Raw genomic sequence first — 72,089 nt, forward strand, 5'->3', positions numbered from 1 at the left:
TTCCTTCTCCCATTGGAAAACAACTAACCTCCGCTCCACAAATTTCATTCCTCTTTCTTCTTCTTTCTCCTCCCATGAACAACTGAACTCCATTTTCGGAATAGAGACAACGACGGTGGATTGCTGCGACTGATTTTGGTCGCTGATTTCAGCATTTTCTAGCGAAGAATTTCATCGTTGGTGCTCCGGAAAAGTTCGTCGATCAGATTTTTTGGTTTAATTGAATAAGGTTAAAAATTTGTAGAATTTATTTTCCTACTCAATTCCATGGTTATAATTAGTTTGTAAACTTGGTTGAAGGAATAAGGTTCTTTCTCATGTTTTTTAAGTGTAGTGATTTTCGAGATTTGAAAATTTTGAAGGAAAAAAAATAATGGTTAAGAATTTAAATGATTTTTTTTTTCTGTGATTTGATGCTCTTTGAATTTTTTGGGTGTTGAAATTTAGCAAATTCTTGGAGAATGATACCTTAAAGAATTGATTTTTATGTATTTTTGGAATTTAATTTGTTGATTCTTGATCTTTATAGGAAAGTTTATTTGTTGTATAATTTATATATTTTATTATTGTGTATTTGATTGAAGATTTTGGTGAATAGAAGTGAAAAAAAAAAAGAAATAAAGGAAGAAGAAGAAATGGGGGTGGTGGCGGGTGAAGAAGAGCAAGAAATGGGGATGGTGGGATGTGAGGAATAAAGAAAAAAAAATATTTAAAAATATTAAAGTGAGCCCCATTAAATTTTTTTTATACTTTTTTTTTACTAAAATGCATCTTTATTTTTTTTTTGCTATGTCAACTCTTAAGGGGCAAAATAATACACTTTAAAGTTTATAAGGGAGTAAATAATTACTTAATTAATTTAGGATCTAAAGTAAATTTTGCTAACAAGTTCGTGGTGTTTTGATGTATTATCTCTTGTATTAACTCTGACTCCTTAATTCTCTACCCAAAACTGAAACTTCTTCAAGAAGGTCAACTTCAACAATCTAGTTACCTGGGAAACTCTCCTTCCCTACCGCATCTGGTCTATTCAACCATAAAAGAAACAAGCCCAGCTTCAATAACACATACTTTGAGGCCGTATAATTCTTCCAACTTCACAACAGAGGCAACCTTACCACACAAGTAAGTAAGTACTAACAATTAAATGAAGTTTCTGACTTTGAGAGAAGGCCTATAACTTACACCGACTCTACTGAGGTAACTACAATGCTTAACAAATTGCATTTCACATTATAACCTCCATCATTTGATGAGTGCAGTTTGATATTAAGAAGGCTAGGAGACCTTTGGTACAATATTAATGGAGTTATTGATCCACTGGCAAAGCTTTTGAAAGGGACCTCAGCTTTATAGTTCCTCCAATGTATGCTACTAAATATTAGCGGAACTAGTTTTACTAGAAGAACAAACATAACCTAATGCTAACCAAGAAGGTCTTTCCCCAACCTCTTATTTTGTAGATCCAGGCTGAGGGCCTTGTTTTTTAAACATTACCGTATATTAATTTAAGCTTCCAGTTTACCAAATAAAAAAAAAAGGATAGTGCTTTAATGCCGATCTTTTTTGTAAATACATACAAGTTCGAGAACAATATAATTATTTTTATTCTACTTGACACATATATACACACATCCATTCAGAGGCGGATTCAGGATTTTGAAGCTCCGGATGTCAGAGGTGGATTCAGAATTTTGAAGCTCCGGGTGCCAGGATAAACAGTAACTTATGCAACATTTTCCGGAAGTGGTCTCATTATCCATAGAGGAAATCTATGTTTAAATTTGTAAACTGTCTTTTAAACTTTGTAAGGCACAGCCTTTTTCGTATGGTTAGGTCTTTTCTTAGTTGCACATTTATAGTTTAAAAAAAATAAAATCTCCTCCAGCAGATTTGAACTTGGGTCCCCAAGCAGCAATATATACAGATACACAAGCCCCTCTGTTACTTTAGGTGCCACAGTTAATATTTATACTAAATTCGTATACAATATATACAGATATACACATATAAATATAAAATTTCAACCGAAACTATGGATGCCGTAACACCCCAACCCAATACATAGATCCGCCCCTGCATCCATTTTACTGTTTGGGAAACAACAAAACAAAAAAAACATACATCATCACACTTTCGTTTTTTGATAAATAAATCAAATTAACGCACTATTAAACATGCATTTTTCTTCTTTAACTCAACAAATAAATCTTAAAAATAAATTAATTCTGGAAAACAACAAACAATAAATATTACGTCTGAACTAGTAAGTAGTAACATGCATGTAGATTGAAAAAAGGATAAATAACATAAGTACCATTATACTTTCTCCCAATTTTTAAATTATTTTACTCTTTCTCCCTGTTAATATACATAACATAGCCGACATATACATAACATTCTGTGTATATGTGAGATTTTTGTAATATGTTTAGAGAGTTGGAATTTTTGTAATATTAAAAACATAAGTTTTGTATTTGTGTAATTTTTAATTGAAAAAAAGGTGAAGTTTTAATTTCTAACAATATTAAAAGTTAAATAGCCTATATCTTATGTAGAGTGCATGTGCAACGAGAGGGACTATTATTATGCTAAATTATCAGTATTAATTGTACGTCTTGTAATAATGTAATTTAGGTGTGTCAAATTGTACTACATCCATATATTTTTAAGTGTAATTATTAATGTCACTATTAATTAAATTGCATCATTTAATTAAGGTATCTTACGATTACACGTACTTGTTGGTGTTACTTCATCATCATTTGAACCTTTTGCTATGTACACTTTTGATCCTGATTGGTCACTAAAATTAGTAGTATTATTTTTTTGAAATAATTTTTTATTATATTTGAAAATATAACCAAGAGAAATATTTTTGTAATTTGTTTTTCAATACATTTTTTTTCACTTTTGAAATTATATTTAAGTAATTTCAAGCATAAACACCATTTAAAATATTTTTTTACAAAAAGTATAATAAAATACAATTTTAAAGTGAAAAGTATTTGAAAGCTACGACCAAACACCTATTTTGTCTCTATTTTTTTTTTTTTGGATATAAAACACTTTGTCATATAATTTATTTATTTATTTTTTGTAAAAAAAGGACAAACATTGCTAACAAGAGAATAAATGAACTGAATTAAGAGAAAATTAACCAACAAAATTTATAGCCCAATAATACATTTGATATCTTTTTTAATATGAGTGAATCCAATGATACTTGCTGCCTTTCACCAATATATTTTAGAAAAAAATTAATTACAAGGTTTTTATAAAGTAAACCAAACGTTTTTGTGATTTTATTTTTTAAAAATTAAAGATAAATGCTAATATGATTGAAGAGAAAAAAAATAACCCTTGAAAAAAAAAAGGATCTTTTTATAAATTTGTGTGGTGACTGCTCTTTTTTATTTTTTTCTTGGCCACCTGTATTTTCTCAGAAATAAGGAAGCAATAATAAAATCATCTCACAAATCGAGAAAAATTTGAAAGACGAAAAAAGCAGAACATTATTGTGAAAGAAATAAAAAGTACGCCCCTCATTCAAATTACTGCCCCCTTTTCTTTCTACTTTGCAGTGACCATTTCAAAATGATTGTCATGTATTTTATTTTTCAATTAAATTAATTAATATTTTAAAATTTAAATTTAAATTATATTAAAATCTGATAATTTGCAATTTCTTTTTTAATGTGATGATAAAATACATTCTAAAGTATTAATGAACGTCTATATAGTGACTCTAAAAAGTAAATATAACAAGTACTATACAATAAATTATTTGTCAAAAAGATACAAACAAACAATGATGGACTTTCACCATTTTCCCCTCTGCACCATGCATCCATGCCAAGGTTCATAATTAAACTCTGAAGCCCCCACTTACCATAACTTTGTCCCCCCCCCCCCTCCCCCAACCCCCCTCCAAAACCCAAAATTTTCCTAATGAAGAAGAAAGCTTTTATCACTACTTGTTTTTGTATTAATGTGTTTTCACAGGTAAAATAGTACTAGTGCATGGAGAGACATGAATAATGAATGACATTTTTGTTTTTGTTTCCTTAGCTTTGTTATCAGCATCTGAATCTCCTTCAAGCCACCCACCCACCATTCTGACACTCACCCACCCCATACCTTACTCTGCAAATATCTGAATCTTTTCCATATAATGCATGTATAAATAGTTATAATGCATGTGTCATGAGATCTGGGGTCTTTTTTCTTTTTTAAAGAATTCAAGATTGTTAAATTGAGCAAAAAGGCTTCAGCTTTACATGATTCTTGATTTTTCTTGATTTTTTCTCCTCTTTTTGAACCAAGATCTGGACATCCTTTTAGTCATTTTGAGGAAAGATTTGATTTTTCTGTCTTCTTGCTGAAGATTATGGCACCCCTTTTGGTGGTTTAGCTCAAAGTTTGAAGATTTTTTCTCCAATGGGGTTTTGGTTTAGATCTTGGGTATGTACCAGACAAGGTACAACTCTAGGGTTGTTGTCTTTTACCAGTAATGCTTTGATTTGAGTATTGTTTTACCCTCTGTGTGTTTTGAGCCTGTTGTTGTGTTGAAAAGATTGTGAAAATCATAATGTGGAAGCATTTTCTGAGTAGGCTTCCGAAGAAATCAGTGAAATCTGAGTCAGTAGACTCAGGAAGAGGCAATTCGGGCCTACACGGCCCGAATGCCAGCTCAAATTTGGGTCCTGGAAGGCCTAATAGTGCTCCAAGGAGGACATCCTCAGTTGTGTTCCCAGCAAGTGTGATTGCTGGTATTGAGCCTTTGATTTCCTTCAAAGATGTTCCTAGTTCTGAAAAGATGAATCTTTTTATCAGTAAGTTAAGCCTATGCTGTGTAGACTTTGATTTTAGGGATCCAACTAAGAATGTAGCAGAAAAGGAACTTAAAAGGGTTACATTGTTTGAGCTTTTGGATTTTGTATCTGCTAATCCACCTAAATTTTCTGAACCTGCAATTCTTGCACTGTGTAAAACATGTGCTGTTAATTTATTTCGGGTTTTCCCTCCTAATTATCGGTCTAATAATAGCCACGCTAGCGAAAATGATGATGATGAGCCTACTTTTGATCCTGCCTGGCCTCACTTGCAAATTGTGTATGATCTGTTGCTTAAGTTTGTAACATCTTCTTCATTAGAAGCTAAGGTTGCAAAGAAGTATATAAACCATCAGTTCATCTTGAAATTACTTGATTTGTTTGATTCTGAAGATCCAAGGGAAAGGGATTGTTTGAAAGCTATTTTGCATAGGATTTATGGCAAGTTCATGGTCCATAGGCCTTATATAAGGAAGAGTATAAGCAATGTGTTTTACCGCGTTGTGTTTGAGTCAGAGAAACATAACGGGATCGCTGAACTGTTGGAGATTTTTGGAAGTGTAGTTACAGGATTTGCTCTGCCGTTGAAGGAGGAGCATAAGATCTTTTTGTCAAGGGTCTTGATTCCTCTGCACAAGCCAAAATCTTTGGGGATTTACTTTCAACAGTTATCATATTGTATTACCCAGTTCATAGAGAAAGATCCTAAATTGGCTAGCCCTGTGATAAGGGGCTTGTTGAAGTACTGGCCTATCACTAATACACAGAAGGAGGTGATGTTTTTGAGTGAGTTGGAAGAAATCTTGGACGTTATTAACATGGCTGAGTTCCAAAAAGTGATGGTTCCCTTGTTCTGGCGGATCGGTTGCTGCATCAATAGTTACCATTTTCAGGTAATAATTATGTCGCTGGACATGTATATGTGCGTGTGCATCTGTACTGTATTATGGTTTTACTTTTTTTGGTTACATAGTTTCTGAATTGTTGGTTAGATGTTGTTTGTTCAAAGATCTATGAACAAATACTGTGATATGGTTTCTCCTTCTAATTTATACAGAGGATTCATAAGGCTAACGTGGGATGAAAGTGCAATTGATTGATTGATATATTCTTCATCCAGTTGTTTGATTTGTAGAGAATCAGGATCCGTCCAGATTTACATGCATTTTTAGCTATGAGGAGTTTTTGCATGAAAAAATTAAATTTACTAATAGCTGAGTTTCCTCTAATTGATTTCTAGATCGTGGACAGGATTTCTTCATTTAGTTTGAAATGGTTTCAGTGATGTGTTGAGAACTTAAGATTCAGGAGCCAGAAAGGCTTGTCCAACCCCAAGAATGTTTTGTTGTCGACGTGAACCCACATTGTGAATGAACCAGGTACACTAGTGGTTTCAAAGGGATGACAATAGTTAAGAGGAGTGCTGAAGAAGAATCTATATCTATATTACTGTTTCCAAGGGCATTTCTGGGATCAAGTTAATAAATTTCATCAGGAAACTGTCTATAGGAAGAATGGGATATATTGCTTAACCTGCGTTATCCAATCATTGATTTATCTTTGTCCTTTCTAAGACTTGAAAATTGAAGTTCTAAAGCCTGTGAGAAACTGAGGAAGTACTTAGATCTTTGGCAGATTTAACTTGAATAAAACCAAGCATCCCGGGCCTATTTGGCCAAATCTTCTGACATCGATTAGTCATTGCACTTCAATGTCTGCCACCGCCATATTCTGAAGAGGTGGTGATAGAGGTTACAATATGATATAGTTATACCTGCAAATGGTCAACACATCTAAAACGATGTAAATTTCTACTTGTTATGAACTAATTCACAGCGACTTGTTTATATATTAGATGATCCAAGTCTACATATATGGATCACTTGGTTTTAACGACATCACAGTCATGCCATATGTTCTGGTGTCTATTAGAAGTAGTACCCAACCTTCCATTATGGCGTTAGAATCTTGACTTGCTTATTGTTTTGTGGATTTCTCTTCCTCCATGTAATATCCAAGAAGCCCTCCTGCATGGGACCCAATGGAGGAAGAGAAATCCACAAAACAATAAGCAAGTCAAGATTCTAACGCCATAATGGAAGGTTGGGTACTACTTAGAAGCCCTCCTGAATGGGACCCAATGGAGGTCTGTCTTCTGCTTGTACTCAGCTCTTACATTCTACTTATCCTTTTTATGGGTTCTTCTCCATTTTCTTTTGGGTTAAGGGGCAGTATTTTCCAAAAACTGTGCATCTCACTTCTAAGGCATATAGAGTGAGATATGTTTATTAATCACTGTCTGAAAATTGCCTTCGCCGAAATGTTTTTACTATACCACTTTCGGAACTTCAAAATCACTTATTTGTCATCCTAATAACCAAACTTTTCTTGTCCAGGTAGCTGAAAGGGCTTTGTTCCTTTGGAATAATGACCAAATTGTCAATTTGATTGCACATAACCGACATGTGATTCTCCCGATTATATTCCCAGCTGTGGAAAGCAATGCTCAAAACCACTGGAATCATGCTGTGCAGAACTTGAGTCTAAACGTAAGAAGGATGTTCTCCGAAATGGATGATGTGCTTTTCCTGGCTTGCCATTCCCATTACAAGGAAGAACAAGAGAAAATAAACTTGGAAGCTGAAAAACGAAGAGAAGCATGGGAACAACTGGAGACTGCAGCAAGTCTACGTCCACCTGTAGCTGGAAACATAGCTGTCCTGGTAACGCCTTTAGCAACATCAATCACTTGCTAAGAGGTGACTCGACCCTATCATTGTCCCCCGTGTTTTTTTGCTTTGTATGTTCCACGCGATTTAGGAGTTAATGGAGAAACCAGAATGGCACCATCATAGGATGGAAAACAGCTGTTGTCTGGTGCACAAGGTTTTTGATGATCACCTCGATGACAGCCTGCCTTAACTCTTCTGTAACTTAATGCTACAACTGTGTTGTTTCATCAAATTTCTTCCCCGGGGGAGCGCGGGTAGTGGGCTAAACTAACATATGTTTCTTCTATTCTACTTTGTGAACATTTTGTCATGGCCTATATGCTATCCAAATGGCTGATGTTTTCATCACTTTCTTGCCTAGCTTCTTCACTGCTCCAGCTTTGCTAGTTGGATGAGTGTGTGGAAAAGAAGAAAAAGAAAATAGAGGTTTCAGATTGTAGCCTTTTATCCCTCCACTGTCTCAATTTGGTTGACATTATTTCTTACTTTTGCTCCACCAAAAGTATTGACTAATTTGTACTCTCCCTCTGTTTCAAAACAGAACGTTCTATTTTTCTTTTTAATCCGTTTCAATTTTAATTTCAACTTTTTATATGACATGTTTAGGACCACAAAATTAAAGGACATTTCGATACATTTGACACAACTTTAATCTAAGGCCACAAGATTTAAAAGTCTTTTTTGTTTTTTTAAATTTTGTGTCAAATCAAAATAGGTCATTCTTTTTTAAACAGAGAGTATATTTTTAGAAGCTTCTAATAATTACCTTTTCATTTTCCCCCCAACCAGATATTTATAAAAATGGTTTATCCCCAACCAGATATTTATAAAAATGGTTTATACTTTATAGTAATATTTTTATACTCACTAACTTGAAGTCATGAATGTGCCAATTTGTGGGTAGAGGCAAATCTAGGATTTAGGTTTGATGAGTAAATTTGCTGGGATTTTAATTTTGTGGGTTTCTGAGCAAAATAAAAATCCAAAAAAGTGACGGCGGGGTTAGAATCCACAACCAAGAGGGCAACAATGCTTTAATAGGCACCTTTTTGCCGCTAGATTAATAACACACTTCATTGTGGGTTTCTCAACTTAAAATATTTATATATTTACTAAGTTTTTCAATATATATATAAGATTTACACGAAAGTTACTAGGTTTTCGAGAACCTCCACCTTACATCCTAAATCCGTCCCTATTCCTATAATTGAACAGAGCTAAAAATGTATTATTTGGACAGAAAGTATTGAATTCACGCGAATTTTTAACCACCTTCAAACGTTGTGGCAGGGTCTTTAAACGTTGTGGCAGAATAACAAGTACTTCTCCATACTTAATATTCAGTTCGAGCCTAGATATGAACTCGTCTTTAATGAGAGCAATTTACCCCATTATTGGGACTTTGGGATAGGAGACTTTTGTTATTGTTAAGTCTAAATTTATTTCAAGAAAGAAAAAAAAAAGTTGTAGAGAAGTGTTTCAGGTGTTACAGAAATTGAATTGTTTGGCACCTGTTTGTACCATGTGTACTATTATTATGTGCTGTAAAGAGTACTTTACAGCTAAACATTTGGATTTTTAACAATACTACCATAGAAGATTACTGACACCAATCCATAACTTCGATAAATAGAAAAGTACTACGAATAAGTACTGTTTCTCTACTAAAAACAGAAACAATGCTTTTCTCCCCCCACATTCTATTCATGTGCTACAACATATTACGAAGTAGTAGTAGTATAATTGAATTGTTGACTAAAATAAGTTGAGGAGAAAGGTAATTGTTTGGAGGACCAATGTGAAATAATCAATACCACCAACTAGACCCACTGTTTCATACCTTTAAGACTTAATAGACTTATTAAGAAAAATTTAATTAGACGTATATTTTATTAATGATGTTTTAAAATTTTAGATATTATTACTTACATAATTATTTAATACTAATGTAGAAAGGAACAAATATAAAAAAAATTCTCTTTCATTAACTTAAATTGAAATTATTATTTTTAGTACGGAGATAAAATTCCCATTTATGCTTCTCACCATTTGGCATCAAAGGCAAGGGGAGGCTTCGTCACTCAAGTAAGTTGAACCCTGTTGATACAGAACTATTGAGTATTGAGCGAGGGCTAAAATTAGTACAAAAGAAAGAGGGGATATATAAAGAACCGGAAGTATAAATAGACTGTCTGCTTTCTATTTAACTTACTGAGGATTGTTGGAAGTCAGTACAACAACTATTAAATAGTATATCTGAAAGGGGACAGATCAATGAGTAGATTTCTTACAAAAGATGATCATAAACGTGTAAGAGATTTGTTAATATGCTCAAGGAAATTCTCCAGATAACTAGAGAGTTTATTTGATCTTTTCCAATGTACCAAAGTATATCGTTACCAGTATTTGAAAAACAATTCCAATATTAATTCAGTTTCTGTTTTGATCAGGTAAATGATTTCATTAACCAAAACAACAACAACAACAGACCCAGTCTATTCCCATAAAGTGAGGTCTGGGGAGGGTAAAATGTACACAGTCTATACCACTACCTCCGAGGAAGTAGAGAGGTTGTTTCCGATAGACCCTCGACTCAAGATAGAGAATAGTATACTAAGGTCGTAATGAGACATGAAACAGGCTGTATAGCATAGCAGAAATAAGAGATAAAAAAATAAGAACACCAAGTCTCAGAGAAATAGGAAATAAGAGAAATACGAATAATATGGAATATGAAATAAGAACATAGATACCCATGTGGTAGTAACATGCCCTCACAAGTCTAAAACACCCACCACACCCAAACTCCCTTATCACCTAGCGATTACCTACACACTCACCCTAGCCGTCTATTCTAATCCGCGACCTTCACACCTTTTTGTCTAGGGTCATGTCCTCAGTAATCTGAAGCAGTTCCATGTCATGCCTAATCACCTCCCTCCAGTATTTTTTAGACCTACCTCTACTCCTCTTGAAGCCATCCAAAGCTAGCCTCTCACACCTCCGAACAGGGGTATCCGTGCCCCTCCTCATCACATACCCAAACCATCTCAACCTTCCTTTTCGCATCTTGTCCTCCACCAAAGCCACTCCCACCTTCTCCCGGATAATCTCATTCCTAACTTTATCCTCTCTAGTTAGTCCACACATCCAACGCAACATTCTCATTTCCGTCACCTTCAATCTTTGAATATGAGAGTTCTTGACTGGCCAACACTCCGCTCCATACAGCATGACCGGACGGACTATCGCTCTGTAGAATTTTCCTTTAAGCTTAAGTGGCACCTTCTTATCACACAACACTCCCGAGGCGAGCCTCCACTTCATCCAACCTGCGCCAATACGTTTAGTGACATCCTCATTAATCTCGTCATTCCCCTGAATCACAAACCCCAGATACTTAAAACTATCCTTCTTAAAAACATCCTGATAATCAACAACACCACCACACCGTCCTCCTGACTCGAGTCACTAAACTTGCATTCCAAATACTCTGTCTTAGACTTACTCAACCTGAACCCCTTAGATTCAAGAGTTTGCCTCCAAACCTTCAATTTCTCATTCACACCCCACCGTGTCTCATCAATCAACACTACATCATCCGCAAATAACATACACCACGGTACCTCACCTTGAATACTCCGTGTCAACATGTCCATCACCAACGCAAAAAAGAACAAGCTAAGAGTCGATCCCTGATGCAAACCTGTCTCGACCGGAAAATACCCTGAGTCTCCTCCCGCCGTCCTCACCCAAGTCTTTCCTCCATCGTACATGTTCTTAATTGCTCTGATGTATGCCACCGGAACTTCTCTCACCTCTAAGCATCTCCAAAGAACCTCCCTAGGAACTTTGCCGTAATGCAAATCCCTCTTCCTTTCCCTAAACTGCTCCACCAATCTTCTCACCAGGTGGATTGCCTCTGTTGTCGAGCATCCAGGCATAAAACCAAATTGATTATCCAAATTGGACACTACCCTCCTCAACCTCCACTCAACCACCCTCTCCCAAATTTTCATAGTATGGTTCAACAGCTTAATACACCTATAGTTATTGCAACTCTGAACGTCACCCTTGTTTTTATATAACGGAATCAACGTACCCCATCTCCAAGCCTCAGGCACTCTCCCTGTCTTGAAAATTACGTTGAACAAGTCAGTCAACCACCTTAAGCCTACCCCACCAGCATACTTCCAAAATTCCATCGGAATCTCGTCAGGCCCCGTCGCCCTACCTCTCCGCATCTTACAAATAGCCTCTCTGACCTCCTTTACCATAAAATGTCTACAGTAACTGAAATCACGGCTCTCCAACTCCTCTAACACAATGCCTCTGTCCCCCTCCTCATTTAAAAGTCTATGAAAATACTTCTGCCATCTCTTCTTATGTGCCCATGTTCCACCAAAACTCTACCGTCCTCCCCTTAATGCACTTCACTTGATCGAGGTCACGCCCCTTCCTCTCCCTAGCCTTAGCAAGCCTATACAACCTATTTTCCCCCCCTGCTCCTCCAACCCCGCGTATAAGCTCTCAAACGCCGCTGTCTTAGCAGCCATAACAGTTAACTTAGCCTTACTCCTTGCAACTTTGTAAGCCTCTCTATTCACCCGTTTCTCCTTTTTATCCTTACTCTCAATCAACTTAACATACGCCCCCTTCTTAGTCTCCACTTTCTTCTTAACTTCTTCATTCCACCACTAGTCCCCCTTATGTCGACCTACCCGACCCCTCGAAACACCCAAAACCTCTCTAGCCGTCTCCCGGATGCAGTTGGCGCCTTATCCCACATGACATCCACGTCCCCCCCTATTCTCCCACACCCCCAAACTCGCCACCTTCGCCCCTATCTCCAGTACACTAACTGGCGTCAAGCTACCCCACTTAATTCTAGGCCGCCCCTCTCCAGCCCTACTCTTCTTGCTCTTTCTGATACACAAGTCCACCAGCAGCAGCCTGTGCTGAGTCGACAGATATTCACTCGGAATGACTTTACAATCCTTACAGAGAACCCTATCCCCTTTTCTAAGCAGCAAAAAGTCAATCTGAGTCTTGGCTGATGCGCTTCAGAAGGTAATAAGGTGGTCCTCCTTCTTCGGAAAGCTCGAGTTCACAACCACCAACCTAAAGGCCCTCGTAAAATCCAACATAGCAACTCTCTCACCATTTCGTTCACCGAAACCAAACCCTCCATGCACCTCATCATAACCAAAAAAAGAAAAAAATGGAGAAAAGCCTCGTTACAAGTAGTATACCAAGAATCTATAGCCTGATCCACATCCCCTATTAAAAGAAAAAAAAAAAAGGCACCTCCTGCGTACCCCAAAATGAAACTAAAGAGAATAAACTATTTTGCAACTCGACACAATCTTGGGTGACCCCTTCAAAAACTCACTATTTCTCTCTCGACATTCCACGTAACAACTAAAGAAGCTACATTCCACTCTCTAGATTCAATATTAACAGCTCTCCTATTAATTCAATATATTATGTTATACTGCAAGTTGCAGATAGTAGAAGACATGATTATTCGTCCTAGTATTATAATCCCAACGTCGTGATGTTTGCATAACTTTTGTCTTCAGAGCAAACATCCCCTCAGGATTCAACCATGCAGTTAAGCAAATGAACGCATAGCACATCTTCACATACACTTCTTATCACCAAATATACAGTTTTATGACTTCACCAATAGTAAATTTGATGTAGTTTAAACAACGTCCGCAAGTAAATTTTTAACCCCAGCCCACCCTGAAATTACTCTTTAAGTACCTACCCACCAGCTTACCAAATATATAACTTACTAAAAGAGAAAGCATGGGAAGTTATGTAAGCTTGGTAGACTTTAATAGCTCGTATTTAGTTCCGTACGGAAAAGGATTTATTAAGCTTAAAGAATAGAAATGTCAAAGTTGGAACCATTTAACAACAGGAGTTTCCAAACAGCTTTAAATACACGATAGCAAGTAGCTAACCAGGTGCTGTTAAGTTACTTCTTACATATTGCCATTTCTTAAAGTTATGGCATCCGCTCCATCGAAATCTCCATGTTTTTGGCCTCACCTGCTGTCTGCTAATGACCGAACATGATAGGACAATACACAGTGGTTAAAATTTGAAACAGGGTTGAACGAAAGAATTGAGTCCCTTTTGAGGAAGGATAGATTATTGTAGGTTAAAGATTAACGTCCTTCTGCATGTGAAAACGACAATGGATCTGCCGAACATGAATTGGCCAACCGGACTTAAAATCAGCATTTCCTAGAACAGCGATTGGACTGGTTTTGGAGATGATAAAGTTGCCACAGACTTGAACTGTCAATATAAATGAAAGGTTCATTATACCAAGTCAACAACAACAACAACAGCAACCCAGTATATTCCCACAAAGTGGGGTCTAGGGAGGGTAGAGTGTACGCAGTCCATACCACTACCCCTAAAGAGGTAGAGAGGCTGGTTCATTATACCAAGTAAAATGATAAAACAGCTGATACATGTGGATGGACGCAAAGTAACATTACAGTTTCTTACCTTTGGTTGTTTATACTTTTCACGGATGGCATTCAGGGTGCTTCCACTGGTGTTCATCTGTAAATCTTGCAGTAAAAGAACTGTAGTTTTCAGCTCTAACACCTTATATCTAGTGTAGTGCACCAAAGTTGGATTCTGCAAGCCATTTCCAGAGTCATTTTGTGGTTGCATTCAATTGCAAAAAAGATGACAGGATCAAGGAGCAAAAAAGTTGCATACCCATGGGTGGTTAGATTGATCAAGTGTCCACCTGGCAAGAAATACAGCTGATGCAGCAGTAACAGATGGAAGAAACTTAAGAAAACCATATTCAGCCAATGTTAGCTCTGCTAAATAGTTTGCCATGAATTCCAGTTCAACAGAGGGAACCTGTAGGTTGGAGTAATATACTTTTTCATATAAACTTCATTTTCTAGGACTCAAACCAAAAGAAGAATGCTCATCTCATCTACCTCATAAGAAGCCTGTGCTGCTTGAACAAATCTCCTAAAAATAAAGGACAACGGCACAAATAAGGAGCCTACTCTCACAAGTTACATGATAAAATTTGCAAGTATTGCTAATTACAGGTACCTCAGGAAATTTTTTGTGGTCGGAGCAGCAAGTTGAAAGCCCACAAAATTCAAAACTCGACTTTCCATTTTTACTACCTGACATGCAATTATTAATTAGCCTTTTCACATCCACTGGGAAATACATCTTATTATAGAACATAAAAACATTTGGGAAATGTTCAGATCATTACTCACATAGGAGCAAATTATGCACCCAAGATATCATAAATGAGAAAGGGAAGCTCAGAGATAGATGAGGCACTCTAGATCTTTGCCTTGCAGAAGATAAACACAATGGGGGTAAACACTGTAGACAGGACCAGCAAAGGAAAAAAATAATGCTATTTTGTTGACTCTACTGGAATGACAGTCAAAAGCTCTAGCAGTGGAATGCCAAGGGAGTTGGTCTTCTACAATTATCGATTTACTAAGACAAATTCTGAAGTACAAGTTGGATGCAAAAAGGTACAAAATGTTTCAACATACCTTGGGCTTAACCTTGAAAACCATATTAAGAAACTACAACCTTTACCCTCAACCACTGTAAACTTCTAACACTCCATACATGCACAGCGTTAGACATGGAGATCAGGATAACATAACATGGGAGTTCAATTCAGTAACCAAACATCAAGGATGGGTACCAATGACAAATACAACCAGGAAAAATGAACATGAAGAAGTGAAAACAACTCATACATGTTATACTGCTCTTATTATATGCATATCAGCAAGTATCTCATTCTCCACGTACATGAAATCTACAACTTGATCAGCATCAGAATGAGCATACCTCTTCTTTCTCGTAAGTGTTGTCTGTTATAAAGCAAAATTCTTCCACACGAGGTGCACAAATTTCTTCATATTTGCTGCAAGCAAAAGAGTTAATAAAAGACCATAAGCTGCAGAAAAAAACAATGAAAAGATGCAGATGAAAGTACAAACAGAAAAGTTTCTCTTCTCTGAGGCTACAAATAATTATAAAAATTGGGCAAAGTTTATTACCGTGTTGAAAAGCATATGCACATACAAGTTTTTAAAAAAGGGGAACTTAAGTTAAAATGGCTCTATTTCCCACAAGCTTCCACAGTAAAAAAGGGATATCTTTGTGATCTGTAACGTTCTTCAATGTAAAAACTGCTTACTCTACCCTATAACCTATCATCCTTGAGAATGAATATCCGAAAAGGGAGTTACTTACGAAGCAATTAGCATGCAGGTAACTCCAAGCAGCTGCAGCTTTTGTTTTTCAATGTAATTCTCAGAGAGGAACCTATCAATGAGATGTACAGTCAGGTAAAGAGTATCTGGAACCAGCCTATATTCTTCAGAAACCTGCAAGAGAGTAAATAAAATGGCGGTCAATGGATACAATTTTCACCGTCATGCAAGAAAAGCATATCCACACTTGACAAGCAGGAAAAGAGCTCTTCAAAAGTAAGTCCGAATTCCATAAGCCAGCATAATTATCAATATGCATAACCGACAATGGAAATGAAAAGACTCTTCTGATTTCCAGCAACAAATTCCCGATTACTAATACAATGTCCGGTTACCATTTCATATCTTGCATAAATAATAGATGCATAACTTATGAAGGAACTCAAGAATTATTTTTCCCAGGATAAAATACTGAATAATAATAGGCATATTAGCAATATCTGGATAGAAGCACTTCAGAAGGCAAAACACAATTAAAGTATTGCATCTTAATGCCTGATATCATAGTAAGCAGACTTAGTTTCTAAATAGAGAAATATAAATCATGAATATATCATATAGCAGGAATATCTGCTTATGATGCTCCAAATGACAAAGGAGATGTATAGGGCCATAGGCTAAAAGGTCATTTGGTCTTTCAGGTGGAAATCATGAACGTAGACTAAATATGAATATTACTACCAGAGTTAGCATTCAATGAAATGATTTAAAGGAAAAAAAGATATATGTTATCTCCCAGGAAGCATAGCCATAAAAATTGAACAAGATAATAATTCTTGAATATGAAGCAAAATTTCAGTTGATGATGCCTTTGAAAAAGGAACCATTCATTCAAAGAAAAGTAAAAGTAATCAACAAAAAGATTTCTAGTATCACAGGTGCTTAAGATCTATATGTGAAAAGATTTTGTTTATTAAAAACGACAATATACTTGTAAAGAAACTATCTCACATATTAAGCATTGTCAAAACAGCTAACTGACCTCCACAAGCCAATCAATTAGAATACTTCGCATACCCTTGGTAACATCCCGCTGCAACTTTTCCATATAATTAAAGGAAGGTCGCCGGTCAAGCTGTTCGTGAGAAGAATTTGTCATTTAGTAACTGAGAGACGAAATCTTTTCTTAATAATAAATGGTCCCCCTTTGGTTAACGAGGACCGAGGAAGGGTACTCTTAAACTTGTTCAGAAGTAATAAAAGAATCACTACCTATTTCATTGTAAAAGAATCACAGTCCTCTTAGGTTTGTGATTGTTTACTACTAGGAGAGTATCCGCTTTCCTATTTCTTATTTCGTATTGCTTGTACTTTACTTATTTTGTATTTCCTTGATATTTACTGTTATTATTTTATCGCTTATTTCTGTTGTGTTATACATCCTGTTTCGAGTTGCATTACGACCTTGCTATACTATTCTCTCTCTTGAGCCGGGGGTCTATCGGAAACAGCCTTTCTACTTCTTCGGAGGTAGCGGTATGGACTGCGTACATTTCACCCTCCCCAGACCTCACTGTGTGGGAATATATTGGGTTGTTGTAGTTGTTGTTGTTGTATTGTAATTATCCATGATAATATTTGTCTAATTAATTACTAAAGGTAACATTAAGATTGTTATTACTTAGATGGTTACAGATGCCTATTTCTATCACTAGACTTATCAACTGTGCATTAGTAATTTTCAAAGTGGTAATAGGAATGCACCAGTCATACTAACCTCCATGGCATGCAAATTGCTATATATATCAGGAGCATACAGACTACACATTAGTGGATCCTTGTGTTTTGAATCTATATCTGCAATACCAAGAGAATTGGAGCTTTCTTGTTTCAGGCAAACCTTGCTTTCATCTGCAGGATGGAACAGAAACAAATAAGCTCCTGCTAGAAAAAAAAATATAAATAGAAAAGAATTCCTTTTAAGACTAGTAATGCTTTCATGCAATGATTAGGTGATTAAATTTTGCAGGCAATGCCAGGAGATCAAACAGATTAATAAGTTTTCCTACCAACAGTTTTGGCCTTTTCACCTTTTGCTAAAGATTTTGCAGTCCATCCATTTGCAGATGACACAAAACAGGTTTTATACTGGAGACGTAAACTACCTATCCCATAGAACCACAAAGCACCTTCTATATTGGAGGCGTTAAATACATAGCCCCATAGAACCACAAAGACATCACCCATGAATTACATTGTCTCTTTACGTCCAGTTATTCTAGGGTCTTCTTATGATGGTGCTACAAGTTGGAAAATTCATATTCAAGTGAGCAAGAGCTCTCTTTTGAGGTTTTATGAAAAATAGAAATTTTATGCTGTTTTCTTCAAACTGTTTACTGAATTGAGATTTAACATAATGCAAAAGCAAAAATGAGCAAAATGCAGAGAATGAAGCATTTATAAACTTTTTTCTTGCCGCATATACAGTAGAGAACTTCAATAACCGCGATGAAATTATAAATTGCTATTCTAAAGATTGCACTTGGAATAAACAACAACAATACCATGTCCAGTGCAATCCCACATAAAGTTTCCAGAAAAGTTATACTTATCAAGTATCTTAGTTGTTGGTCCTCTACGAATGAGCAGGAAGCAATTATCACAATTTTTTTGAAACTTAAAGGAGCAGACATAGCTCAGTCATGGAAGTTGCACTTCAAACTATGTTAAAGAGAGGGAAAGAAATCAACAAATCTTGCATGATAGCACACAATATCATACCTTTTTGTGTTGTATTCAGGAGTGTAATGCCATTACATGAACTCTTATTCACAGGCATAAGATCAGCTAAACCACACGGAGTGGCGGTGATATATTCTCTGGGCTGAGTTAATTTATGGTCCTGGAGGTGTGCTTGTGAACAGTGTTCTTGTGATTCCTCGACCTTTACTTTTTTTGCGTCATCACTCTCTTTTCTATCTTCAAGCTGTGGTCTTTTCACTAAAATAGCAGGTATCACCTTCGAATTCCTCTTATCAGAGAATTTCTTAACCTATCAACATAAGATGAGTTGCAATCGTCGGCCACACGTTGATAAGTTCTTAAAACAGAGGAAAAGATTTAGCACTGAATCACCATCTTTTGAAGACAATAGTTCAATAACCAATAATTATGTTCGGTACAATGATTTCATTTCCAAAGAGCAAATATGATATGACACATCTATTAAAACACACCTGACATTTGCTTCCATTTATGCAATTCATGTATGTGTTTTCACAAAGTACATTGGTGACATCCCTGAGAACAGCCCTTCGCTTAGGCTGTTGAGCAGCAATACTAGCAGAATTAACTGGTTTGTTCTCATCCGAAGCTGGTCTTTTGGACTTTATTCCCTGTGTTACTTGTCCCTGTTTCTTATCCTGCCTGACAGAGGGGTGTAGAGGTGGTAATCCTCCGGAAGAACCCAAAGCTTTTGCCCGTGCTCTTGTGATTCGCACAGTGGGCACTTTAAGATTAGAAGATCCAGTTGTCATAGTTGCATTCCTCATTGATCCAGGTGGTGATATGCCAATTGTCAAAATTACAACTGCAGAGCCAACATTACATCATCATAAAATTTACATAGTCAGAGCTAAGAATCGGACACAAAAAAAAGAGACTCCGGAGAAACAGATACTTAACATGGACCTAAAAGCGAGGAAACTTAATATTAGTCTCAATAAGCAGGAACAGAGAACTTGATGAAAAAGTATAAACATCATTTTCAGCAGTATTACCATAGACAAAGAGTCAAAGGTATTGGGGCTTTAAGCACAACACACATCCAAAAAATGCACTATGGTGAAGGGCTTGATGACAAAAAAAATAAAGAAATATACAGGTGATACAAGAGAACACAACTACAAATAACAAGAATTACATGAACCAAGCTGTAGGGCTTTAACAACACTATTCCTCAGGAAACTCAGATATATTAAATTTTTGGCAAATAAACATGTCCAGGTACCATGGTAAGAAGATAACTAGTGTCTCATCAGTGTTGAACATGCCATCATGCCATCTAATGGGATTCAAGAAAATTATTGTCAAATAACAAGCAATTATTATTAACCGGTACAGTAACATGAAGTTGGAGCCACCTTAAATATCAGAGAAACACCAGCATCCACTAGCATTCTACTGAAGTACACAAAAAATAAAGTGGTTCAAGCAGGTAAGAGATCTAAAACATAAATCTATATCATCAGATGCAGTAGGCAAAAGAGCCCATGTTTTATCTCATTTGATCAACCAAGGGTCAATAAACAAACGTAGATACAATCATATATTCTAATTCAAAACAGAAAGATTTTATGTGGAAAGAAGTAATGATAAAAAAGAATGTTACAAAGTTGATAACAAAAATATCTTAATGTTCACATCTAACATTTGATGAGATCTTTTATCTAACGCTCTGTTCCACAAAAAATTGCCAAGACCATATGCTTTTTGTGTTCCCATCTAGTGTTGTGAGTTTGAAGTGTGTCTTTCACTGGCTTGTACTATCGCCAAAAAAAAAAAGACACCACGTGTATAACAAATGTCTATATTTTAAAGAGTGAAATTCACCTGCATTGTGTTTCCACCACAATTCTAGAGCTTTATATAGGTAAGGAGCTACTGCCACAGTACTCTTGAATCAGATACAAGCCTGCATCAAACATTCATTCAATTACTTAAGCTTTAAGGTCCAAAAAGGAAAGATATCACATAGCTTTTGCATAGCATTTGCATGGAAAGCTCTACAGATGCAAAAAAAACAGCTACTCATGCATTCTTGCTGCAAGTTAAGTCATATATACAATTCAATTTCAAAATTCAGCACCACTGCATTCAAAGGTTGATACAACGTATACGCAATACGCAATTGGTGCATGCTAGATTCAGACTATACATAATGTATATAGAATATTTAAACAACTTTAGTCCATAAGCAAATAAATTAAAAGATATCATTCATCTCAGTCAATGTTTATGCAATTTAATTACTTTTAGAATGCACCTAAAAAATTGTAGTTTTTCGAAAATCTCACAGTTAGTTCTAGCTGAAGATCTTCTACAAATACACAAAAAACTTGAAAACAAAAAATTAGCCAAAATCTTCTTAGAATACACGAAAGATCGGTCAATGTACTTCATTTGGCAATTCAAGTCCATTGTATAAATCTGTTTTCCTCCTAACTTCTAAAAGTTAAAGTATTCATTCAAATCTTTTTTCAAAAACAACCTGAAAAATAAAGTAAAATAAAATAAAATAGCTTAAAAACTCAAAGAATCAACCAAAGCACAATAAAATTTAATCTGTTTAAATAAAAAATGACAATTTATAAATCCAAATAAACTTTTTTTCTCAAAAGAAAACTAGAAAAACAAAAAATAAATAGCTTTCAAAACTTAAAAATTCAACCAAAATGCACTACAATTTTTTTTAAAAAAATAAAATCTACAACTAAGAACAACAATAGAAATTGAAAATAAATAATCCAAATCAATTTTTCCAACCTCATTAGGCAACAATGGACCATATAAAAAACTAAATAAAATAAAAAATACAATCAGCACCTAAAAAAAATTAAAGATATAAATCAGGACTCCAGAAATTAAGGAAAAAATGAAGAAAAACTCTAAGCTCATAGATCCATAAGCAAATCCATAAGGATTTCTCAAAATAGAGCTAAACAAAATTCAAAATTTCAAAAATAAATCCATTATCCATAAGGATTTCTAAAAATATAGATAAAAAAAATTCAAAAATTTAAAACAAATCCATTATCCATTAGGATTTCTCAAAATACAGCTAATTTTTTTTAAAAAAAAATCAAAATAAATCCATTATCCTATAGGATTTCTCAAAATAAAGCTAATTTTTTCAAAAAAAAATCCATTATTCATCAAGAAAAAACTACAAAGTTATGGTACATTGCAGCTAATCAACTAGTACATATACATATAGAAAAATGTATATATAAGAGCTGAGCTTACAATGCATTGTGACAACAACAACAAGAAGCTCATGAGCTGCTACAACACCGATGAACGGAGGTGCCTCGATTTCCGAGCTAGGGTTTCTACCTTCTCCGATCGGTCATTTACACAATCAATGTAGCTCGGCGGGGTGGGTGGGGTGGGGGTGAGAGAGTGAAGAGCGTTGAGTGTGGTGATAGATATATAACACTGTAGATGTGGAAAGCGTGGGGGTAGGGGAGAGGGTGGGTGGGTAGAGTGGGTGGGTGGGTGAGGAGTGAGAGCGGGATGGTCCATAGTTCAAACTTCTCATTCTGGAACTATCAAAAAGAAAAAAAAGAAAAAATGAAATGAAAAAGAGTTTTTTCAAATTTATTACCTACCCACACTCCTTATTTTCTACTTCCTTTTTTCAGGGCATTTAATTTTTTTTATCCTTCTTTTTATGAAAATAGTAATGTTTGGTTTCAGGAATTATTTTATTTTAGTGAAAAATATTTTTTAAGAAAATAAAAATAAGCAAAATTTATTTTTATTTTTTTCATTCATAATTCCCTCACAAAAATTTAAAAATAAATCTCATTTATATTCATGGTAAAACAAAGCTTCAATTCTATTATTATTTTCATGGCCAAATGAAGCATTAATTTCATTTTACTTGGTTCAAACTGACTTAGATATAGAATTTTTCAAATTTAATTAAAGAAATATTTTGCTAAATTAGTATTATTTGTGATGTTTAATAGACTACTATTACTATAATTATTTAATACTAAGGTTGGAAATAAAAAATATAATATTTTTTATTATTTTCAAACTTTTGATTCTGAAACTCGAGATTAAAAAAAAGAGGTATTTCAAATTTATTACTTAACACTTCTTTTTTCCTACTTCATTTTCTTCTAGGGCATTTAATTTTTAATCCTTTTTTCTATATCATAAGGCCCATTTTGGTACATTTTTGGTACTTCTCATTATTATTATAGTATATTTAGCAAAACTTTAGAGTGATGACAATTTTTTTCTTAAAAATTATAAGTGCTTTGCTTTACTATTTTGCTTAAAAAAAACTACTCCTATAACTTATTTTTAGAGTTAAAAGAGTATACTTCATTACTTACGCTCTTTATTTTCTACTTCATTTTTTCAGGGCATTTAATTTGTTTTATCCTTCTTCTTACTCCTTTAGTTTTATTGACTTGATACATTTCTTAAAATTTAATTAAAAATATATTTTACTAAATTAGTGTTATTTATGATGTCTATTAGAATACTATTACTATAGTTACTTATTATTAAGATTAGAAAGAAAAAATATAATAATTTTTTTTATTTTCAAACTTTTGAGTCTGGAACTCGAGATTAAAAAAAAAGGAAGAAGAGTTTTTTCAAATTTATTACTTACACTCCTTTTTCTCTACTTCATTTTCTTCTAGGGCATTTAATTTGTTCAATCCTTCTTTCTATATCTTTTTTTGCTTCAGAATCCTTCTTTCTATATCACAGGGCCCATTTTGGTACATTGGTACTTTTCATTATTATTGTAGTAAATTTAGCAAGACTTTTAAAGTGAGGACAAATTTTTTCTTAAAATTATAAGTGCTTTGCTTTACTATTTTGCTTAAGAAACTACTCCTATAACTTATTTTGATAGTTAAAAGAGTCTAATCAAGAATATAGTCGTGATTTTAAGTGATGATAAATTTTTTACGGCACAAAAGAAGTGGAAATTTGAAATTTATTCGTGAAAACAGAAGCAAAAACAAATAGTAATTAATTTTTTCGTGATAAATATATTTATTATAAATTTGTTTTTACCAAACTATTCCTCTTCAATTTAAATATTTATAAATATATTAATGAGATAATACCCAATTACCTCCTGAACTATACCCAAAAAAGTTATGACACACCTTAACTTAAAGGAGATCCTATTACCTCTGAACTAATTTAAAGTATAATTTTGACACACACTTAGTGCCTACATGGCACATACGTGGCACAACACATTGAAGTGTCCATGTAGGCACACGTGTGTGCCACATATGTGCCACGTAGGCACTAAAGGTGTCAAAATTATACTTTAAGTTAGTTCAGGAGGGTAATAGAACCCCTTTAGGTTAAGGTGTGTCATAACTTCTTTTTTGGATATAATTCAGGTATTTGGATATTTTCTCTGTATTAATTATAAATGTCTGTCTTTCACACTCTCCTTTCTTTTGAGATACATAATTAAAGTATCTAACAATAAATATTTAAAATTATTGATATATTTTAATAATAATTTATGATTTTACATATTTTATTTTAATTTGACATTCAAAATACTTTTTTGAATGAATTGACCTAACACAAATGATAGAGGAAATCATTTTGAAAATTTTCCTAGAAGAGCCTTGTGTCAACTTTTTTCTATTTTGTAACTTTCTAAAGTTTTTGAAATTTATTCTAAATTCCATATTTTTATAGATTTTACATTATTTAACTTGTTTACAATTCAAAATTTGAAATGTATTCTCTCTATCTCACTCACTTTTAATTATTTTGATTATTTTCCACTCCCAGTAGTAGAGTTGAAGTAACATCATAAACAAGTCAAGCATTGGTATATAAAGTAATGAATTGAGAGAAATCTTTTATCATCACTTGGTAATATTGAACTTATTAGTAATGTTTTGCTTGAAAAAAAAAATGTATTCTTGACATTTATAATTTTAAATGATTTATTCCCATAATCCCATCTAAATCAGTGCAGTCTAATCAGAGTGTGCTAACAAGTAAACATGTTTTTAATCAAATTTAAATTCAAATAAAATAGTAAAACCAAGAAAAGTATGATTAAAAGAAAAAGTCAAAGGCTCTATTTATGAGTATTTAGTAGCAAAGAAAATAATTGTCTCGTGATAAACAATTTTCCTTTTTTATTTCAAATTTCTGAAATATTTATTTATTTAGGAATTGAGGTTCTTTGGATGGGGTCTGTGATTTGTAAAGATTGAAAATTGGTTCCTACGAAATTGACACATAGGAAAATATATGTGAATCAAGAAAATAGTTCTAACAATATGAGCTAGTTTCCACATTTTTATTGGCAAGAAATGTGTTTTCAAATTAATTAGAAGTCTTGGGTTCGAATCGGGGAATAAAAAAAATCACGTTAGAATTGTTGTTTCAAAAATGAGTCCTACAATGCGTGATTATAAATTAATCAAACTTCAATACAAATATCAAATAATAAATAAAAAAAAAAAACTCAAAATTATCTGTTGTGGTTATTATCTTAAGTATTTAGGTTACTTATAACTTGACAATATTGATGTATTTTTATGACTGTTAAAATTTAATTGATTGTGACATATCACCTATGTTTTTTTAGATTATCACTTGTAACTGATTGTAAGTATTATCGTATATGAAATTTTGTCTTTCTTTACAATAGAATACGTGTCCACAAGAATAATGAAGGATACAATTGTAAACTTATATTAAATCTCAACTTTTAATATAATATGCAAAAATTCTACTAGTTGCTAATGCATTACTTGTAATGCAATTTAAATTATTTGTCATTTTTTTTAATTCAAGATAAAATTAAATATTAATTATTCTATTTTATTTTTAATAGTGATTGTTGTTGAAAACTATAACCACCACAATTATGGGGAGATAACACATAAATAGAGTAGATACAACGAATAGAGACTATATCTTAACACAAAAATTAGGATAAAAATAATCAAAAAATCCTCATAACTTATACTATTTTTTTAAAAAAAAAAACGTGTAGAAGAAAAACCACCAATATAGATAATTTGAGACAAAAATGGCCTCTTTTTAGTAAGACAGGGTCAATTCTATATCATCAATGTCTAGTTCAAAATTTTTAAAGGTTTAAAAAAACTGAACAAATGGTTAAAAGCTTGAATTTCTCCAAGTATGTTACAAATTAAAAGTATTCCTTTTTAGACCTGAATCTCCTTTTTCTCGACTAAATTATTAACTTGTCACGTGATTAACGAAATTGAAAAGTATTAGCACATGATTATCCAAATATACAGGGACAAAAATCACCTTCCCTTAGGAAAAAAAAATGTGTGTTAATGTCCAATTAAATTCTATAATTAACAATTAACTTTTAAATGTATGTCTAGGTCTTATATGAGACGAGGCAGGATAAAATATTCTCTATAGAATTTGAGCGTGTTGTTCTTGATTATATCAAGTTTGAGATAGTTTGAAATTATTACAGTAATGTGCGAAGGAAAATGTTTCTTCCAAATAGAGGCGGAACCAGTATTTCAAGTAAGGGGAATATTCAAAGAAAATTAAGTCGAAGAGGGTTCAACACCTACTATAACTATATAAAAAATAATTTTAATCATGTATAAATAGTATATTTTTCCGTCGAAGGGGGTTCGGACGAACCCCCTAAAGAGGGCTGGCTCCGCCTCTGCTTGCAAATACTTTCTAGGGAAATAAATAGTTTCGTATTTATTTTCTTGTATTTGATGCATAAAAAAGGGCAGTCTGGTCCATTAAAGTGCTCGCTATGCACAGGGTCTGGGAAGAGCCTCACCATAAAGATGTATTGTACGCAATCTTTACTCGCATTTCAGCCTTCAAACACTATGTTGCCATCAGGGATCGATCCCACGCACTTCCACCATTAGGTGCTTAAGTTCCATCCCAGCCAAAGCTCCCAACAACCTTTTTGTAAGATGATTTTCCGCTGCAGGGATTTGAATCCGGAATCCTTATCAAGCGAGATAGTTGGAATTGCCAGTGCTACATCGGATGCACTTAAATGATATGTCTTGACAGGTGCGGAGGACACAATCAATGCGAAATGTCATGAAATTTGTTTTCAACTTATTTTCTTTGAAATATATATTTTTTAAAAAATATTACCAACTAAATATTAGGTGATTTCTTTTCATCTGTTTTAATTGGGTAGAGTTATTTAGTATATGTTATTGGTGGGAGATTACAAATATTCCGTGAAACTAGTCGAAGTACGTGAAAACTGATCCAATAATTATTTTTAAAAAAGAGTTGATCATCAACTAAACATGGAAAAATTGGGAAAACATTTTCTTCCACACAAAACACATGCACCCTTACTGTAAAATAATATTTTGGTTTTACGTGACAAAATTTTAGTTGTTATTGTTGTTTCAATATTTTGATTGGGTATAGAATGATCGAGACTTTGGTAGTGTTCGAGTATTGGATCGGTTACATGAACAAATCTGGCTAATGGAACACTTACACTTCGTTTAGACGGTGGATATCATGGTATATTATGATAACGTTACTAATAATATTATATTTGTTTTAATTATTTTTTAAAATATATGGTATAATGTAGTTTGATTTTATGGTTAGCTAAAATATCATAAAAAACCTCGTAACGACCGATTTGGTGGTTGTGGACATGATACGGTAGCTATCAAATATTATATTAAAATAAATTTTTTTAATATTATGATTTTGATATTATAATATTTGAAATGTGTTTTTAGAAACTTTGGAATTCGTTATTTATATGAAACATCGAAATATTGAACACTTTATTGAAGTAAGTTGTTATATATACAATTCATATATGCCATTATAAGACTAACAAATATATAGTATAGAATTAATACAAAATTAATTAGTTAGGCGTTACGACTTTGACTTAGTGAAATGTCCTTTTGTAACCGATTAACAAAGGAAATTGCATGCTTGTACTTTGTTCTCAATATTCTTACAATTGTAAGGTATTAGTATGATATAATTGAGATGTTTCTTGAAAATTTGAAGTCACAGTTCTCCATTATATGAGTACATAAGTTGAAATCGAACGAAATATGCTTATCAATTTATTGTATCAAAAACTATTGAAAACAAACCTTTAAAATATCGAATCATAGCGAATTAATTTGGTATGGTAATAATATCGTATTTTGAAAATTGAAAATTGCAATAGCCAAACCTAAATTTTCAATATCATACCATAACCATCCCTGATAAAGACCTATCGTCCGGAACAATTTTGTATTTTTCTTCAATTTATGTCGTAATTTCTACCCAATAATAACAAGAAGAAATGACATACCCAGTGAATATGTTAGTTGTTTATTATTTCTAACGTTTCAATACGTTTGGCTGATCTTCTTCTTCTTAGTTCATTTAAAAAGATATGAATCTTTCTTTTTCAACAAATTTTCAATTATGATTTTCCACATAACGTCTTCAAAACCACAAAATAAGAAGATATTTTAGTACATATATTTAGTTGAAGACAATCAATTTAAGACGGATGTAGCACAACCTATTACCCTCTTTTGTATGTATTTAGAATATTATAATTTTTCTGGCAGAATTCAAAATGAATTTCATATATGGAGCTTAAGCTAAAAAAAAAAAATGTTTAGTGTTAGCAATGAGCCAATGACGTGATAATCACGGGGTTGTTATTATTAACTTTGGTTGAGTTGACAACCGAAAATACATCTTTATTCTTTAGTAAAACGTACGAAATTTTAATTTTTCTAAATGAAATTTTAGTTTTGCTTGGAGAGGCTTGGAATTATTTCACATTTCAAAATCCAAAAATGATTATTTATTTGAGACTAAATCACACTCTACCCACTTAGGCTTCATTTGTTTTTTTTTTTTTTAAGATTCAGACGTCTGAATTTGAATGCACATCTGAATGATTAAGATGTTTTCTCTAGATCTGAAAACTGAATGATTAAGACTATTTGTTTTTCAACATCTAAATGTGTAAAAAAATAATAATATTTGTATACATAATAAAATAAAAAATTAATTCTATATTAAAAAAGTATGTAATTTAATACAATAAAATTATTAGTATTTGATTGAGAAAAAACATTTATGTTTGTTAGTGGTAGTGGAGATGGCTTATAATGGTGGTTGCGGTGATTATGATTAATATTGTTAGTGGTGATAATTGTGATGGTTGATATTGTAGTGACTGTTATGATGGAGGCGATTGATGGTGGTGGTGGTTGTTGTGATGTGACGTTACTTGATGTTAGTAGTTTAAGGTATTGATTGTATTGGCTGAAATATGAATGCATGATGATCGATGATGTGTTGGTGCTAGTTGGAGATTTTATTTGTTGTGATGTGGAAATAGTTGGTAGTAGAGATAAATTGTAGCGATGGTACTAGTTGAAGTAGTGGTAGAGGTGGCATTACTAGTGACAATGGTGGTGGTGGCCAAAGAATGTGTAGAGGTTGTGATGTATTAGTGGTAATTAGTGGTGGTGCTAGTTGTGATAGATGAGTTGGTTGGTAGTAGGGATTGGCCGCTAGTGGTTGCTGATTGTGGTGCTGTTGACGGCAGTTGTGGTGGTGAATATAATTAGAATAAAAGAGGTAGTAGGTGTGGTAACGGTTGACAATTGTGGTTGGTAGCGGTATTTTTTATCGATGGTGGTTGTGATGGTAGAGGTGGTTGGTGGGGGTGGGTGTTGGTTCACAATGGTGACGTTGACAGAGGTGGTTAGTGGTGATAACTGCTGATTATGAATAGAGTGGTGAATATTATCCAACACCAGAATATCTCTTCAGACCTATTAAGACTTGATTCTAGATCTGAACGATTAAGACCTATTAAGAGTTAAAACCTTAATAAAAAATAAATGTACTTAATGGTCTGAAGTCTGAACCATTCAGATTCAGACCTCCATTAAGTGCAAACAAATGACGCCTTAATCTTTAAGAATTGGAAAATAATATTTCCTTCATATTTTAAATAAAAAAGATAACCTAGCTCCTTATGTAATACTTTTCAGTAAAACCTTTTCTTTTTGTCGCATAAATTTCTTTTTTCTAGAACTTAAAAAAAAATGAAGTCCTCTTACTTTGTTAACACAGCTCTTCATATCAAAAGGAATTTTAAACTACTTTTGGTATTCAAATTTGTAAAAGATGTGATGATATGGTTTTGATTAGGCACTTCATTACTTGGATTTGATATATGGACTTATAATTTTTATCAGTGATTTCGTTTTTTCCAATTCAAGCCAGATGCATTGTATATTTGTATATATATATTGCATTTTAAGTGTACTTATCCGAGTTAAAAATTGCACGGGCTAGCTGTTTTAACTTTTATCAGAGTATTTTTATGAAAATAGTCCTTACGTTAGAAAAATTATTGAAAACTAATCACTTTTTATGCAGAAACTCCATGATAATATAATAGATTTTGAACTTAAACAAGTGGAAATTTTAAATACTATCCTGATATTAAAAATTTATGATAGCGCTGAAATTTCGAACTCAAGAAAAGTAGAAATTTCATAATGGTATGATATTGGTATCCTAGATTAATTTTTTTGGGGGAATGCTTATGGATTTTTTATTTTTATTTTTAAAATTTGAAGTTGATATCTCTATCATGAATTCCAAAAATTTAAATAGTAGTACTTCTTCAATGCCTTTTGAATTTATAGCCATTTCTCAAGTATAAGTATGACTATTTTGAACTTCACCGTTATAAAATAATTTTTGATGCATGGAAAGATCCGTATCTATCTAATCTAAGACCATTAAATATAGAAATCCAACCAATATAATTCTAAGATCTAATCCTAGTTCTTTCGTCGTTATATGTTAGTATTTTTTAGATATTTTGATCCATTCTAAAGTTTATTATCAAAAATAATTAACGGTATTTTATTGCATCATGTTGAATTATGTAACTATCTCCTTTAAAAATTTAAGTTTTTAAAAAGAGTAACACTTTTATTTTAATTAAATATAATCTCAACACATTATTTATTTTATATCTAAAAAATTATTCAATTCTAGCACATCCAAACTAAAAAGAAAAAGGAAAGAGTTCGAATATCTGTTACTTGTTAGGCCATCAAAGTATTATTCCGATATTTTAAATTTTCAAATATAATACTGAACTTTAATATTTGTAAACAGCGATATATAAACTAAATTATATTTAATTTGCAACCACTAAAACGTATTTCTAGTAAATAATGCCCTCATTCTCAAACTTTTAAAATCACACGCTTTTTCTTTTTCCAAATAAAGTTCATATCGTGTCAAAATATACAACTTGATTTACATTTAAATATTTTATGTTGACTTCAACTTCAAATGCATTTGTTTCTAATCAATCGAATATCATCCCATTTTCAAAAATCCAATATTTGTTCGTAATTGCATGCAAAAACACATGCGTCTGATAATAAAGGAATATAAGAGAGCAACCTTCTTGTAGTTTTATAAAGAAAAAGTCATTTTTCATTAGGCTCTCATGAGACGCTCTCTTAAAAGTAAAAGGTTAGAAAGCAAAATAATTGTATGAAAAAGTGAAAAACTTCTTAATTTTTTTTTTTTTTCAACTTTCACTGCCAAATTGTTTTCACTTTCTCTCCAACAAGAATTCAATTTTAAGTCAACCAGATCTGAAAATTTCAACTTTTTGAAAGGAATGCAAGAGGAGAGAGGAAAACGAGAGAAGGCAAAGAGGGAGGAGAGTGGCGAGCGAGAAAGGGAGAGAGGAGAGATTTGTTACAAAATCATAAATATAGCTACGTTAGATAATATTTTAAATCTATAACTATGTATAGTAGCTATAGCTATACTATAACTATAGCTATAAAACTATAATGTAACTATAGTTGCTTTAATTATGGAAACAGTCTTTAGTAGAAATGCAAGATAATGTTGCAGATTTTTATGTTGGATGCGATCATACTAGTACTAACGCACCGGATCCCATTAGAACTTCGAAGTTAAATGTACTTGGGCGAGAGTAGTACTAGTAGGGGTGACCTACCGGGAAGCTCTTGTGTTTGCATCTCTCCTTTGAAGGGGAGTCTTGAAGTAACTAGTAAAGTTGATGTCATGTGATCAGGAGGTCACAGGTTCAAGACTTAAAAACAGCCCCTTGCACAAATGTAATATGAGGATGCGTACAATAGATCCTTGTAGTTAAGCCCTTCCTCAAACCTTGCACATAGCGAGAGTTAAGTGTGTCGGACTGCCTTTTTTTTTTTTTTTTACAATAGATTCTTGTGGTCCAACATTATCCGAATCCTACACATAACAGAAAGTTTAATGCACTGAATTATCCTTTTAGCTATGTATAGTAGATATAATAGCAATGATTATTTAAATAGATAACTTTACTTATAAAAGAATTTAGAACTAAAAATTTATAAAGGGACAAAATATATCACAAATTCCTCCTCCAAGCTAGCATTTCAATATTTGAAACAGCGATGGACCACCAGATTTACAAAAAAACGAAGTACAGCGCTAACATCCAATATTTGTTTTTTTTGTTTGAAAAAAAAGGGAAAACAACAGTGCAATTATTTGATACTTCCTCTGTTTCAAAAAAAAAATAAAAAATTTAGTTTGACTTGACACGGAAAAAGTTTAAGAAAATAAAGAAATTTTTGAATTTTGTGGTTCTAAATTAAAGTTATGTCAAATGTATCAAAATATCTTCTAATCTTATGATCTTAAATATGTCATGTGAAAAGTTAAATTAAAAGTATTGCAAAAAAAAAGAGTCATTCTTTTTGAAACAGACTAAATAGGAAAACAAATTATTCTTTTTGAAACGAAGGAAATAATAGAAAACAATGTTTAAAAAGTGTTTTACACAGGCCGAGATGTAAGCTTCGAACATAGGTCGTAGTTTATAATAAGCCCTATTGATTACGGGATTTGATCTTATGTATCTTTACTTTTATAATTTTATTACTAAAAGAATAGATAAAAGTATTTTCTAATAATTCCACAAATAAATCACTAATAATATAGAAACATTATCATTTGATAAAAGATAACAACACAAACATAATACAATCGAGATAATTTTTAAAATGAAATCATCATTGATCTCCATATCTGATAGTCCTTTCCACCCCCGACGAATATTTGCACTGACTAATGTTTACATATTTCAAACAAGGAAAGCGATAAAAAAATTTAAGAGTAAGGATATCCCATGGAATTATTTTAGAAAAAAATAAAATAAGCATACATGTTAACTTATGATATTACATAAATTTTCACCCTTACAAAGTGAAAATCTCAACTAACTATATAACTTTGTTGGATGTATCGAGAGCTAATTATGTATTTTGACAGACCAAAATAAGAAAATATATCGGGAGCTAATTATATATCTTTATAAAGAAAAAAATGTATAATCATTGAATGTATTATGTATCTCGACAGACCCAAAATCGAAAAAACATATCAGGAGCTAATTATGTTTCTTTATAAAGGAAAAAATGTATCTTCATTAGATGTATCGGGAGCTAATTATGTATCTCGATACATCCAAAATCAAAATTTTCAATAATTATGTAAAATATCTAGATTTTTTGTACTTAAGCTCAAATATGTCTGGTATTTATGTTGTTCACCTTCTATATTAGATAACTTATATATCTCACCATTTATACTAAATATTGCAATAAAAATAATCTCACGACTAAATAATGCTCATTATCGAATGCAGAACAACATAATGTTATAAAGTATCTGCATGAAATTGTTATTCTTGTGAAGAAGAGCCTAAGGTAACTGGCAAAGTTACTGCCATTTGATCAGAAGATCACGGGTTCAAGTCGTAAAAACAGCCTCTGATAGAAAAATGCAATGTAAGATTGCATATATATAATAAACCCTTGAAATTCGATCTTTCTCTGAACTCTATAAATAGTGAAAGTTTTATTGCACCAAACTGCCCTCTTATTATTATTCTTATCCCACCAACCAGACGATCCCTTTGAGTTTAAGAAAAGAGGGTATCTCAGTATAATTTGTAGAAAGTAAAAGGTGAAAAGTTGAAATAATTGGATGAAACTCTTTAAGTCAACAAGATCTAAAAACGTCAATAACAAAATTATTGTGACAAAAATTCAAATTTTTGAAAATGTAAGGGGCTCCATTGGCGCGGACCGCACTTTTCGTAACGATGTTGACCAAAAAGGGGGAATAATATAATTATAAAATAAAATAAAATAAAAAAATAAATTAATGAAGTCTGTCTGTCTAGTTTTTTTAATTCAATAAACAAAGTAATATACATCTGGCAATATATCCTTCGAATTCCTTTTTCCAGTGAAGGTTTGTTAACTATTGGAGTCTGTATTAGAAGAGAATAAATATACTATAAATTATTATTATAATAATAATACTTTATTATATAATCTAACCACTGTTGAGACCACACTAAGCAAGACTAGTTAGGGTTTTGACCATGTCACATGTGTAACCCCTAGTCTTCTTTTTCTATACATTTGTTTAACTTTAAATTTAGATTAATTAAAGAGAGTCAGAATTCTATGTTTTCTTTAAAAATAAAATACAATAATTAATGAATTAATTTTATTCATCGATCTTCATATCATCTCAATTTCTAAGATCGTGAGAGTTCAAGTTATTATTTGTTTTCTTTTTTGTTAATAAGGATATTTTATGCATAATAGTTAGGTAAAATGAGGAGTCCATAGCTACATTGTTACAACCAATATTACAGATAGATTAACAAAACAAGCTGACTTATTACATGTAGAACAAGATACTAACTTAACACTTCATCTTGATCATACTTGGCACATAATTATTAAAGTTATTATTTAAAATGTGTAGGATTTTATATTTGAAAAATTAAAGATCGATAAGATTTTTATATTGGACCAATGAGAATACAACGAGTGGGTGATAAATTTAACATTTGGATAATTTGATTCATCATAGGTTATATGTGGCCATGTGGGGTTACAGACGTTTTTCAAAATAATAATTATGTAATTATAAAGTCACGGGGAAGAAGGTAGGAACCACCAGCATTGATGGTTACATCAGGATAAAATAATTCCATTGAAGCAGAATTAAAATTATTAATTATGATGGAAATATATTTATTTTTGATGTTAAAATAGGGGGAATGTATTTGTAATTACGCTATATTGTAAGGTTATATTAGTTTGGATTATATATAGTTATATAATCAAGAATCTTAACAGAGCTAGGATTATCTCACTTATCTTGTTTTATTTTTATACTCTATGAGAATTTATGTGATTTTAATGTCGTGGCCATTATAATTTAATTGTGATCTATTAGCAATTTTATTGTGCAAAATTACTTGAGTCGTAAGTTTCTGTTTGTGTTGGTTTTTCTTTTGCCAAATACTTATAGGCACATACAATAATAATACTCCACTATAATTTCATAGGTGAGTTTTTAAAAGGGTGTTGTATAGCGGTGGTCGAGTTTAAAAGTTGGTGAAGAGTGTGTAAATTTTATACACAATTATGTTAAAAATTTACAAAATTAAATGTATACTCATATTAAATAACATTAACCCACATGCACCTCGTATTTTTTTAGTGAAGGGTGTGCATTGAATCACCCTTCGCCTAAGGTGGCTCCGATCATGATGTATACATGGTCTTACTCCTATTTTATGATGGAAAAGAAGTTGTCGATAGACCCCCAACTCAAGTAAAACATATAAAAAATAAATAGTATATAGAAGAAATAACGAAAAAGTCATGTCGAAAATAATAAAAAAGTGAATAATAGCAACATCAAGTACCTATATAAATATATATTTTCAAATTGCAATATTTACATGGTCCCAATTAGTGCAATTGATCCACCTAGCACATGCTATTAGTGAGAACACTAAAACGTAACTTAGCCATAAACTCACATTTCGATAAACATTAATGGTGGAGGCAAGATTAGTAAAATGGGGATTTAAAAATACTAGTACTAAAATGTTACAGCTGTGAATCAAAATGATAACTTAAAAAATAAATTTTTTGACAATGTTGGACCACCTTTTGCCAATGTCTTGGGAGCTTTTAATATGAGATAATCGAGATCCAAATATATATGCAAAAAATTAAAATATATTTTGGTAATTAAATGCCCTTAGGCCCATATGACTGCAATTGAAAATAACATGTGATGAGGAAGATGGGACCTACCCCTTGTAAAAACAAAAAGAACAAGACTAATGACAAATTCGATTTATTTTCGACTCATATATGCCTCATCATGTTTCTTTGTTTTCAAATAAAATAGAAATAATTATATATCATAACTATATAGAAACAAGAATGTTAAGTTTTAGTGGTTCTCATAGGGTATTTTTGACATTTTAGAGTTTAAATCCCTTTGCATGTTTCTTTCCCATTAGAAGGATGACATGTGTTTTTTAATATCTAAATTTATTGTACTTTTGCAGTTTCTTTCCAATAAAAATTGTGGCATGTATTATCAAATATTTAAATTTATTGTCCTGCTATTATTTTGCCCTTGATTTTATTTTATATTACAGTTGGTTGCCGCCATCTAATTTGGTATATAAGGCAAATTTTGAGGTGTTTAGTAATGTCCATATACAAAAATCAACTCGTGTTGCATTATTTATGTACTGACCACGTGGATAAATTTCTTATTTCTATTAAGTTTTTCTCGATAATATTACATGATGATAACTTTTTATCTTTTTAATCTTAATTCATTGGTACCTTTTTACTTTTTTACGTGTGCCAATTTAATTAATTTGTTGAACAAAAATTGATCACTTAAATATTAAAACTTTTATAAAAAAATGACAAGTCTCAATTCTTTTCATGCCAATTATTGTGATCGAAGTGAGTGGCATCATGCAGAAGCTAATAACTACACATCTCAAATAACAGTAAATCAAAAATAAAGAAAATCAAAATAAAAGAAGCATAATACTTAGTAGATGTTTGACCATAAAAATTATTTTTTTTGGAATTGGAGTTGGAATTGGAATTGAAGTTGGAGTTATGTCTGACCATGAATATAAATTGGAGCTATTTTTGAATTTTTGTGAGAGAAGTGAAAGTGAAAAAAGTGAAAACAAGTAATAAGTGACAAACATAGTTGCTCGAATGCTAAATACCACCTACCTCCAACCTTAAGGTTTTGGTTTCGAGTCATCTGCGGATTATAGCCTAAATTTTTGGGGAAAGGACAAAAATAACACTTCATTCTAAAATAATTCCACCATAACAGCCACCCAAAACTAATTATCTATAATTAGCCATTAAAGTAATTCCTACTTTTAGCCATTTCAATGTAGGCTTCGTGTCACGGGATCATTTTTCACTGTGTCAGCGGCACACAATTTTGCCCGTGCGGCGCCCATGGTTCCCCCAACTATGGGCCAGCCTTCCTCATTTCCCAGGTCTTTAGCACGATCCTGTGTCTGTGGGAAGCTCGCCTCAAAGGTTTGCTCCCTTTGGCGCCGCTCTATCAACATGTCGGCTGACACGACCAACGTATAAGCAACTCTTATGGCGCACCTTTAATCCTTGGATATCATCCATATGCGTTCCCGGGGATGGCTACGGACATACTCGTCCCTCGCCTGGACCTGGGCATCGCTATAGCGTGCACAGTCCTATCCTCAAGCTTGACATCGCCTTGTGCATGTGCACTTGGCCTTTGTTTCGCCCGAGTAGGGCAACCCTCAATCCTTGTCCTTAGTCACAAACGTCTTTCTTAGATATGCCATCTCATGTCTTATGGCATAGCCAAACATGGCCCACAAAACTTGCATCCAGCTTCCATAGCACAGTGTCGCCCCACAACTGTGCGTCTAGGCCAACAGACCCTTGCTCGCTTAGCTGAACCTTGACCAAGCTCACAAGTTAGCTCACGAGTCTCTTGGGGAGAGTATCTCAATTGCTCTATCGGCTTGGAGGCATCCTTTCATCATTTAGATAGCCCGTGGGGCATGTCGATTCATATAGCCAACCTCTAACCTTGTCGGGGCGCTCAACGTTAGTCCACTCAACCCTGCGTTGCCCGTAGGGTTCCCGAGCCCTATGAGTACCTTGCGCATTCCTTTGACATGTCAAGGCAGGCCCTTGAGGTTGTCCCCCAAGGCAGCACACTTGGGGTGGCCATCTATCGACACACCCGGTGGAGGCTGGTAGGTTGTCACCATGTATACCCCCCTTATATATGCTTAAAATAAATAATCCTAATGTTTGGCACTAGACATCATTTTGCCCGAGAACTGTACTGGGGCTTAGATCACTCATCCGACCTTCAAATTGGGTGCCGTTTATTCCTACTTCTTTCTCTTGACTTCCTTCACACCTCCATGAAGTTTTACCTCATTCCCATACACATGGAATGAGTTATAGCCTTCGGACCAATCAATAAATTACGATAATGCCACTGGACTTTGGCCAAGTCAAGCCCTTATCCAAACGGACTCCAAATGACCCCCAATTTGGTAAGCATACACAAGTTACCCTTAATATCAACCCTTTAAACTGGAATTCTTAGATTCCACTTGTATCTCAAAATGGCACGGCGCTGATATCAAACACCGCCCATAATCCTCACCATGCCTCCTCTCCCTTGGGCTCACACCAAGCCCTCTCCAAATCACCTTGGCACTCTTAGGATATTTCATGGAACATATATAGATGCTTTTTGCCTCATGTTATGCCCCCTTGCCTCATCTTCGACTTCAGTATATTCCCTCAGAACATACCGCCTGCATAGTTGACAATGTTGCGGCCTAGTTGGCACGCACAATCCTGGCGGGTGACAGGCCTTAAAAATTTGGGGTGTCACACCCTCACACACCTGAAGTAGTCATTGTCCTCAATGACATGCAACACCGACGACAACCCGAAGTCTGCACCCTTGGGGATTTACATCGCGGCCCCCAAATCCTTTTGTGTGGGAACTCTCGCGAACTCCTTCTTAAAATTGGAGTCAGGCCCCTTGCCCTTCTCCACCAAGTTTTATCCAAGCATGCACTCCGCACTTCTTCTCGAACGGTGTCTCCACACCTGCACCCTCTGGTGACTAACTTTGCGGTAACCTTAGGTCATATGCGCACCATGCTCCTCACGGCCTTCATCTTGTCCGGAAATCTGTTTCCATCCTGGCGATTCTACTAGCCCATCCATACCTGGCATGTCTAGCCCTTCGATCCTTTGCCTCTGGTAGACAACTATATTCCCTCCCGGACTTTTACCCTTTTAGCACAACATAGCTAGGTAGCCATCCCTCGATGTGTCATCTTTGCCAACCATGCCCTTATGGTCCTTATCTCCTTTCCTCGAGCGACGTCACTGGTGGTAGTCCAAATTACGAACTTTATCCCAATCACCCTTCACAACAGCCTTTGGAAACCCATGCTTCACCGTGGAACCTTCTGGAATCTCGTGTGCTCCGCGCCCATAGGCATCTCGCACTCTCTTGGGATGTACCTTTGGCAAGTACTTTTTATCTCAAAGTGCCAGCATCTGTTCACTACTCTATGAATTAGACACTTCGTTCAAAACTCTCTCTTTCCTTTTGTAGTCCTTCGACATTCGGGGTACCCTCGTACCTATAGCCTATAGCGAGAACTCCCTTGGTTTACCCATCTACGACCTCCGACCTACTCTTCTACTCTTGGAAAGAATCCATTCTCGAACTTGGAACCCAATTCATTTTCAGCGCTTTAGCTAATCCCACTTTGACGACTTTCCTTACCCATAGTACTTTGGCACAACACCTCTCCATGAAATGGTTTGGTTTATGTGTGCCGCTCATACACTTGATGGCTTTACCTCCACCTGACTTTAACGCCCATCTTTCCACAAAGAAACCTGCACTCAGGTCCTTCTTTATGTTGTCGCGGCCTAATGGTCCGTTTGGTGCTAGCCTGGTTTTTGCTTTGCATAGCACTTTCTCTAACTGCAAGCTCCGCTTGCCCATGCCATAGGCTTCACTGCCCACTCATCCTGCATGGCTTACTTCTGTAGGAACTCTCCTGCCACTCCTCGCAACCCATTGGATTGCTAGGTTTAGGGACTCTCCTCCCACTCTTCGCAACCCATTAGATGGCTAGGTACAGTTCCGACCTTGAGTCCGACTTCCTTAGACGGACCCTTTCACATGCCTTCCGGCAAAGCTCAAGTCCAACCTTCATGGTGGACACTCAACTTGATGCCTTAATTGCATCCATGACAAGACCTAAACATGATCAAGCACAATTTTTATAGTCTATGGCTTCAACTTTCTTGACCACCTGACTTATCGGCATATCTCCTTTTCTATCTCAGCCTAGACTCTTTCATGGCTGACAACCCTGGCTCATCGCTTTGCATGAACAAACTATTTGACTGACAAGTTTTTGATGTACTTCACCAACCTTTCTTGACGTCCTTGTCAAGTCCATGCTCTCTTCTGACCATAGTTGCCGACATACCGCTAACAGAGTTTCTGACGAACTGAAGGCTCCCCACAATCAAGGACATTTGAGCACCAGCTATCCGATGTCCAACTTTATGGTTCAACTCAAACAACATCGTACAATGACCACACCTGTTGGCCCAACATGCCTTCATAGAATCCCTCTGCATACGGTATCCACTAATTTGAATTCATCCCTTGAAGGTTTCTCAATTCCTCTCGGATGCTTCGAAGATGAATCAACCCACACAGACCAAAGCAGAATTAATGGCTGTGACATGTCGTGATTCTGAAATGATGGGCCTTGGTTGACATAGCTAACTTAAGCGTCTCAACATACAACCAATTCCCTTCACAAGGTAGCATCATCTCAAACGATCTTCATGAGCACGAAGAATATCAATCTAGGCTTTAGCAATGATCGCTGCAATGACATTCACAATCTGCTCTCAATTCTACGCTCTGATACCACTTGCGTAGCAAGTGGTCTTGCTCTGATACCACTTGTCACGGGCTCATTTTTCACTGTGACAGCGACACACAATTTTGCCCATGTGATGCCCATGGTTCCCCCAACTATGGGCCAGCCTTTCTCATTTCCCAGGTCTTTAACACGATCCTGTGCCTGTGGGAAGCTCGCCTCAGAGGTTTGCTCCCTTTGGTGCCGCTCTATCAACATGTCGGCTGACACAACCAACGTATAAGCAACTCTTATGGCGCACCTTTAATCCTTTAATCTCATCTATATGCGCTCTCGGGGATGGCTGCGGACATACTCGTCCCTCGCCTGGACCTGGACATCGCTATAGCGTGCACAGTCCTATCCTCAAGCTTGATATCGCCTTATGCATGTGCACTTGGCCTTTGTTTCGCCCGAGTAGGGCAACCCTCAATCCTTGGCCTTAGTCACAAGGGTCTTTCTTAGATATGCCATCTCACGTGTTATGGCATAGCCAAACATAGCCCACAAAACTTGCATCCAGCTTCCATAGCACAGTGTCGCCCCACAACTGCGCGTCTAGGCCAACGAACCCTTGCTCGCTTGGCAGAACCTTGACCAAGCTCACAGGTTAGCTCACGAGTTTCTTGAGGAGAGTATCTCGATTGCTCTATCAGTTTGGAGGTATCCTTCCATTATTTAGATAGCCCGCGGGGTATGTCGATTCATATAGCCAACCTCTAGCTTTGTCGGGGTGCCCAACGCTAGTCCACCCGACCCTGCGTTGCCCATAGGGTTCCCGAGCCCTATGAGTACCTTGCACATTCCTTTGACAAGCCAAGGCAGGCCCTTGATATTGTCCCTCAAGGCAGCACACTTGGGGTGGCAATCTGTCGACACACCCGGGGGAGGCTGGTAAGCTGTCACCATGTATACCCCCCTTATATAGCTTAAAATAAATAATCCCAATGTCTGGCACTGGACATCATTTTGCTCGAGAACTGTACTGGGGCTTAGATCATTCATCCGACCTTTAAATTGGGTACCGTTTGTTCCTACTCCTTTATCTTGACTTCCTTCACACCTCCATGAAGTTTCACCCCATTCCCATACACATGGAACGAGTTATGGCCTTCGGACTAATCAGTAAATTACGACAATACCACTGGACTTTGGCCAAGTCAAGCCCCTATCCAAATGGACTCTAAATGACCCCCAATTTGGTAAGCATACATAAGGTACCCTTAACATCAACCCTTTAAACCAGAATCCTTAGATTTCACTTGTATCTCAAAATGACATGGCGCTGACATCGAACACCGCCCACGATCCTCACCATGCCTTCGCCCCCTTGGGCTCACACCAAGCCCTCTCGAAATCACCTTGGCACTCTTATGACATGTCATGCAACATATATAGATGCTTGTTGCCTCATGTTATGCCCCTTTTCCTCATCTTCGACTTCAGCATATTCCCTCAGCACATACCGCCTGCATAACTGACAATGTTGCGGCCTAGTTGGTACGCACAATCCTGGCGGGTGACAGGCCCTAAAACTTTGGGGCGTCACATTCGTATCCTTCTCTATTTTTTTTAACTTTTTTTTATTGTTTCATTTAAAAAGAATGTTGTACATTTTCTTATAAAAAACGAATTCAGTTTTCTATTTTTTTATTTCACTACTATATTTTTTTTACAAAAAAATACATCAAAATGGTATAAATATAGTATCAATTTGATATAGGTACTGTATATGTATGTGTGAGTTCACTCTCTTTTGAAAAAGTATATCAATGTGCTATAACCGTTGTATCAATTTAGTATAGGGATTGTGTATGCATGCATAGACAGAGGCGAACTCAAGATTTGAAGTCTGGGGGTGCACCAGTAATGTCAAAGGCGCATAATTTCTGAATAAAGACTCAAATTTGTATTGATCGCTCGCCTCGTTTAATGTGCAATTTAGGTTCTAATTTATAAGATATACTTTCCCTTGTCAATGAGGCTTTTCTGGAGATACGAATACTAAACAATTGATATTTCACTTAATAAAAAAAAATCAATTTCTGTGTTCATATATTTGTCATTCATGCTTATATTATTAGTCTTGAACTAGACATATGTTTATATGTTTTCTCCTTTATGCCTTTTTTTGTTAAATCTCACACTTTATTTGTACTTTGTGCTTAAATATAATGGACCTTGAAGTTTTTTTTTGCCTTTTTTTGCTTTTGCTAAGGCGATGAGAATTATCTTTAAAACTAGAACTTGGTTGAGGAGAATAATATCTATCCATTTCAATTCACAAGAATCAATAACAAATTCCTACAAAATAAAAAATTCATCAAGAATATAAGTAAAAATAATTATTTATTTATTTTTAATCAAATCCCATGAACTTAAATAGAAGCAAGAAAAAATAAATAAATATATTTTACACACTAACTTTCAAGCAACAAGTAAATATTAAAAGCAATTAACATTAACCAAATTTGAATAAAAAAATAAAAAAAAATGAAAGAAAGAAACGTGTACCTATTAGCATCAAATGAAAAATTGCTCCTTTCTCTTTGTTTGGGTACTATTAATTTGTAAATTGTAGTATCATCTAGGGAGTTGGGGGATTTGAGAAAATACGGGTTGAAAATTGAAATTTGGGAGGGAAATATGGGGCTTGGGATTGGGCAAAGTCCTTTTTTAGTACATAGTAAATATATTAATTAAGAATGGGTGGGGTCAGATGAGGTGACTGGCTAGCTGGTGGCATTTAAATGTATATAAAAGAGAAGTAAAATGAAAAAATTGAAAGACTCCATCAGGAATCGAACACGCGACGTCGGGCCAAAAGGGCGTCAGCGTTTGAGTTTCAAACCAATGCACCCACACAAGTTTTATTATTAAGGGTGCACAATTAAATATATTAACACTTTAGTAGAATATATATACATATATATACAATTTTTTTAAAAAGTTGCCGGGTGCACGTGCACCCTCGAGGCACCACGTGGGTCTGCCTCTGTGCATAGGTTCCATCACTTTTGAAAAAGTGTATCAATTTGGTATAAAAATTGTATATGTAGGAAAGTGCCAAAGTAGCCCAAAGGCTATTAAATGACATTAACATTGTCTCAATTTGGTATAAAGATTGTACATGCATGCATAGGTTCTGTCTCCTTTGAAAAAGTGTATCAATATGATATAAGCGTTGTATCAATTTGGTATAAAAATTATATATGCAGGAAAAGGCCAAAATAGCCCAATGGCTATTACGGGGTATCTTTTGGGCCGACTGGCCACAAAGTGGGATACTTACCAAATGCTGGCCATTTATTTTCAAAATGGCTAGTTGGTGTCCTTTCCCCTAAATTTTTCAGTTATAATTTTGGGATGTACTTTACACGGCCCAAATTTTGGTTTAAACTTCACGACGTAGTGTTTTTAAATTTAGTCTTTTTTTAAAAAGTAAAATTTAAAGCATTAAGATATTTTAAAAATATAAACGTAAAGCATTAAGACATTGTGTTCTTAAGTTCAATTTTCTAATACAAACTTCAGAATTTCCAGCTTTGATGTCCTGTATCTTCAAGTTCAATTGTTTTAATCTCAACTTCTAGGCCATTGGAGAAGGAGAAATGATAAGGAGAGAATAACAAAGAAGCATTAGTAGCAGCGACTCATTTGATATGATCTTCTTGTTGTGGTCTGTGGATATCCTATACTATAAGAAGAAGTTTCAATAGCTTCTTATCGTTCTACTTGCCGATCAATAGAAGTACAATTTAATCAACTCTTCAAAAAAGAAATACAAGTGACTTATGGCGGTGTCTTAACGACGAAGAAAATTTTAGCTATACGTAACTTAGGTGCTTCCCTAGCTAATGGTGATTTATGCATTGCAAACCAATTATAATATGACATTCTCCAAATGCAAATAATCAACACATCCTTTACCAAAAAAAAAAAAAGATTCTTTCAATTACTCTGCCAAGTAGGGGTATTTCTAGTTAACACTGGTGACATATTCACCTAACAGTCCAGGATATCGTCACAACGATACCAATACCAATTCTCGTAATACGACACCACTAGTCACTAAAGCTATGTAATCACAATTGCTAATTAAAGCTTAAAAATAAGTGCAATAATTCATAAGTAGGTTAGTAAAAAAAGTAAAATGTTTGGCCCTATCCAAATCTGAATCACTAAACAGTGCAAGCCCAAAGTCACCTAATGACTTTATCTAAGTCCATTATGCAAATGCATGACTATATCACCAGCTATTGCATCAAGAGTTTCTACCCTTGGAGACAGATGAGCTTAAAGACCTCTATGAGGCTGCATGTTTTTTTAAAGATTCAGACGTCTGAATCTGAATGCACATCTGAATGATTAAGATGTTACGCTGTCTCTAGATCTAAAAACTGAATGATTAAGATCATTTTTTTCTCAACATCTGAATGTGCAAAAAAATTTATTTGTATATATAATAAAATAAAAAATACAATTCAAATAAAAAATTAATTATTTATTAAAAAAGTATGTAATTTAATACAACACAATTAATGTTTGATTGAGAAAAAAACATTTATGTTTGTTAGTGATAGTGAAGATGGTTTATAATGGTGGTTGCGGTGACAATGATTGATGTTAGTGATTAATAATGTTGGTGCGATAATTGTAATGGTGGTATTGTAGTGATTGTTATGATGGTGGCGATTGATGGTGGTTGTGATGTGACGTTGTTTGATGTTAGTAGTTTGAGGTATTGATTGTGTTGGTTGAAACATGAATACGTTATGGATGACGATGTGTTGGTGCTAGTTGGAGATGTTGTTTGTTGTGATGGTGAAGATGGTTGTTAGTAGAGATAAATTGTAGTGATGGTAGTGGTTGAAGTTGTGGTAGAGGTGGTGTTACTAGTGACAATGGTGGCGGCGGCCGAAGAATGTATGGAGGTTATGATGTATTAGTGGTAGTTAGTGGTGCTGTGGTGGTGCTAGTTATGATAGATGAGTTGGTCGGTAGAAGGAATTGAACGGTAGTGGTTGATGATGGCGGTGCTGCTGAAGGTATTAGACCCAATAGTAAATAAGGCCCATTATTTATGTAGTACCCGACCTATATTTATACTTTACACTGATACTTTAATAGTCTGATTGTAAATATATATGCTAAATAGATATTTTCCAGAGAGTCCAGTTAGTAATAGACAACTGTAATTGAACCAATTCAATTCCATTCTTCTTCGTTTATTCCTCTCTCTATACTTCTGGGTTTTCTCTGTATATTTCGAAGGCGATCCATGGATTGATGATGTTGACATGGTATTAGAGCCAGGTTAAATGCTTTATCTCATCCTCCATTTTCTTCTGATAGTACCCGTGCTCGTATATTCGAAGTGTTGATGGATTCTTCTAGTAGCGGTTTTGGGCGTTATCTCTTCTTCATGTGCTCCAAGATTCATAGAATAATGTTCTGTTGTAGTTGATTGAGCTGAATTTGTCTCTATTACTGATAGATTGAGCTATTTTTTGTCTTCTTCCAGTCGCGGTTAAGCTGATTTTTGGCCTTCTTCCAACGGTGTTTTATTTTGCTGTTTCAAGTCCTTTACTTCTTCGGGATAGAGAAGAAACCTGGTAAACTCGTTCCTATACTCTGTGGTAGCGATCGAGTTATCATCTCCTATCGCATACTATGGCTGCTTGTTCATGACAGATTTCGTCTATATTGTGTACTTAACTTAAACTTACGGGTTGATTTGATTTGTGTCGAGGATATTATGGTGATATTGTTCTATTGTGGTGATATTGTTCTATTGTTGGTGAGTATTTTTGGTGTGTTTTTCACTGTATTTTTCATCAAATATCATCTTAGTTGCAAATAGAATATATGACTTCAAATACATAGGGTTTCACTCATTTTTCAATTGATACATCTTATCCATACTATGTTCACCCTTCCGATAGTCCAGAAGCCAAATTATGGCAGTTTCTTTTTTCGGTACTGGTTTCACCCTTTGGAGAGGTAGTATGTTAACCTCCCTTTCAGCTAAAAATAAGCTGAGCCTCCTAGATGGTAGAACCACTCCTCCTACCAATAACTTACCATATTTCCCCTATTGGGAAAGGAGCAATGACATGGTGAAAGCATGGATTATCAATTCAGTATCAAGAAACATTACGATTAGTGTAATGTGTCTCAAAATCGTTAAGGAAGTATGGGATGATATTAATGTTAGGTTTGATCAGTCGAATGGGTCCAAATACCTTCAAATACAGAGAGAAATTAGTTCCATTACTCAGGGTTCTTCTAATATTGCTAAATATTGCTACATATTTCACTAAATTTAGGACTCTTTGGGATAAGCTTAACTCTACTTATGTTGGTCCTTCTTGCACCTGTGGTGCATTATCTAAATTCATAGAGGATCAACAACTCTTTTAATTCCTTAATGGATTGAATGACTCCTTCTCCACTATCAAGAGTAGCATACTAATGATGTCCCCTCTTCCATCAGTTAATAGAGTCTACTCTCTATTATTGCAAGATAAAAGTCAGAGGGAAAGCCACTCTGCTACTCCTAATTTCTCTGGTGATTCAGTTGCTTTCTCAGACCCCTCATCTTCATATAACAACAGGGATTACTCTCAGCAAAACAAAGGTTATTCTCAAAAGATTAACTTTGACCCGAAGAAACCACATGGTCAGAGACAAAAATTGTACCATCCATCTGCACCTCCAAACACATCATCTCTTTTTTGCGCCTACTGTAAGAGGTCTGGACATCTAGTGGAAAAATATTATAGGTTAATTGGGTTTCCTTCAAATTTTAAGTTCACCAGGAATAAGAAATCTGCCTCATGTGTTCAGACTGATCGTTCTTCCTTTGTTCAACCTGATCCTTCTTTGTCATCTGCACATTCTGCTGAAGTATATTCTCATGGATTCACCAAAGAGCAATATCAACATTTGCAAACTATATTTCATTAACAAAATTCTACTGCACCTCAATATTCTGGCTCTAAAGGGTTTCTGCTGAAAGTACTGGATTTGCACATTTTGCAGGTTATTTTACTGAATATGCTGCAAATTCTTTGAGTTCTCATACATCTGAATCTGCACTAGTGGGTATAAAATCTTGGATTTTGGATTCCGAAGCCACCAACCACATGACTCTTTACAAACATCTTTTGCATAGCATTTCTCTACTTCCTCGACCATTCCTAGTCATTCTCCCCAATGGATATAAAGTCAAAGTATTTTTCACTGGTTCTTAATTCTTAGACATGACATTACCCTTTCTAATGTCTTGCTTGTTCCATATTTTCAATTTAATTTAATTTCCATACATCAACTAATTTCCCAACTAAATTGTCATGCCTTACTAATTCTCATTGTTATTTATAGGGCCCTTCTCTGAATAGGCCACTGGTAATTGGTAAGGTTGCAGGCAGACTTTACTACTTACATTCGGATGTTGATCTCCTCAGTTCTTCCACCACTATGAATTCAGTTGCTTCTAGTTCTACTGTTTCTCATTCTATTTCTGGAGTTGATATTACTTGTAATTAACTTCCTACTTGTAATAAGACTGAGGTTATAAATAAAACTAATTTGTTTTGGCATCAACGATTAGGGCATATGCCTTTTCATAGAATGCGCTCAATTTCTTATTTGGCTGATAAAGTTTCTACTAAACAATCATTCATTTGCTCCATTTGTCCTATGGCTAGACAACAACGAATGTCTTTTCCCCATAGCACTATTCATTCTACTACCCCTTTTCAACTAGTTCACATTGATATATGGGGTCCTTATAATACTCAAACATATAATAGTTTTAAATATTTCCTTACCCTAGTAGATGATTTCACCAGGGTGACCTGGACTCACCTTCTTTCCCGCAAAAGTAATGCCTTTCCTATTCTCATGGCCTTTACTACTATGGTGCACACTCAATTTCACTCTTTTATCTAAAATTTTAGGCCTGATAATGCTTTTGAGTTGGGCAGCAGTGCTGCAACAACTTCTTTCTTTACTGAGCATGGTATTCTCCATTAGACCACTATTCCCCATACTCCATAACAAAATGGAGTTATGGAAAGAAAACACAAATATTTTTTAGAGGTTTCTAAATCCATTCTCTTTCAATCCAACCTTCCCTTGAAATATTAGGGTGATTGTGTTCTCACTGCCACTTATTTGATAAATAGAATGCCTTCTAGTGTTTTACTTAATATTTCTCTTTTTGAAAAATTGCATGGTCCTGCACCTTCTTATGATCACCTCAAATCATTTGGTTGTCTTTGTTTTGCCAATGTTCCCAGGCCTGGCAGAGATAAATTTCATTCAAGGTCCATTTCCTTCAGTTTCCTTGGCTACCCTTGTGGTAAAAAGGATTACAAGCTTCTTTCCCTTTCCAATTCCTCTATCTTCTTTTCTAGAGATGTGGTGTTTCATGAATGTATTTTTCCTTTCAAGTCTTTTTCTTCTTCTCCTATTTTTCCTCATTTGATACTTCCTTTGTAGATGTGCCTTCTCCCTCTACTTCAGTTTTCTCTTTCCATGTTCCATCTGGTCCTCCCTACCCTCCATCTTCTCCTACCTCTTCTTTAGTTTCTCTTCCTCCACCAGTCTCAACCAGGAAATCTTTTAGAGTTACTACTACCCCTGCTTACTTATCTGATTTTGTTTGTTCTTCAGCAGTTTTCCCTGCTCATTTCATCTCTACAATGTCCACTCTTGCTCTTCCTTGGCATAAGCCTCAAAATTTTCAACAGGCAGCGTCTCATCTTGCTTGGCAGGAGGCCATGCAAAAGGAATTTCAGGCCCTTGATGCAAATCGTACTTGGGATACTGTCCCTCTTTCTCCACATAAGAAAACCATACCCTATAAGTGGGTTTATAAAATAAAATACAAGGCTGATGGCACCGTGGAGAGGTTTAAGACTCGATTAGTTGTAAGGGGTGACACTCAAAATGAAGACATTGATTTTACTGAAACGTTTTCTTCTGTAGTTAAACTAACTACTATCAAATGTTTGTTGTCCATTGCTGTTAAGAAGGGGTGGAATATTTCTCAATTGGATGTGAAGCTCGCATTTAGATCCTTGACTTATGTCAGTCCCCAGCATGTAGCCATAAAAAACTCAGTTGCCAACTCAATTATAGTTTCAGTATCCAGCACTCCGTGATCAGTGTTCAGTCCTTAAATTCAGTACTTCTGTACTAGCTATAGGCTTAGTTATAATGTCATTTTCAGTTCAGTAACCAGATTTGAAACTCAATTCAGTTCCAGACATGATTTACCATAGCATTCAGGTTGTTAGTACTCAGTTATCAGTATTTCAGTACCCCAGTTTATAGAATACCTTAGAGCCATGTCGTACGCTTGGTCTCGCATTCAAAAATAATACAGACTTCATGAATCCATGCTCAGATACCTCATTCTACTCAGTTACTCCTTGTCTCCTATGCATAAAGCTCAAAAATCTCAGCCCAGCTATTCAGACTAAGTACAGTTTAGCTTTGCAGATCCATTATTCAACTATCAGTTATTCAGTTAGTCAGATAAGTTCGTGTATTTATGCACTCGTGTTCATCTTAGTTCATGTATCATGTCTTAGTTTCAGATCCTAGCTATTCAGTCATGAATCAGTTCCTAGGTGTCTTGCGCATCACCTCAATTTCCCTCAGTAGCCCATGTACGTCAGTATTCTTTGAGGGACATAGTGTCCCAAGGGGGAGATACATCATACCCCCAAAATTTCATGACATAAACATGCTGCTCTATTTTCTTTTGATGAATCCACTTTGGAGAAGGGGTACTCATAAGTTAACCCTCAAACTTAAACTTCAGTCGTATGTCATGTTTTCAAGATTCAGTTCAGATCATGATATTCAATATATCTACCACGTCCCATACTTAGTTATGTTCTCATGTTTCCGATCATGCATATGGAGTAATTAATCTCAAACTTATAGGTATTATCAGTTCAAGGTAACAGTTTTCCTTAAACTTACTCGTTCTCATGTTTATATTTCAGTGCCAAGCTTGGTATTCAGTTCCATGCTCAGTTTTCAGTTCAAACTTGATACCTTTACCATTGCATGTTCATGTGTAAGTTTAGCCATGAATTCACACATCAGATATGTGTGATCAGCTCATTAGTACTTTCAGTCATGCATTCACGTATTATGTTAATTATATAATCATGGATCAGATATGCATGGATTCATCCTTTCAGTTGTGCATCAGATATGCATTCTCATTTTGAGAAAACTTACTTTATTAGAATCCTCAGTCTTATATTCATGAATCAGCTTCCCATGCATCAGATATGCATGTTCAGTATGTTGTGCTCAACTTTCAGTCATGCCAGTCATGAACCCATGTTTCAGTAGTGTATGTCTTGTACGTACTTCATCTTATCATCTCTCCCGCTTTATTTAATTTCCATTCGAGGGCAAATGTTCCCAAGGGGGAGATATTGTAATACCCCGTATGTTTCTAAGCTAGGAGACAAACCATTTTTCCTACGTATGAAACCTCCTATCCTGTGAGTAGCAGTTTAGTGCATGACATACAATGAGTATACTAGAGATAATATAGCTTATGATACATTAAGCATGTTCATATGAGTCACTTAAGGTAATACAAGCTAAGAGTTTTTTAATCCATCAAGTTTTAGTGTTCGATTTTGCAAGGGTCATCTTTGAATGAGTATAACTCAATGTTAATGTGGTATTTTGGCTGATTTAGACCTACCAACTTGTAGAGAATCTAATTATATTTCCAACGACACCAATTTCGCCTTAATCCAATACCTGAGCGAAAAGTTATGCCCTTTTTTCGTGAGAGACAGTAAGGATAGGCGATTGGTTAGGCGCTGCCCAACCTAGCTTAGGAAATCACTTGGGTGCCGCCTAAGTCAGTTCCAGGTGTCAAAAACACTCCATTTTGAGTTATTTTAAGGGTAATTAAGTCTTTTAACACTCCTTACACGTCCCTAAGCTTAAGCCTACGAAATATATAGCTTCTAAACACATTACAACCCTATTAACATCTCAAATCTGATCATCCAAGAGCACTAAAAGAGAAAAACAACTAGAGTTTCATAATTAAGCTTGAAGATCCAATTTCAAGGGAATTCCTCCGTCAATCATCAAGAACCTCCCTTCCAAGGTATGCGTAGTGTTCATCCACAGATTCCCTTTGTCCGTGGAGTTCAAGAATCAATCTTTAAAATAAAAAGCTTGGTTTATTGTGGTGACATGATCATACCTATATTGATCTTGTTTGGTTTGCTATATAATAGTATCGTGACTGTATATCTCATGAAAGTTATGTTGTTAGTTGAAAAACATGATCTTTAGATGGGTTGATAGAATGCAAGTATGAAATCCACCTATGCCTTTAAAAATGCATGCAAGGTGTTCGATAAAATGCTTAGTATGTTAGAACTTCATATTTACATGATTTCATGATATCTAAATAACAAGTTCATGTTAGTCATACACTTCAATATGAATTTCCATGCAAATTATGTGTTGTTATTGTTGTGGTATAAAGCATGTATGATAATGGAGATATAAATTATGTACACAAAATATATCCATACTTTCCCTACCATGTTTGAGATGTTGAATAAATACATGAAGTATAATATCCCCAAATCATTACAATATGAACTAAACGTTACATGTTGCCGTTCCGTTACGCTTGAATGGTTTCCATGCGATTGCTATGAATAGTATATGTTGTCAGAATGCCCATGATATTAGAGTATGAGATTTATGACTTGATTATAAGCATTCCTATTCATGATAGATATTATGATGACCATGTTCTTTATGAAATCCCCCACTCATGTATTATGGATTTTTATTGATGGTCGTGTACTCAAGAAATTCAAGTTGTGTCAGTTTCCTTCCATCGAGTCCTGGGGGTACTTGTACCCGAAAAATATAGTTGTGTACCTAGAGCCATGTCATGTTTTCATGATACTCTCAGTCAAGCCACGATTTATAGAATTCAGTCAGTCATGTGACTCAAGAAAACTCAGAAATCTCAGTAATCTCAGTAGTCCAGTAATCTCAGTAATCTCACTGCTCAGTAACCTCAGCAACCTCAGTATTCACAGTCAAACTCAGTAACTTCAGTACTCTCAACCAGTCCTCAGAACTCAGTACTTTCAGTCAATCATTGGAATCCAGTAAACTTAGTTTAGCTCTGCTAAACAATACCACTAGTATCAGTCTAGTTAATCAGTATCAGTTCAGCTAATCAGTTCAGTTCAATTACTCAGTTTAGCTTAGTTATTCAGTTCAGTGTCCTTCAGATGGGATTATAAGTTAGCACCGAGTGAACCCAAGGATGGGAACCCACCCGCCAGTTTAGGGTGTGATTCTTAGTAGTCATCCTTATGTTCCAGAACTACGTCGCCAGCATAGGTTGAGACATCTTAACCCATCAAATTAGGGTTGATGAGGTGGCTTAACCCGTCAGTTTAGGGTTCCCACCATTCTCATTGAGTACCTGCCAGTATAGGGTTCTCACAGCTGTCCTTACCAGTGGCGCGGTATTGACCCCCTCCAGTCGGGGCAGAGATTGGACCCCAGCTTAGCTATTATAGCGTATTTAGGGTATGTCGGTTAGATAACTACTTCCCATAGTTTCAGTTACAGATTTTAGGACTGTCAGCTATAGCTACCCAGTCTCAGTAAAGAACTCAGATAGTTCTTCAGATTTCAGTATATCAAGACTGTCAGATACAGTCAACTTAGAAATAAAATTTAACTTAGATAGTTTCCTTCAGATTTATGGACTGTCAAATACAGTCACTTATGCTATCAATCACAAAATTTATCAGACTCATGCTAGCAGTACTCAGCTTCAGGACTGTCAGATACAGTTAATTAGACTAGTTCTTTATAATTCGAACTGTCAGAAACAATCATTCCTTTATCAGTAATATAGTATCAGTCTCCCAGTATTTAGTTATACAGTATCAGATCCATAACTTATTAGTGATTTACATATTAATATCAGTAAACTCAGTCTTTCAGAATCTTATTATCAGTACACTCATGTTGTCAGTATTCAGACTCAATAGTCAGTATCTCCACGAGTTCAGTTACAGTTACGTATACATGTATGTACTCTCACATTCATATCAATCAATATTTTTCATACATATAACCCTTTTCATTTAGCCTACCTCACTCGTATACTCAGTATATTCAGACGTACTGACGCATTTGCTCTATGGTGCTTTCTCTTATGTTACACCATAGGTTTAGAGGTATGAGCTCCAAATCAGTAGTAGATTCCAGGATCGGCAGTCAGAGTTAGACGTGAGTCCTCATCCTTCGAGGACATGATTTTATTTCTATTTCAGTTTTCACTTTATTTCAGTAGTTGGAGTTAGTTGGGGACATGTCCCATCAACTCCTTATTTAGTTCAGTTAGAGGCTTTCAGACTAGATATCAGATTAGATGTTCAGACTTCAGTATTTATGTTCCTTTTTGGTATTGTTATACCATATTTTTTAAATATGCATTAGTATTGAACCTTATGACCTTACAGTTCTTGTTTCCACATATTTTATAAGATATTATACAGTTTACAGGTACAGATATTAGTCATGGGTTAGCTTGTGGTCCTTCGGCGTCTTGGGCGTGTAGCATTTCGGTTCAGAAAATCAGGGCGCTACAAACTTAGTATCAAAGCCTAAGGTTCAACAGTGTCCTAGGAAGTCTGAAATCTATATCAAGCAGAGTCTTGTACATGAGCGTGTTGTGCACCACACTTATGTGCAGGAGGCTATGAGATGTTTTAGAAATAGTTTCCCTTCTTTCATGTCTCAAGATTGTGCTATGGCAAGTTTCTCTAAGGAACCCATGTAGATTCATATCATGCACCCCTCATTTTTACTTTACCTTACTTTTAAGGTAACAGAAACAGTGAAGTTCAAAGTCCTAAAGATAGGGCTTTCTCAGACAGTCCTTACAGTCAGTTATGGGATTAGCCACAGACTCAAACAGTATCCCATCAGTTCATTATTGTTCCAAGGTCGTACAGATTTTATTCATGATCATGAGAACTCATTCTTGAACCCAGAAGTTTAGCAGTAGTAGAGTTAGGATAGTATTATTCTATTTGATCAGATTATGTATTCATGGGGATTAGATCAGTAGGCTTGAACAGTACGAGCTAAAAACTTAAGTTATTGACTCAAAATTAAGCATGAAGGTGTGAATGTGATATTGGCAGTATATGAGGAAACAGAATCAGATAATGTGTTTAGTAAGATAGGCAGGTGTTAAACAGAATGTAGGTATGTGATGGTAGATCAAGTGACCAAGTCAGACTCTCAAGATTCCAGTAGTAGTGCCAGCATATATAGAAAAGCAGTAAGTGAAGACGATTCCCAACCCATCCTCTTCTTAGTACAAAGATTTACTTTAGCTATCACGAAATCCACTCAGGTCTTACATATCAACTCTATGGTCACGAACCATGCTCATGTATCTCTTTTTCCATGATCATGTATGAATTCTATTTCACCATAAGGAGTCCCTTTTACTCCGCAGTACGAGTCATATTCCATGAGCACAATCTACTTTCACACACTTTCCACGGGATGATGTGCGCCTTCAGTTCCCAGTATAAGGGGTTTAGTTTCGGCTCCCTTAGTATTATGAATTATGTCCAACGAGTACAAAAACTCTAGACTCAGGTCATGAAGCTCATGACTTATGTACGCATATCATGCTTTCCAGTATAATTAGCTTCCATGACTCATGATATGCCCTTATAGATCAGATACATTTAAACTACGTTATGTATATCCTCAGTTCAGACCTTATTGGTAAATCCAAACTATTGATATTTTATTCCTCAAGTTTCAGTCATGTGTCAAGTTTTGTTTGTATCTATTCATGTTTCAGGTCCTCTTGATTTACTCCTCCAGTTAGCTCTCCTTATGGAACAGTGTAGTGATGAGCAGTTGTTTAGATAAGAGAAGATTGTTACATGCTTACTTTTCATGAGGGTGTAGTTGTGAAGATAGGCTTGAATGTCATGATAAATGTACAAGCAAGCGTCTAGCAAGGGGTTGTGTTTAGAAGTTGGGAAAGTACAAAGTATAAGTGTGTATTTAGATCCTTGACTTATGTCAGTCCTCAGCATGTAGCCATAAAAAACTCAGTTGCCAACTTAATTATAGTTTCAGTATCCTGCACTCAGTGATCAGTGTTCAGTTCTTGAATTCAGTACTTCTGTACTAGCTATAGGCTTAGTTATAATGTCATTTTCAGTTCAGTAACTAGATTTGAAACTCAGTTCAGTTCCAGACATGCTTTACTATAGCATTCAGGTTGTCAGTACTCAGTTATCAGTGTTTCAGTACCCCAATTTATAGAATACCTTAGAGCCATGTCGTACGCTTGGTCTCGCATTCAAAAATAATACAGACTTCATGAATCCATGCTCAGATACCTCATTCTACTCAGTTAGTCCTTGTTTCCTATGCATAAAACTCAAAAATCTCAGCCCAGCTATTCAGACTAAGTACAGTTTAGCTTTGCAGATCCAGTATTAAGCTATCAGTTATTCAGTTAATTAGATAAGTTAGTGTATTTATGCACTCGTGTTCATCTCAGTTCATGTATCATGTCTCAGTTTTAGATCCTAGCTATTCAGTCATGACTCAGTTCCTAGGTGTCTTGCGCATCGCCTCGATTTCCCTCAGTAGCCTATCCAAGTCAGTATTCTTTGAGGGACACAGTGTCCCAAGGGGGAGATACATCATACCCCCAAAATTTCATGACATAAACATGCTGCTCTATTTTCTTTTGATGAATCTACTTTGGAGAAGGGGTACTCATAAGTTAGCCCTCAAACTCAAACTTCAGTCATATGCCATGTTTTCAAGATTCAGTTCAGATCATGATATTCAATATATCTACCACGTCCCAGACTTAGTTATGTTCTCATGTTTTCGATCATGCATATGGAGTAATTAATCTCAAACTTATAGGTATTATCAGTTCAAGGTAACAGTTTTCCTTAAACTTACTTGTTCTCATGTTCATATTTCAGTGCCAAACTTGGTATTCAGTTCCATGCTCAGTTTTCAGTTCAAACTTGATACCTTTACCATTGCATGTTCATGAGTAAGTTTAGCCATGAATTCACGCATCAGATATGTGTGATCAGCTCATTAGTACTTTCAGTCATGCATTCACGTATTATGTCAGTCATATAATTATGGATCAGATATGCATGGATTCAGCCTTTCAGTTGTGCATCAGATATGCATTATCCTGAGTCTTATATTCATGAATCAACTTCCCATGCATCAGATATGCATGTCAGTATGTTGTGCTAGCTTTCAGTCATGCCAGTCATGAACCCATGTTTCAGTAGTGTATGTCTTGTACGTACTTCATCTTATCATCTCTCCCGCTTTAGTTAATTTCCATTCGAGGGAGAATGTTCCCAAGGGGGAGATATTGTAATACCCCGTATGTTTCTAAGCTAGGAGACGAACCATTTTTCTACGTATGAAACCTCTTATCCTGTGAGTAGCATTTTAGTGCATGACTTACAATGAGTATCCTAGCGATAATATAACTTATGATACATTAAGCATGTTCACCACTTTACATTACATCTCCACCACTTTTCCATAAAACAAGGGTCCATGTTTTAAGGAAAAGTACAAGTCTAGTCAAAGACTTTTGAGTCTTGAAATTTTAATTCCAAAGACTAGTTTGTATTTCCCTTCATTGAACAATTTTCACCAAAGTAAAAAATTATAGAATTGATCAAAACTTCCAAATTTGGAAAATAAAATTGTTGAGAACTGAGGCCAATCATGGAATGCCACATCAACAATTACTGTTCACTGACAAATTTTAAGCTCAAATTTTGATCTTTTAGCTTTATTTTGTATCTTTAGTTTCGTTTGTTGATTCCCATACTAACTTACAAGTTAGTGACCAATTACTAGATTGTGAGTTAGTTCGAAATCGTATTTTTTTTATGTGTGTGTTTGTGTTTCTTTGTGTGTTTCATTCTTTTGAGTCATTGTACACACTTGATTCACCTCTCAACAACTCTCGGAGTACAAGCAAGCTTACAACACTTGTGAGATTGAGTGTGAGGGATCCGAGAGACAAGAAATAAAAGAGAGAGTGAGGATGTTTATGTACAACTAATTTGTTTTCTATTTTGTAGGTAACTCCTTTGCCATAATGGATACCATTTTGGCCCACCTTGATGCTATTGCCTGAGAAATGGCTAAGGCGAATGCGGGTCTTGACAAATTGGGCTCGAATATGTCTACTATACTTAAGAGGTTGGATCGAGTAGAGAGTCGAAGGAACTCTCATGTTTCTACTCCCAAAGCTTTACCTCAAATGATCAACCCTCCTAGACCACCACTAAATGACATAGACATAAGCTAAACCAACAAATATCCTCAAACCCAAGACCTAAATGAGTCACTTCCCCCTCAATTCGATCAAGTCCAACAAGAGGGACTTAGAAGCCAATTTCATCTCAACCAAGCTCCACAACCAAAGCCCCTCTTACTAAATCATTCCTCTCAATTGAAATTCCACTTCACCAAAATCGATATATCCATCTAGAGGAGTATGGTAGAAAGGAAGATGAAGGATATGGAGACTACTACAATACTTGTATAATGGTAGGAGACTTGTTTCGGATGATATTGAAGACAAGGCTCAAGATGGAGAGGAAGCCGAGGTTCAAAATGAAGATGTTGGCTGAGACTTGTTGTTATTTAGCCCTCAGATTCTTCATGATTTTGTGGACTGCTTTGACTTATTTTTGTGACTTGTTTGCGGATTGTTTTGAGTAGGTTTCCTTTGAAGTGACCAATTGAACGAGGTAAAGCTGTGAATTTGTGGACAAATTCCTCTCAAGATGGAGAGGATGATACGGGAATAATTATGGACATGGACTTAGGAGAGTGCGTGTTGGACCTGAGCCTTGGCATGTGCAATTGAAGTGTAAAAGAGGCCCAAAATGCACCCAAATCAGCCCATAAATTACACTAGATGGGTGCCCACTCTTTGAAGGGCCTTTTGATCATTTTAACTTATATTTTGTAATAGCTATAAAAGGAACATTGTAGGGTTTTAGACTTAGTTTATGAATGAAGTTGTAAGTCTTACAAGATAAAGAAACACAAGTCCTCTTTCCTTGAGGCATCCAAAACCAAAATTAGGGCTTAGACAAGTGTAGAATCACTTGTGTTTGCATTTGCTTGGAAATATTGATGCTTGGGAGGTGGATTCCGATCTTGTGTCTTTGTAAGAGGTAGGTTTATTGTTGTGTGTAGTGTTAAGGGTCCAAGAGTTAACATTCTTGGGTTCTTAACATTATACCTTCATGTGGTCTATCTATCTATCATTTTTCTTTTGTAATCTTGTATCCATTTTGTATCTTGTATTGTGAAGCATTTTTTTTTGTTGTTGCTATTCTTCTCATTGTTGTTTCATCTTGTGTTGTTAACTTAGTTTGTTGTTGGCTACAAAAGGTGTCAACCACCTAGTTATATTATCTTTCTTGTATTTCATTCTTGAATCCGAGACTGGTCTTCAAAAAGGTCCTCGATTCTTTGAATTATTGGACTATTTTTGGAGTGTGTTTGGACTATTTTGAGACAATTCCGTGTGTTCCTTGGTTTTCTTGTATCACATTGTGACTATTCCCCCCCCGTGGTTACTCTATTGGATCCTTCTATTAAGCTCACTGCCGACATGGGTGAGCCTATTGCCGATCCTAGCAGTTGTAGGAAACTCATTGGAAAACTTAATTTTCTGCAACATACTCGCCCAGATATTTCTTTCTCTGTGCAGCACTTAAGTCAGTTTCTTCAGCATCCACAAATCCCTCATATGCTTGCCGTTGTTCATGTACTTCGCTACCTTCTCAATGCTCCTGCTCAGGGTATTCTTCTCTCTAAGGAATCTGATTTCTCCTTGTGTGCATACTCTGATTCTGATTGGGCAGGCTGTGCTTCTCTACGCTGATCTATTTCTGGATATTTTATCACTCTTGAAGGCTGCCCTGTTTCCTATAAAAGCAAAAAGCAGCCTGCGATCTCACTCTCCTCTGCTGAGGTCGAGTATCATGCCTTGTGCAAAGTTGTTGCTGAGATCTCTTGGCTGGTTTGTTTACTTGGTGACCTTGGTTTGTCTACTACTAACCCTCTTCCGCTTCATTGTGATAGTTAGGCTGTGCTTCAAATTGCTAAAATTTTTATTTTTCATGAACGGACCAAGCATATCGATGTGGATTGCCACTATGTTCGTGATTGTCTTTCAGCTGGTCTTATTTCTCTACATTACATCCCTAGCACCCAGCAACTTGCAGACTTCATGACAAAGCCTCTGACTGGCCTGCTCCATAATTATTTACTGTCCAAGCTTGGTGTTTCTTCATCCTCAAGCTTGAGGGGGGTGTTAGACCCTACAATAAATAAGACCCATTATTCGTGTAGTACCTGACCCACATTTATACTTTACACTGATAGTTTAATATTCTGATTGTAAATATATATGCTAAATAGATATTTTCCAGAGAGTCCAGTTAATGATGGACAACTGTAATTGAACCAATTTAATTCCATTCTTCTTCGTTTATTTCTCTCTCTATATTTTTGGGTTTTCTCTGTATATTTGGAAGGCGATCCATGGATTGATGATGTTGACAGACGGCAGTGGTGGCGGTGAATATAATTAGAATAATAGAGGTAGTAGGTATGGTATTGATTGACAATAGTGGTTGGTGGCGATATTTGTTGTCGATGGTGGCTGTGATGGTGGAGGTGGTTGGTGGCAATGGGTGGTGGTTGACAGTGGTGGCGGTGACAGAGGTGGTTAGTGGTGATGACTGCTGTTTATGAATAGAGTCATAAATATTATCCAATACCAAAATATCTTTTCAGACCTATTAAGACTTGATTCTAGATCTAAATAATTAAGACCTATTCAGAGCTAAAATTTTAATAAAAAATAAATATACTTAATGGTCTGAAATATGAATCATTCAGACCTCCATTAAGTGCAAACAAATAAGGCATAAGTTTTAATTAAATAGAGGTGATAAGTGGATCCCACAATATTATTAAATTAAAAAAAAAAAGGGAGTGTTTGAATTGACTTATTTTAAGTGACTTAAAAGTTATAAGCTAAAAGCCAAAACTAGACAACAATCTACTTTTTGACTTTTTTTTATTTTTTTTTTTGTACTTTTCAAGCAAAAGTAAAGTGCTTTTAAGCACTTTTTATTCTTGTCAAACACTTTCAAAAACTAAAAAAAAAAGCTTAAAAGTCAAAAACACTTAAAAATAAGTCAATCCAAACACCCCCAAACTCGCTTAAACAATTGGGACAGTTCTTTGATAACTGCATTAGTTGTCCCAGCAATTATCAAAGTTGTCCAACAACTTTGCACAATTATCAAACAATTTTACAAAGTTGTCGAACAATTTTGATAGTTATTGAGACAATCCTTTTAGTTGTTGGAGCGAAAGTATTAAAAAAAATTGATATTTTTTTGTCACTTTTACCTAATTTTTAAAACTTGAAGGACCCCACTTAATTAATAAACTTGTTTGTTCCTTTTAATTCAACGTCTCATGAATTTCATTACATCAAAGTTTATCGAACACTACAATTTCAAAGGAGAAATTGCTTGCTCGAAGCCGAGGACGATGTTGATGAATGTTGAATAGACGGATCCTTGACCTCTGGCTTCAGGAGATTTCTTTGGTATCGCTAAAATTAACTGAGCTAGTTTTCTTCTTCTTTTGTTTTTTTTACACAGAAGATATGACCTATATTTGCCTCTTCATAGAATGGAAAATTATCAATTAAGGCGCGCGCTTAGGGAAAGGTTTACTTCATGGAAACGACTTATAATCTTTTTTTAAGTAAAAATTAGTAGTAGAGTTAGGTGAAATGGGGAAGGGATTAGAACAATATGAGGAATCTAATCCTCATCAAGAAGGTGAGAGTTTAAGTAGCCAACCAACCGAGCTACTAAAATTTTTCAAAAAACCTCAGTTTAACCATCAAATTATCTATGACTAGTAGAACACTAGTGAAAACTTTTGATGATTCAAATTCCAACTAAAAAAAAGAAGAGGCTAAGTCAATTTCTTTAATTAATAATGCTCAAGATGACTCAAATACTATTGCTTTGAAATAAAAAGAATTACGGAGCTTCTAGCTAACTATGATCCACTCTAACTTTATTAGGGGTTGTTTGGTTGGAAAAGAGTTATCCCAAAATAATTAATTTCGAGATTAGTTATCCATATAATGTATATGAGATAACTTATTTCATTACTATGGTGTAAATTATGGGATAAATAATACCGGTTAACTAATACCTCGCACCAAACATAAAATAAAATAGTTTTTTATTTTATTCTGAAATTATTTATCTCTTATATCTCATATCAAACGATCTGTTAGTGGATGAGATGCAGTGATGCACAGAAAGTACCTCCACAACATAGGTGTCTGCCACAATTTCCTCAATATCAGTAAGAATGTCAAAAAGAGATGCACATGCTAATACAGTACTTATAAAGTATATGGTCTCAAAATTGATAAAAATTAAATAATGCATACAAGTCAATGTCCAATATTGCCTTAAATTTCCTAGTTGTTATTCAAATATCTTGCGACTAAATGTTTTTCAGCTTTTGAACATGCACATTGCATTTACTATAACAGTTCACAAGTTCAGCTACATATTCAAACCTATTAGGGGTCATTTAGTAGAGTGTGTTAGAAAATTAATGCATGCATTAGTTTAATGTGTATTATTAATATCTTGTTTGAGCATTAGTTATACACTTTATTGTGTATTAAAGTGTGTATTACTAATATCTCAAAATTCATGGTATTAGCAATGCAATGGATCCAATATATGCATTAACATGATTAAAGACACTATTATCCCTAAAAAAAAATTTCACATCCTTTCCAACATATATATGGTGGATATTTTTGTAATTTTTTTTCTAAGAAATTATTTAATTCATGTTACTTTTAATATATCAAACCAAATACTGCAGAAGAAAAATACAAGCATAGCTAACACAAGCATTACTAATACAAACATTACTAACACACCATATTTTGCATTATTCTTATACACTCTACCAAAAGACCCCTTATAGAGATTGCAAGAGAAACAATAGGGATACTGCTGCTGCTGCAATATTTAACTCTTGTGCAACTATAATTAATATTGCTTCTTGCATAGGGCGGAGTTAGGGGGGATAGGGTTCACCGGGACCACTCCGACCCACCTTGTTTAGAGTCCCATATTGGTTGAGAAATGAACCCCTAATCTATTTATACGGACTTCATCAAATCTCTTCTAATGATGAACTAGCCTTTGGGGTTAAGTTATAACAAGGTACTATTAGGATACTATTAACCATGTGTTTAGTTATTATATATTATAATAATTGTGATGGTTAAAAGTCTAAATGGGAGATTGTTGAGATATATACTAAATCAGAGATTGTTGGGATATATACTATTAACAATGATATATATATTATTGGCCATGTGTTTAGATACAATATTTATTATAGAATAGTTGTTAAATCAATTTTAGTAAGAGATTAATAGATCATGTGTTCGTTTACGTGTCCATTTACATATATAGTAGATGATTTAGTGTATAAAATTTTAGCTTATACGCAACGGATTAAATCATCGGCTCTTATAAGTATAAAATTTTTTGTTCACGATCTAGGATGAAAATTGGACAAGCCATTGGTATGATTGTAGCGCAAGACTAAATGTAATTTATCTTGATTATGGGAACGGTGAAGTTTCAACTTCTTGTGCTAGTGCATTTTGTATGTATTGAGTGAGATCGAACACATATAGATGTTTTAGACTGACTGACAAAACCATATTCTCTGAACTATTAAATGTACTTATATTCTCAATCTTGATATAACTATTATGAGCTATATATATTAATTATCGTTTTGATTTATTAAAAGTTGAGATTCTGAGATGAGTCAATATGCCTAGTAGATTAGATGATAATAATATATATTGGTTAGAAATAGGTTGGTTGGTGGAATCCATGTTTTTGGTATAGAGATTGATGATATGCCTTCTTGAGAAGCTTATAGGTTTTCATTGTGTCAAATCTTGCAAGTGGATTTTTTGAACCCGACATATGAAATAAGTTAAACAGTGCTTTAAGAAAATTAATCATTAGATTGAATTCATCAGTAATTTAATTTATTGATTAGTATCTATAATCTTAACATGGTAAATTACATAATAATGGTGTTTAATGAGGAGTTTCACAATATAAATAGAGGAGTGCAATTACGAATTTCTAGTAGAATGATTTGTAGTTTATCATGATAATAATAATTCAAATCAAAATTTTGAATTATTTCCATAATAGGGAGCCTCAATAATTAATTTTGTGGTCCATGTAGTGCTAATAATTGACTAGAACTCAGACGTATTTTCTAGAAAAAAGGGATGCGTTTGTTTTCTTGTTAGAAGACATTTTTGTCTTCTTTTTTTGACTCGAAAAAACATGTATATAAGTAGGGATTCTTCTAATCTAGAAAGATTATCAATTTCTATTCGATACTTGCCTATTCAAGTATTGAGATAGTTCGATTGTTAAGTTGGAATTATTGCAGAAGATTGCAGAATCGGAATCGGACTTGCTTGATGATACGTGTTCACAAAGACTTGCTTGCATGATACGTGTTCACGCTTCAAAATATTTTTATCGAATTAAATTTCAATGAATTTATGTGATCTAGTATAATTGTATGTGTTCTAGCATAAATCATGTATTATTTATTATTCATATAAGCAATATGTTTCTGAAATGCTTTCGTTGTGCATATGTTTTCTAACAAGTACCATATTACATGATATCCGAGTCAAGTTCATCCTCATTTAGGCTCCAAATCCATACTTCAATTGTGTCTGGGCTTAAAGGATTTTTAAAGTGTATTAGCGTAAATCCTCCTCTCATAAACTAATTTTTGAGGTTGAGTTGGACCTTCGACAATAAGCCCCACGGGTTTGCATGTATACATTAGTCTCCACTTTAAATGATCCAAAGAAGAAAAAACATATAACCACCTCTAAATGGACTAATAAGTTAATCCATATAAAATTGTCTTCACTCCCCACATGTAAACGTTGAAGTTGTGCATGTATGAAAACGTACCATGTATACAATAATCTTCGCTTTTCTCTAGCCACAACACTACTTGTTAATAATAATTGAGTTAGAAAATTGAGAAATTAGTATACGGATGCTCTTAATGGTATGCAGGTGTTCCAAAAGAAAAACGTGCGGACTTATTCCACAAATGGACAATATATATTACTTCATGTTGTTAGTAGTTTGCCAAGACAGATATTATTGAAGAGAAAAGGTTAAAAATGTCCTCCACATAGTGAAAATGGTTTAATATAACCAACTAGGTAAGGGTAATTAGGGTCATAAATCCTAATAAGTGAAAGAAGGGTATTTTCAATTCAATCCGATTTTGACCATTATTTTTATATCCGTTCCAAACAGGTTCAAGTGCCTGAAGAGCATATTTATCGAAAGAAATATGATTACCTTGATAAGATATTTCCTTCATTATTCCTCTATGTTGTTTACAAAATTTGATTCTTTTGGGGTTATAGTTGATGATTGTTTCTGAATTCCATCTCTACTACAGAACCGGACGTGAGAGTTTCTTCTCATCCAGCTCTTCGAGAAAAAAAGGATTACCAAAAATTCAATTTGAATTAAACTAGAAGATTCAATCTTAAGTTAAGATATATATGTATTTACTGAGTAATACCTTGAACGTGGGCTTCTTTGAGATTTCATACTTTATTAATTTCAACCAATAATCGAATTTAAATGCCTAACTATCCATTAACCACTTCTTCCTATTTCCATTGATAAAAGACCTCAAAATCAAAGGCAACTTCAATTTTCTTCTTCTTCCTCAAAATCTCGTAATGATACAACATAACCTTAATCCGTCCATTCTTGCGACTCTTTATCCAACACCAATAGTAAAGACAATATTATTATCTCGTCTCATATTTGGTTGTATCTTGTAGATAAATTAATTAAGTTGGGTGATTTTGATAATTTTTAAAAATTGGGGGTATGAAATTATATTTAAAAAAGTCTTTTCAAAAGTCTAAAAAAATTCCTAAAATATATGACCAACACAACTGCAATTCCAACTTCAACTCCAACTTCAACTCCAACTTCAAAATTTTTTAGTTTTCATTGCCAAACGCCTACTTAATTTATTGTTCACGTGCAATCACTAAATGCACGAGTGCCATGTGGATAGATCTGTAAGTACAATGACAGTTCGTGAAGTTTCTACTCTTCTTATTTAATTCGTTGAAGATTATGATGTATCCTTTGTAGCTCTTCATGTCTGTAGATTTGAGGCTGCAAAAACAAGAATCTCCAATAGAATCTCTATAATCTCTTTATATACCAATTTATGTTACTCCTATTTTTGTCGAACTGATTGTTTGTCTCCTAATCTTCCTTGTTTCTCAGAAAATTGAGTTTAAAATAAAACTAATACCATCTAATCAATCCCTTTAGATCCCATTTGGCTATATTATTGCATTTGTACATGTATCTCGTGATTTGTTATGAGCTTTCTTTGTTTTGCTATTTGTGTGGTCGATGCTCCCTTATCTGCATTCTTATTCTTGTATCCCTTAATGTTGTGTATGGATAGTGAAATCTCTATTTTGGAACTTTCTGATTCTGAAATTTGGCATTTGATTTTTATTTATGCTGCTTGTACTTCTTCCTTTGGTATGTGTAGTACCCTCATAAGTTTCTAGCTAAGCTTCTGACTGTTCGTCATATGTTTATAGATCCAAAAATAATTATTTTAATCATGTATAAGTGTCATGATATTTTACCTAGTGCATAAAGTGCTTTTGATGTGAAGAATGTTCATAAAAACACTTAGAGCAAAGTTGAGTTGAGAACTATTGTTATCGATTGAGTTTTGGTATTCGATCCTAGAAGGATAAATTTTAAACATGCATAACTTCTATAATATATTAATTTTTGTAGCTCAATACCCACCAAATGAAAGGTAATTGAATCCTCTTTTCAATGCATCCAATTTTGCCTTAATCTGATACCCAAGCAAAAAGTTATAAGTATTTTTGCGAGCGACCCAGTGAGGGTCTGCGATAAAAGCGTGGCATACCCTGTGTGCTCCATGATAAGAGCATGGCATGTTCTGTATGCTCCACGATAAGAGCGTGGTACACCCTGTGTGCTCTGCGATAAGAGTGTGGCATGCCCTGTTTGTTCCACTATAAGGGAGTGCTGCTCCTATGGTCGCATAACACAAACTCGTGTTTTTCTTCAATTTTTCGAGGGCAAATAGTTCATTTACATCCTAAATGATCCTATAACTAATAGTAACATGTTTTCCATGATCCCATTACCCAAATACATGATTCCTCTTCTCACATACTCTCAACAACATCAAATAAGGGTTCTTTTCCTTAATTTAAGCTTCAAAGTCTCAAATTCAGGATTTCTTAAAAAAGAATTCATCAAGTTTAGGTATGTGGTGTTTGGTCAAGGATAAACTTTCATCCTTGTGCCCGAAAATTGAGTTTTACATGAGTTTTTAAAGATTTAATGGCTAGGGTTCATATTTATTTTTCATGTTTTCGGTATTATGATATTATCATGTGATTTAAAGTTCAGTTAGCACATGGATTTAATTTTACTCATGTTTTCACTTATGTGATTGTTATTATGAGATGAATTTTAGTATTTTGACATAATTTTACATGAGTTGATAAGTATACATGATTTTCAGCATGATTCAGTCAGTTTACAACGGTGCTCAAGGCTACGAATAGCCCTAAGCTAACCCATGATACCCGTTTAACTTGAAACTCATATGAAAAGTGGACTGACTTATATAGAAAGTAAGCGATGTTATATCTTAATGAAAGTTTTTAACTTGCAAACTTTAAACAAACTTGTTGATATTAAAAGATACACCGTCTGACAAGCCTCTACTACTAACTAGAGAGCCACTGAGACAGACCCCAGCTGATCCAAACATAAACGGAAATCAAATAACTAAAGTACTTGTATCACTGAAAGAAAGTCTGATACGCTAGGTCCTCGGACTATGAGGACTCACCAAAAGTCGGGATGTAGGTGATGATGCCCGTAGTCAATCGTGCTGCTGGAGACGAGCACCCAAACCTATATTATAAGACAATGTAGCACATGGACATATATATGGGTCAATACCTCTGGAATGTACTGAGTATGTGGGGATGAATGGATAGTAAAAATAAAACAGGGCTAAATAAATACATGCACTTTCAAATGATACATACTAAATGTAAATGACTCACCTTGGACTTGAATATAAATAACAAACGCAAGATCATAAAACATGGATCTGAAAGCATATGAATAAGCTTAGTTAGCCATAACACCTAGATTCTCTAATCTTTTATTTTAATCTTTCTTATGGAAGATTCTTTTAACCGATATAAACTATGTGGGCTATCATGAAGTCCAACGTCATACCCACATTGGGGAGAGTTGTTCTACCCTTGCCATCAGAATAGAACCTTATCTTAAGTGATCACTGAACTTCATCCATATTGGGAAAAAGCTTAACCTACAGTGGCTCGTAGTTTTCAGGAATTTAGGATATGCTCATCCGCATCCCTTTCTTGGTGCTAAATACTACTCCCAAAATACTTATATGCTTATACTTTAAGAAATCCACCTTTAAATAGCATAAGGTCTTATAAAATGAAAACCAGTTATACTTCTCTTTACTTAGTGTCTTAATCAAGATGAATAGTGTGTGTATTTCATGTCTTATCTTTAGATCAAAAGATCAAGCTTTTCTTTAAATCATCTTATAACACATAACATTGGAACTTAAGAGGATAAGCTTCTTGTAAATTCAGTACTTATGCTTATTTGGAATTCATGCTTTAGTTTATAGAAATTCGAAACAAAACATCATGCTGCATAATCATCTTGAAATCTTTCAACAATATCTCAGTCAAGATAATAAAATTCAAATCACAATATGAATCTTATGAGTCAAAACATGGACATACATAAACCTTGATACACTTAAAGCTTTGAATCATATAGTAGTATCATACTTCAAGAATATGGTTATTTGGGTATGGACCCTTATCAAAACAAGTAAATTAAATCTCAAAATTATACTTTTTGGGCACAAGGATGAAAGAATATCCTTGTTCATAAACCCCACATACCTGGAATTCCTTGACTTGTTAAGATAGCTTGAACTTTGTGACTTGAAAGGTGACTTGGTAAGAGAAACCCTAATTTTGATGTTCCTAAGGATGGTAGGAGAGATAATGTTGTTAATTGTTTGAAAGGGGGAGGAAAATACGCTCCTTTGGGAACATAAGTCGTGGGTTAGGAGTTAATAAAGGGAAAAAGACCAAAAGGCCCTTTAACTAAGCTTCTCAGAAATTGGTCGCCAGTCTTCACAATTCAACCATACTACTTGTATCGTGAGGTATGACTAGGAATTCTAACTCATAATCTTGGCAGAATCCAAGAGAGTATACACTGGTCAACATACGAGTCTAAACCTATGACTAGTAATATTTCCATACGACTTGTAGCCCCTTACTCATAACTTGGAAAGAATCTTAGGGAGTCTATACTGTTAAACTCACAACTTCACATCATACGAATCATATGATTCTTGACAAATTCTAAGGATAACTCGTACTGAGAACAAAATATCAACCATCTCACACTGTCTTAGATACGACTATAATATACTACTCGTATGTTGTAGGTACAACTCAAGATAATGAGTCGTCTAATGCACCGAGGCCTTCAGACACGGGGTATTATAAAATCTCCTTCTTGAAAATATTCGTCCTCGAATATGATTTACCTAGGATTTGTATTTTGGAAGAGAATCAACATCTCCAAACTGAATTTAAAATCAAGCTTACTACTACCACAAGGACTCAATGTCTCACAACATACTATATAATATAGGAGCACTTAAATGGACTCTATGGGAAAGAACTTGCAGGAAATAACACTTTACCTTTGGTAGAAACTGAATTGGAGGAAAATGAGATGGGGATACTTATTCATCATGTCTGCTTCAGCTTCCCAAGTGGCCCCTTCAACCAGTTGGTTTCTCTAAACAACTTTTACTGACGCTACTTCCTTATCCTTAGCCTTCAGACCCACTTATAGAGTATCTCCATAGGAATATCCTCATACGTCAAGTTATATTTAAACCAAATAGTCTCTAGGGTAACTACTAAGGACGGATCTCCAATGCACTTCTTTAGCATTGAAACATGGAACACTGGGTAAACTACAACTAATTCTGATGGAAGGTTCAATTCATAAGCCACCTCTCCTATAAGCCTCACTATCTCATATAGACCAATAAATCGTGGACTCAACTTTCCTTTCTTCCCAAATTTCATTATTCCCTTCATAGGTGACACCTTCAAGAATACCCAATCGCCCAATTCAAACTTAAGCTCTCACCTTCTTACATCGGCATACGATTTCTGATGGCTCTGAGCAGTTTTCAATCTTTCACAAATCAACTCTTAAAGAACAGAGTCCGGCCCAATCAAAGCCGATTCACCAACCTTAAACCATCCTATTGGTGATCTGCACCTACGCTCATACAATGCTTCAAATGAAGCTATCTGAATGCTAGCATGATAACTATTATTATAAACAAACTTAATCAAAGGTAGATGGTCATCCCAACTTCCCTTAAAGTCTAAAACATATTCCCTCAGCATGTTTTCCTATGTCTGAATTATGCATTCAGCTTGACTATCATTTGCGGATGAAAAATAGTACGAAGCTTAGCTTTTGTACCAAGGCCCTTCTGAAAAGACTGCCAAAACTATGAAGTAAACTACGTGCCTCTATCTAAAATGATGGATAAAGCCATCCCATGAAGTCTTACTAACTCGCTGATATACATTTTGGCATAATCTTCCATGGTAACTATAACCCAAATTGAATTATGCCGACGTTTTATGTGAGGCAACCCTGTGATGAAATCCATATTTACTACTTCCCACTTCAAAATATGGATACTAATTTCTTGTAATGTACCACCCAGTCTCTGGTGTTCAACTTTAACGTACTGGAAATTGGGGCACTTGGCTACAAACTCAATTATGTCCCTCTTAATACCACTCCACCAATAAATTTTCGTAAGTCATGATACATCTTAGTAGCATTCGGATGAATGAAATACCTCAAACCATGAGCCTCAGCTAGTGTTCTTTCCCTCAACTAATCTACATCTGGAACACAAAGCGTACCTTGATTGTGAAATACACCATCTCCCCTTTGGGAGAAAACCTCAACCTTCTGTTGCTGGACTGCTTCCAATATTTGGCTAATTATGGGATCATTTCACCATTTTCCCATCACTTTTACTACCAAAGATGATTCTGACCCATTCTGAACTAATACTCTCTCATCATCAGTATCGAGAAAACATACTCCCAAACAGGCTAATCTATGCACCTCTTTGGCCAGTTCCCGTTCTTCCTCTTTTACATAGGCCACACTACCCATGGACAACCTATTCAGTGCATCTGCCACTGCGTTGGCCTTACCCGGATGATAGAGCACACTCTATCAAAGATTTAGTTCCTGTTGAGTAAATATTTACTGAAGACTCTTATTATCAGTAAATACATCATCATGCACACTATAAAGTTAGTGCCTTTAAATTTTCAAGGCAAAAACCACAACAGCTAAATCCAAATCGTGAGTTGGGTAATTCTTTTTGTGACCCTTCAGCTTCCTAGAGGCATAAGCTATCACTCTCCTATTCTATCTAAACACGCAACCTAACCCAACTATGGAAGCATCACAATACACCACAAATCTATTTAACCCTTCTGGCAGAGCTAACACTGGTGTTGAAGTCAATTTATCCTTTGACTCTTGTATACTCTTCTCATATTTATCTAACCATATAAACTTTACTTTTTTTGTGTCAGCTTAGTTAATGGCGTGGCTATAGAGAAGAATCTTTCAAGAAATCTCCTATAATATCCAGCTAAACCCAAAAAGCTCCTGATATCGGATAGATTAATGGGTCTAGGCTAGTGCTTTATTGCATTAGTCTTCTGAGGATGTATATGAATACCGGACCCTAAAATGACATGCCCCAAGAAGGTAACAGATTCCAACCAAAATTCGCATTTACCAAACTTTGCATATAGGTGACGGTCCTTGAGGTTTGCAATACTATTCTCAAATAGACTTCATGCTCCTCCTCACTCCTGGAATACACCGGTATGTCTTCTATAAAGACAATAACAAACATATCCAAGTACTACTTGAAGACCATATTCATTAAATTCATAAAGGCTGCAGGGGCATTTGTTAGTCTAAACGACATAACCACAAACTCAAAA

General features: G+C 34.9%; 2 protein-coding genes and 1 non-coding gene across 3 annotated transcripts; 2 read left to right on the forward strand and 1 right to left on the reverse strand.

The window, feature by feature from the left end:
- Nucleotides 1–3,775: 3,775 nt before the first annotated feature.
- On the forward strand, nucleotides 3,776–7,915 carry LOC107839160 (serine/threonine protein phosphatase 2A 57 kDa regulatory subunit B' kappa isoform). Its single transcript, XM_016682541.2, has 2 exons — nucleotides 3,776–5,728; nucleotides 7,232–7,915. Exons 1-2 carry the CDS (start codon nucleotides 4,592–4,594, stop codon nucleotides 7,589–7,591), a joined length of 1,497 nt encoding a protein of 498 aa, XP_016538027.1. The 5' UTR covers nucleotides 3,776–4,591; the 3' UTR covers nucleotides 7,592–7,915.
- A 5,507-nt stretch (nucleotides 7,916–13,422) lies between these two features.
- LOC107839166 (cyclin-A2-2) lies at nucleotides 13,423–21,992 on the reverse strand. The gene is made up of 13 exons (XM_016682554.2): nucleotides 21,835–21,992; nucleotides 20,422–20,503; nucleotides 19,047–19,399; nucleotides 18,592–18,862; nucleotides 17,588–17,721; nucleotides 16,853–16,945; nucleotides 15,851–15,984; nucleotides 15,443–15,518; nucleotides 14,669–14,745; nucleotides 14,548–14,581; nucleotides 14,315–14,464; nucleotides 14,096–14,230; nucleotides 13,423–13,879 (listed from the first exon to the last, which is right to left on the reverse strand). The coding sequence occupies exons 3-13, from the start codon at nucleotides 19,359–19,361 to the stop codon at nucleotides 13,826–13,828; spliced, it is 1,473 nt and encodes a 490-aa protein (XP_016538040.1). The 5' UTR covers nucleotides 19,362–19,399; nucleotides 20,422–20,503; nucleotides 21,835–21,992; the 3' UTR covers nucleotides 13,423–13,825.
- A 9,549-nt stretch (nucleotides 21,993–31,541) lies between these two features.
- LOC124899866 lies at nucleotides 31,542–31,661 on the forward strand. Its single transcript, XR_007057429.1, has one exon. It is a non-coding gene; the product is annotated as a 5S ribosomal RNA (ribosomal RNA).
- The last annotated feature ends 40,428 nt before the right edge of the window (nucleotides 31,662–72,089 follow it).

The sequence above is a fragment of the Capsicum annuum genome, chromosome 6, assembly GCF_002878395.1.
Source record: "Capsicum annuum cultivar UCD-10X-F1 chromosome 6, UCD10Xv1.1, whole genome shotgun sequence".
In the NCBI taxonomy this organism is placed as follows: Eukaryota; Viridiplantae; Streptophyta; class Magnoliopsida; order Solanales; family Solanaceae; genus Capsicum; species Capsicum annuum.

Coding starts and splice junctions, on each gene's coding strand:
- LOC107839166 (XM_016682554.2), bottom strand. CDS start 19,361: ATGAGGAATGCAACTATGACAACTGGATCTTCTAATCTTAAAGTGCCC. Junction 16,946..17,587: donor GCAATTTGCATGCCATGGAG/GTTAGTATGACT, acceptor TCTCACGAACAG/CTTGACCGGCGACCTTCCTT. Junction 14,465..14,547: donor CAGCACAGGCTTCTTATGAG/GTAGATGAGATG, acceptor TCCAACCTACAG/GTTCCCTCTGTTGAACTGGA.
- LOC107839160 (XM_016682541.2), top strand. CDS start 4,592: ATGTGGAAGCATTTTCTGAGTAGGCTTCCGAAGAAATCAGTGAAATCT. Junction 5,729..7,231: donor TCAATAGTTACCATTTTCAG/GTAATAATTATG, acceptor TTTCTTGTCCAG/GTAGCTGAAAGGGCTTTGTT.